This window comes from Muntiacus reevesi, unplaced genomic scaffold (genome assembly GCF_963930625.1).
Source record: "Muntiacus reevesi unplaced genomic scaffold, mMunRee1.1 SCAFFOLD_49, whole genome shotgun sequence".
Taxonomy (NCBI): domain Eukaryota; kingdom Metazoa; phylum Chordata; class Mammalia; order Artiodactyla; family Cervidae; genus Muntiacus; species Muntiacus reevesi.
This window is the reverse complement of record NW_027077883.1, coordinates 424,901-496,989: the sequence shown is the minus strand read 5'-3', so window position 1 is coordinate 496,989 and position 72,089 is coordinate 424,901. Positions and strand designations below refer to the sequence as shown.

Sequence of the window (72,089 nt, the reverse complement as noted above, 5' to 3'; positions counted from 1 at the left end):
AAATTCAGCTTGTTAGGTGGGCAAATATATACACTACTGTGGTAAACTCTAATTTGTGTCTTCATCACAAGGTAGCATTCTAGAACATGCATTTTAAATCATAATGATAACTCTCATTCAAGCTCCAGAACAGTTTTTTTTTTTACTTCAAAAGTTACAAAGCAGATACTGGAAGAGGATAAACAGCTTTCTGCTTCAGTCTGATTAGCCAGTCCTTCAGTTTCGAAATCCTACTGGTTTGGGCTTTAACAGAAGTGGTCCCGTGGTTAAGATAATTGGGGAAATTCTGACAAGGATGGCTCATTTGCTAGTTATTCAAGGGGGTGGTTAGGAGGAATTTCTGTTATGGATTACAGTAAGGTGAAAGAATCTGTGTATTTTGCTTATTCTCTGCCTACATGAGCAACAAGTGCTGAGTAGGGCTAGAGGATCGGCTTCCGGGGTCATTCACTCACTCATCTGGCTGGCAAGTTGGTAGTCATTGTAAGGACACTCAGGTAACCTTATGGAAAGGCCATCCTGGGACCCAAATGTTGACCTTTCCATAAGGTTACCTGAGTGGCCTGAGTGTCCTGATAACCCAGAGGCTGGCTCCACAGTAAGCAATCCAAGGGACCAGGGTAGAAGCCACAGTGTCTTACAGTGACGTAGCCTCAGAAGTCACACGCTTCTGCAATGTTTTATTGGTCACTCATGTGTGCTTAGTCATGTTCAATTCTTTGTGACCCTGTGAACAGTAGCCCAGCAGGCTCCTTTGCTCTTGGGATTCTCCAGGCAAGAATACTGGAGTGGGTTGCCATGTCCTCTTCCAGGGGATCTTCTGACCCAGGGACCGAATTCGAGTCTCCTGCGTCTCCTGCATTGGCAGGTGGATTCTTCACCGCTGAGCCACTGGGAAGCCACTGGTCACTCAGGTCAGCTCTGTTCAGCATAGGTGAACACTGTGCTAAAGCTTGCATATCAGAATTTAAAGATTTTTAAGGATAGTCTTTGAAAGTGGCTCTGGTGCCACTCCCCATTTAAATAAGCATTGGATCAGCGATCTTAGAGCTGGTGCTTTTGGTAATCTCAAGGTGAATTTATTCAAAAAAGTAATGCTTTTAGGGTGCTGCATACTTTTCTATTATGCATTGCTCAGGAAAATGCCTGTTTGATTGCCAACGTTTTCACAGTGATTTATTTTTTGTTGTATTTGATGCCTGATAAGAACAACATTCACGTAATCTGGGAATATCTAAAGAATTAGTATTCTGGCTTCCTCTTAGAAATTGTAGAATACATCCTCGAGCTTTAATGTGGTGCTGAGATCTTGCCTGCCTTATCTATTGATGTTACTGCTTTAATCTAGCCATTGGATCCAGGTGTCATTCAGAACCCTCACTGTATATAGGGCATTTTTATTCAGAAAATAATGAATTCTGACTATACTCTTCACAAAATAAGGTGGTGTGAGTGGTAAAGAACCCACCTGCCAGGGCAGGATATGTAAGATACGTGGGTTCAATCCCTGGGTTGGGAAGATCCCCTGGAGGAGGACATGGCAACCCACTCCAGCATTCTTGCCTGGAGAATCCAATGGACAGAGGAGCCTGGTGGGTTACTGTCCATAGGGTCGAAAGATTCAGACGCGACTGAAGTGACTTAACACATACATACTCAGGCTGCTGTAATAGTGTGGAAGAGCAAGGCTGCCCCTTACAGGGGCAAGAAAAAAAAATTGTCCCTGTATTCTTTGTGACAGAAATCTTCAGAGGAGTAGGTATTTGAAGATTTAAGTCTCATAGGGAGAGGGCCAGGAAATTTGTGAATCCGGTATCTGTTTATTTTAAATGTATCCAAGTGAAATATCAGATAGATAGTTGGATATTCACAGAAGAGGGTTAGGATTTAAATTCGAGATTTAACATCATTCAGTTCAGTTCAGTCATTCAGTCGTGTCCGACTCTTTGCGACCCCATGAACTGCAGCACGCCAGGCCTCCCTGTCCATCGCCAACTCCTGGAGTCCACCCAAACCCATGTCCATCGAGTCAGTGATGCCATCCAACCATCCCATCCTCTGTCTTCCCCTTCTCCCCCTGCCCCCAATCCCTCCCAGCATCAGGGTCTTTTCCAATGAGTCAACTCTTTGCATGAGGTGGCCAAAGTACTGGAGTTTCAGCTTCAGCATCAGTCCTGCCAATGAACAGCCAGGGCTGATCTCCTTTAGGATGACCTGGTTGGATCTCCTTGCAGTCCAAGGGGCTCTTCAGGAGTCTTCTCCAGCACCACAGTTCAAAAGCATCAATTTTTCGGCGCTCAGCTTGCTTTATAGTCCGACTCTCACATCCATACATGACCACTGGAAAAACCATAGCCTTGACTACGCGGACCTTTGTTGGCAAAATAATGTCTTCTTTTTAATAGGCTGTCTAGGTTGGCCATAACTTTCCTTCCAAGGGGCAAGCGTCTTTTAATTTCATGGCTGCAATCACCATCTGCAGTGATTTTGGAGCCCCCCAAAATAAAGTCAGCCACTGTTTCCACTGCTCCCCCATCTATTTGCCATGAAGTGATGGGACCAGATGCCATGATCTTAGTTTTCTGAATGTTGAGCTTTAAGCCAACTTTTTCACTTTCATCAAGAGGCTCTTTAGTTCTTCCTCACTTTCTGCCATAAGGGTGGTGTCATCTGCATGTCTGAGGTTATTGACGTTAAAGCCTTGGGAGTAGGTGAGAAAACAGGAGAGAAAGCAGTCCTGGTACAAGTCCTCAGGTACTCATGTTTTAGAAGACGCCTGAAGAGACAAAACAAACCAATAGAGGAAATCAGAGGGAGGAGGAAAGCCAGAAGAACAAGTAGAGGACAAGAGAAGACATCTACTTCAAGTAGAAGAGAGTGGTCTGCTTGGTCTAATGTTCCTGAAGAGGTTACTGTACTAAGATGAGGCAACGGAATTAGGCCGCTGGGTATTCATTAGTGACCTTGACAATTGAGTTTCAGGAGATTGTTTAGGATTAGGGTGGGTTAAAGAGTAAATTAAAGGTGAGAAAATAGAGATAGGAAATGAAGGCCACTAGATGAAGAAGTTTTGCTGTGAGTAGAACAAAGAAATGGTCATATCTAATTGGTGGGGTGGGGGAGGTGAAGGGGAGCTGAGGTCAGGAGAGGAATTTCCTGGCCCAGAGATCGAAACCAGGTCTCCTGCATTGCAGTCAGATTCTTTACCATCTGAGCTATCGGGAAGTCCTGAGGAATTTCTTAAGATGTGTAATAATAGAGCACATTTGTTCATGATAGTGGTTCAGTAGAAGAGGAGAAACTGACTATACGGGAGAGAGAGAGGTTAGTCAGTGGTTTTCTTGCAAAGACAGGAGTAGTTGGACTCCATGCCCACGTTAGGGTATTGATCTTTGATAGAAGCAGTGCTGCTTTTTCTATTTTAATAGAAGAGAAGCAGTGTAGAAGCACTACAATTCTACCGATCTTACGGGACTTGGCAAAGAAAGTTTTTTTAAAGATTTATGAAGTAAATATAAGTTTCAGTTTTAAAAATATTTATCTATATTGAAAGAAGGAATTAAATTTGTTAGTTTGCCTTGATTTCCCTTTCTCTCTTTCACTTTTATAGTGTTAAGTGTTCATGTTGAACTCTTACTGTGATTCATTCTCTCAATCCCTAAAATGAATCTGTGTATTAGATCTACTCTGAGTAGTGCAAGTGACCCAGAGGTTTCTGATTTGATTGACACAATCCAGTAATGCCAGGTAGATTTGGTTTTGTCATTTTACTTAAGAATAAATTTGGATTGTTTACCCTGTAATAGAAAACATTTATCTTCAGATACTCAGAAATGAAATAATTTTATAGGCTATACATTGCCTTACCTGCTAAAATTCAGCATAAAGCAGGAGGGAGGGACGACATTAAAAAAAGCAGGAAATGGTAGTATAGAATTAGGCAATGCTATCTTCAGTATGTCGGGTATTGAAAAGGTCATTGTTTTCTCATCCAAGGTAAGAACTTGAGGATACCGTGTAAGAATAAAAGTCTTGACCCAAGTATTTGGTTTGAGGTTCTAAGAAATAAACATCATTGTTACGCCATAAATTTATTCTTGCATATACAGTAGATTTTGTCTTTAATGTCAATTTAAAAATTGGACTTTTTCTTATCAAATCAAATGTATTTCCAGGGCTCTTTTGTGTGCTATAAACTGAAAAAATGATTGGCCAAGTGATCTAAGTATTTTAAATGTTAAGGTGATGGTAGTTTTAATTGTGTTTTGGGAAAAAGGCTATTTTTTAAAAACTCATTCTGTGTGCTCCTTTTTCTTGAATTCACAGTGATACCATAAACATTTGGTGCTGTTTTGGTAATTTAAGTCCCTGAACTCTTTAGTATTGACATCTCATCTTTATGGAGGAGGGTTTCTAAGTTTGTATTGTAAATTGTACCTTTGGGAGCAGTGTTATAGCTGTTTTAGGTTTTTAGTAAAGATCAAAGCTGAAAACATTAAACAAGACAACAAGACATGATTTTAAAAAGACACATGGGGAGACATAAAATTCTGCTTTAAGCATTTATTAAAAAAAATTAATCAGAATTTGATTTTTTTTTTCCCCAGACGAAAGATTGCTTAAAACATTGGATGACCAGAAAGTGGAATTTTATCAGATTAGAGCACATTAAGAATTTAGAAAAAACATTTCCTTTACTAACGAGGAGATAGTTGAATATTTGTTAATTTGGTAAAATGATTGTCAGAGGTGATTTTTTAGTTCTTTGTCTTATTAAAAACATAAATTAGTAAGTATGCTGTCAAAATTGTCAAAATAAGACTAATTAAAACAATTAAGTTTATTATAGAATGTAAAATTTTGTGTTTCTTTTTCCTGTTGTTATGTTTTTCAGTTGAAAAAGTCTTTGGTCATTAGGTTTAACTATAAATTAGTAGTATATGCATATAATGCTTGGTTATTTCTTCTCTAAAGTAAGAAATATCAACTGGTTCTATTAACTTTTGTAAATCTTGCCATAATCATGTATCCTTCCTTATTTGAAATGTCTGTATTTTTCATTGCCTATAAGAAGATGTCTAAAGTTTTTAGCCTACCAGACAAAATGTAAAACTGCCCTAAAATTCCTAAATATCTTTAAAGGCTACTTCTCTTGCTACTTTCTCTCTGAACTCATTCTTGATTGCCTAGCCAGAAATTATCAAATCTCTCATCCTTTGGTACAGATGTTACCTCGTATTAAAACTTTTCTTGTGCACATTTGTAAGTTGATATCTTACTCCTCTTTGTATCATCTACATTCATACATTCAGCAGTGTTATTGGATGTCTGCTGTGCCCCAAACACTGTTGTAGGTGTGAAGGCAACAGCAGTGCATGAGAATCCAGGTCCCTATCCTCATGAAATTTATGTTCTAGTTTGGGAATGATAATGAGGGAGACAAAATTAAATAAACAGATAGATGCCTAGAGCCTTTTAGATGTTAAATGTTTTGAGGAGAAAACAGTGTATATGATAGAAGGTTTAAGGACAGTACCAGTGTTGATTTGATGGCGACGGAAGATCTCTTTGAAGATGTGACATTTATGCCAAAGCTGAACGATAACAGTGGAGCAGTCATTTGAAGATTTGGGAGCAGAGTTCTCGAACTGAAAGACAGACAGTGCAAAGGCATTAGAGAGAGGAAAGAACGGGGGAGGTGGGGGAAGAGGGTGGGAATGGAAGCAGGAGGTAGGTTATACAGTCTTGTAAGCAAAGGTAAGGGATTTGAAATTTATTCTAATTTAATTTCGAAGCCTGAGAATTGTTGTTTAGTCGATAAGTTGTGTTTGACTTTGCAACCCCATAGACTGTAGCCCATCAGGCTCCTCTGTCTGTGGGATTTCCCAGGCAAGGCTACTGAAGTGGCTTGCCATTTCCTTCTCCAGGGCATCTTCCCCACACAGGGATCAAACCTGCATCTCCTACATTGGCAGGCGAGTTCTTGACTACTGAGCCACCAGGGAAGCCCCGCATTTACGGGTTCATGTGATTACATTGGGCCCACTCAGGGCCACCCTCCCCCTCCTTTATTGAGAGTGTACTATACAACCAGCACAGTACTAGGCACTGATGTGTATTGCTGAGCAAGCAAAGATTTTAATCCAAAAGCCACATAAAAACAAGACGGAAGTGACCTCCATTCTCAAGGAAAGTCCATGTCAAAATGTCCAGGACCATAGTGCTCTGGAATTGGCCTACTTGAATCGTAGGAGTTTGACTGTGGTTGTAAGAGTTATTCCTTACAAGTTACAAGGTAACTTTCTCAGGTCTCTCAGTTCAGCTCAGTTCAGTCACTCGGTCGTGTCTGACTCTGTGCGACCCCATGAACTGCAGCACACCAGGCCTTCCTGTCCATCCCCAAATCCCAGAGTCCATCCAAACCCATGTCCATCGAGTTGGTGATGCCATCCAACCATCTCATCCTCCATCGTCCCCTTCTCCTCCTGCCCTCAGTCTTTCCCAACATCAGGGTCTTTTCAAATGAGTCAGCTCTTCACATCAGGTGGCCAAAGTATTGGAGTTTCAGCTTCAGCATCAGTCCTTCCAATGAACACCCAGGACTGATCTCCTTTTGGATGGACTGGTTGGATCTCCTTGCAGTCCAAGGGACCCTCGAGTCTCCTCCAGTACCACAGTTCAAAAGCATCAATTCTTCGGTGCCCAGCTTGCTTTATAGTCCAACTCTCACATCCGTACATGACCACTGGAAAAACCATAGCCTTGACTAGACGGACCTTTGTTGACAAAGTAATGTCTCTGCTTTTTAATATGCTGTATAGGTTGGTCATAACTTTCCTCCCAAGGAGTGAGCGTCTTTCAATTTCATGGCTGCCATCACCATCTGCAGTGACTTTGGAGCCCAGAAAAATAAAGTCAGCCACTGTTTCCTCATCTGTTTGTCATGATGTGATGGGACCGGATGCCATGATCTTCGTTTTCTGAATGTTGAGCTTTAAGCCAGCTTTTTCACTCTCCTCTATTTCACTTTCATCAAGAGACTCTTTAGTTCTTCTTCACTTTCTGTCATAAGGGTGGTATCATCTGCATATCTGAGGTTATTGATATTTCTCCCGGCAGTCTTGATTCCAGCTTGTGCTTCCTCCAGCCCAGCATTTCTCATGATGTACTCTGCACATAAGTTAAATAAGCAGGGTGACAATGTACAGCTTTGACATACTCCTTTTCCTATTTGGAACCAGTCTGTTGTTCCATGTCCAGTTCATTTTTTGTTTGTTTGTTGTTTTTTGTTTTTTTCCATGTCCAGTTCTAACTGTTGCTTCCTGACCTGCATACAGGTTTCTCAACAGGCAGGTCAGGTGGTCTGGTATTCCCGTCTCTTTCAGAATTTTCCTGTTTGTTGTGATCCACACAGTCAAAGGCTTTGGCAAGTCAACAAAGCAGAAATAGATGTTTTTCTGGGACTCTCTTGCTTTTTCGGTGATCCAGCAGATGTTGGCAATTTGATCTCTGGTTCCTCTGCCTTTTCTAAAACCAGCTTGAACATCTGGAAGTTCACGGTTCACGTATTGCTGAAGCCTGGCTTGGAGAATTTTGAGCATTACTTTACTAGCGTGTGAGATGAGTGCAATTGTGTGGTCGTTTGAGCATTCTTTGGCATTGCCTTTCTTTGGGGTTGGAATGAAAACTGACCTTTTCCAGTCCTGTGGCCACTGCTGAGTTTTCCAAATTTGCTGGCATACTGAGTGCTGCACTTTGACAGCAAGCATCATCTCTTAGGATTTGGAACAGCTCAACTGGAATTCCATCACCTCCACTAGCTTTGTTCATAGTGAGACTTCCTCAGGCCCGTTTGACTTCGGACTCCAGGATGTCTGGCTCTAGGTGAGTGATCACACCATCGTGATTATGTGGGTTATGAAGATCTTTTTTCTCATGTCACTACATGGTTCTTTATTGCATCCATACTGGTCTTAACTAAAGCAGATATTTTCAATGCCAGCATTGGATAAATGTCAGCCAAACAGAGCCAAAACAAACTTTGCCATTGTTCTGAGCTTTAGGGCAAGGGTCACAGTGCTCTGGGGCTCATCTTCCCCATGTAAGCTCATTCTTTAGAGTGTGTTCCTTCTTTAGGGTTGCAGGCTACCATATGGCATGCAGAGAAAGTGCCAAACGAGTGACAGTGAATCTTGTCTCCTTTTTTTTAAAGTCTGCTAATTAATAACTTTAGTTACATCTGCCAAGTCCTTCTTACCATGTAATATAGCGTATTCACTACCGCAACACCAGGGCATACATGTTTGACGTCTTTAATATCATATAAGAGCAGTGAAGCAGAATTAACTCTGACAGAGTTAATTTTTGAGTCATTCCAGTTTTTAAATTTCTTTTACCTTTACTTATATGCCTACCTTCAAGGATTACCTTGATAGTGACGCCTGATAGATTAGCCATACTCCATAAGACAACCCGAAACTGTTTATCTTTAGTTTTAGTTATTTAACTAACTGAACATAAAAATGTGGAAATGCCTCTTGCATTTAAAGAGATTTTGTTCTAGATATCTTCCAGAGAAAGCTGTGGTTACTCATTGATAAAAAGTTGTGGGTCAAGAGAATTTATTGATACTGTCTAAGCTGTTTGAGATTTTTTGTTTTCACTTATTCTGATTATTTAAGAAATGGATTCACTCAATAAATGCTTATTGAGCAGCGCTAGGTGCTAGGATGATAATAACTGAACACGTAACTTCTTTTGGTAATTAATTAATTTATTTCAATTGGAAGCTAATTACTTTACAGTGTTGTAGTGTGTTTTGCAGCACATTGACATGAATCAGTCATGGGTGTGCATGTGTCCCCCATCCTGAACCCCCCTCCCACCTCCCTCCCCATCCCATCCCTCTGGGTCATCCCAGTGCACCAGCCCTGAGCACCGTGCCTCATGCATCAAGCCTGTCCGGGTGATCTGTTTCACATATGATAATATACATGTTTCAATGCTATTCTCTCAAATCATCCCACCCTCGCCTTCTCCCCCAGAGTCCAAAAGTCTGTTCTTCACACATGTGTCTCTTTGGCTGTCTCGCATATAGATAGGGTCATCGTTACCGTCTTTCTAAATTCCATGTATATGCGTTAGTACACTGTATTGGTGTTTTTCTATCTTCACTCTGTATAAATAGGCTCCAGTTTCATCCACCTCATTAGAACTGATTCAAATGCATTCTTTTTAATGGCTGAGTAACATTCCACTGTATATGTGTACCACAGCTTTCTTATCCGTTCGTCTGCCGATGGACATCTAGGTTGCTTCCATGTCCTGGCTATTGTAAACAGTGCTGCGATGAACATTGGAGTACATATGTCTCCTTCAATTCTGGTTTCCTTGGTGTGTATTCCTAGCAGTGGGATTGCTCGGTCGTATGGCAGTTCTATTTCCAGTTTTTTAAGGAATCTCCACACTGTTCTCCACGGTGGCTGTACTAGTTTGCATTCCCACCAACAGTGAAAAGACAGCCTTCAGAATGAGAGAAAATAATAGCAAACAAAGCAACTCGCAAAGAATTAATCTCAAAAACATACAAGCAACTCCTGCAGCTCAGTTCCAGAACAAGAAAAGACCCAATCAATAAATGGGCCAAAGAACTAAACAGACATTTCTCCAAAGAAGACATACAGATGGCTAACAGACACATGAAAAGATGCTCAACATCACTCATTATCAGAGAAATGCAAATCAAAACCACAATGAGGTACCATGTCACGCTAGTCAGAATGGGTGCTATCCAAGAGTCTGCAGGCAATAAGTGCTGGAGAGAGTGTGGAGGAAAGGGAACCCTCTTACACTGTTGGTGGGAATGCAAACTGAACACGTAACTTTTTAGGAATCATGAGACTCTGAAGGAGAAACAAGCTGCTCTGGGTGATAACACAGTCATCGTTTAGTAACTGTGAGTGGTTGGTTCTGAGACCTTGGAGGATATCAAAACCCAGAGATGCTCAAGTCCCTTTTATTAATATAAAACAGTATAGTATTTACATATAGTCTACATATATCCCTCCCATTATACTTTAAGTCGTCTCTAGGTTTGTTATAATAACCTTGTAAGTGCTATGTAAGTAGTTGCCAGGCTGCTTGGCAAATGCAAGTTTTGTCTTTTGGAACTTTCCCCAGATCTTTTCTGTATATTTTTGACCCGTGGCTGGTTGAATCCACAGTGGTTGAATGGAGAACCCAAGGATACAGAGCACCTACTGTACGTATATCTAGGTAGGTGGTCTAGCATGATCTGCTCATGAGGATTTGACCAACACTGGCTTGCCACTTCACTGTGGGTGGACCTGAATTAACCTTGAAATTTCTTCGAGCCTCAGTTTTCTATGTATGTGAATAGTAATCTTTAATTGGAGTTCCTGTGCCCTTTTGCAGTAGCACTAGCAATTTTGAATTAATTTGTATTAAGAAAGGCTCCCCCACAATTTATATATGTACCTGAATCTGCCTTTGGCTCCCTTACTTTTCTTCTCCTTCAAATGTGATGATTTCAAATTGTGTCCAAACTAGAGGTACTTAACTTTTGGAGGAAAAAATACAGAAATAATGTGTGTTAGTTGGTAGAAGTGTTATAAAATTTAGAAAAATCACGATTTTTATCATTTCTACACCCAGGGAAGACCCTTGACATTTTAGTGATCTTTCAGTCTTCTCTGTGCACATACATAGTTCATTTAAAAAAAGACAAGGCTAGTTGGCAAGATAGTATCATATTACAAATACAGTATGTATTTAACTTTAATTCATAATTATTATGATCACTGTCATTTAATAAATTTATATAATTATTAGATTATATAAATTATGCAACTATCATAATTTATATAATTTAACAAAATATTTATAATATATGTTATCTAGTTATAAATATTTGTGTATTAATAATTTGATAATTCTGCATTTTCACTTAATGCCACATGAATTACATAATACAATTGTATCTAATTATCTTCTATGACATAATTTAATTTTGTTAAGGTTGGAATGATGCATTTCTCAAATGTTTGGTAGAAGGTGTTTATAAAGCCATTTGAATCTGGTATTTTTGTGTGTGTTGGACAGAGGAAAGGGGAAACATTTAAACTCCTCTAGCTTTCAGTAGTTGTAGAACTATTAAGATTATCTATTTCTTTCTTGAGTCAATTCCCCCCACCTTTAAACTGTGTTCACTTTATATATTTGGGATCTTGTCTGTCTCTAATATTCAATCTTTTAAAGAAACTAACCTTTTGCTCTGATCTTCAAACTTTACAAAAACGTATACAATGAAAAGGAAGGCATCTTCTCAGCAGAGCTGAGACCTTTCCAGAGGCAGACAGTGTACTTTTTCTCAATGACATTTTTATCTTTTTACAACCCTTTTATTTTTTACTAAAACAGGATGAACAGTATGAGACGTAGTGATCTATACTCTCTTGTTTTCTCTCTTCTTTTTGTTTGTTTGTACATCAACCTCATTTTTAATGCCAGTGTAATATTCCACTTCATGGATGTATCCTGTTTAATTAAAAGTAGTTATGCTTTTTTCCCAGTAAAAACCTGTCCCATTTGTTTGATATAACCTAAGAACTTGATTTATTAACCCTATTGTAGTAATAGACATAATCATTTCAGAGGTCCAACAAGCCTTCCATGTGCCTTACCCTTTCACAAATAAGTTGAAATTAAAATGTTCGTTGCTCTATAATAGCCTCCTTGGAAGAGGGTATGTTCCATTTAAGTATTTTTAATTACAAACACAACTCTCTTCTGTAATTTAAATGCCATGTGATGTTGTTAGCACTTGAACCCCTGTTTCTTCTATAACTTACCCTAATGTGCAGTTTGAGAGATAGGTGCCGTCTTATGCTTCCTCATGGCTGCCCTGCTGCCCTTGCCACTTATTTATTTATTTATTTTTCATTTATTTTTATTAGTTGGAGGCTAATTACTTTACAGTATTGTAGTGGGTTTTGTCATACATTGACATGAATCAGCCATGGATACACATGTGTTCCCCATCTCGATCCCCCCTCCCACCTCCCTCTCCACCCGATCCCTCTGGGTCTTCCCAGTGCACCAGCCCCGAGCACTTGTCTCATGCATGCAACCTGGGCTGGTGATCTCTTTCACCATAGATAATATACATGTGTCGATGCTGTTCTCTCGAAACATCCCACCCTCGCCTTCTCCCACAGAGTCCAAAAGTCTGTTCTGTACATCTGTGTCTCTTTTTCTGTTTTGCGTATAGGGTTATCATTACCATCTTTCTAAATTCCATATATATGTGTTAGTATGCTGTAATGTTCTTTATCTCTCTGTCTTACTTCATTCTGTATAATGGGCTCCAATTTCATCCATCTCATTAGAACTGATTCAAATGAATTCTTTTTAATGGCTGAGTAATATTCCATGGTGTATATGGACCACAGCTTCCTTATCCGTTCGTCTGCTGATGGGCATCTAGGTTGCTTCCATGTCCTGGCTATTATAAACAGTGCTGCGATGAACATTGGGGTGCACGTGTCTCTTTCAGATCTGGTTTCCTCGGTGTGTATGCCCAGAAGTGGGATTGCTGGGTCATATGCTTGCCGCTTATTTCAAGTTCATCTTCTTACATGTCTTTGAGATGCTACCTTTACTATGACTAACTTTTCATATACTTCTGGAATTTAAAAAAATGTGTTCCCTTGGTTGATCTGCCAGTATCATAGCTTTTTAAAGTCTTTTTATTTTTAAATGACTTTGTACTTATAAAAGAGAAAAATAAGAGAGTTCCTATGTACCCTTCAGTTAGTTTCTCCTAATGTTAACATCTTATAAATCCATAGTATAATGATAAGAGCTAAGAAATTAGCTTACTGATACAGTACATTTGACTTCGTACTCTTTTACTTATAATGGCTTTGCAGCAATTATTTAATATGTCATAGGAATACTCTTGCTCTTCCCTTCATGTTTTCCCTTGTTTTTGCTTGTTTTTTCTTTCCAGTTGTCTAGCTGTAGCAAACAAAAAAAAAAAAATTTATATAGTATTTATTTGGGGACCATATAAAATTAACTCAGGGAGAAAGGACATCATTATTCTACTGAATCTTTAGTACAGAAGCAAGATATGTCTTTCCATTTGTTGAAATCTACCTTTGTGTCTCTCAGAAGTGTTCCATAGTTTTTCTCATACATGTTTTGAACTCTTTATTCAGTTTATGCCTGTTTTTTTTAAAGTTATAGATAAGATCTTTTCTTTCATTTTATCGTTTATCTGGTTTCTCTTTGTACATATAAAGGAAAGATTTCTTTATGTTTTGCACTTGACTAAACTACTAGATTATCTTGTTGTAGTAATATTTAGTTGGTTCTTTTGGATATTCTAGTTATTTAATTGTACCCCTACCAGTAGTATTCCTTTCTAATTTCATTCTCTGTGTTGACTGATAAAAATGAGTAACAGTGGTAAAAATGGGGATTTCCCTGACTCTAGTAATATAGTATATCTAGTATTTCCTCATCGGGTGGTGCTGGCTTATTGTGGGTCTGAAATATATTGTGTTTAAAAAGTGTGCTTTTATATCCAGTATTTTCAATAAGAATGGGCATTGAGTTTTTAAGGCGTCTTTTCATCACCTTCGGCATGATAATATTTTTCTTCTATGTAGCTCTATTAATGTGTTGGGTGATATCAGTTTTACAACAGTGACTTTTGTTGTAAATTTTAGATTTTCCATCTCGCGGTTAGTTTTTATCAAAATAGTTTGTATCAAAAGTACACTTTCTAGTAAATTATCTATTTCATTTGGTTTTCAAGTTTGCTTTCATAGACTTGAGCAAAGTAGTCTTCTATGATTCTTTTGGTTTCTTTTTGTATTGATATTTTCTTTTTTTTTTTCATTACCATCTGATAGTACTGACAAATACATCTTTTAAAATTCATTAAACCAAAAGAATAAAAGCAGTTTAACTAATTTTTTTAAAATCCCAAACTTCTTAATTTATAATAAAGAATCTTTCAGATTTAATTCTAATTGTGTATCCCTTACCTACCTAAAGTTTTCTGCCTCCTTGGGTTAATGTCTTAGGGTCCTTGTAGATTTGTTTCTAGTGACCATTTGGATAAAAGTCTAGGTAACAGTCCTTTATAAAACTCTCTTCTCCCCTACCCTGCTCTTAAGGGGTGAGAATCCTTTTAGTGCACACCCTGTCTCCCTGGTGACTCAGAAAGAATCCAATGCTGGAGACCTGAGTTCTGTCCCTGGATCAGGAACATCCGTTGAAAAAGAGATTGACTCCCTTCTCCAGTATGCGTGCCTAGAGAATTCCGTCGACAGAGGAGCCTGGCGTGCTCCAATCCATGGCGCTCAAAGAGTTGGACAGGACTGAGCAGCTAACCCTTTCGCTTACTGAGAAGCATGTTTTAAAAATTCAGAGATTTTTCCCATTTCATCAGATAAATTTTGAGGTTTTTTTTTTTTTTTAAATGATGCTGGGTGAGTTGCATTTATGATATATTTGGTATGAAATTCTTGTGATTGTTTAAAAGGCTTTCTAAAACAAATTTATGATTTTTTAAATTTTGCATTAAGCAATTTTGACTTAGGTATGGCAGCAACATATTAAAAGGACATAAGGCAAAGTATTACCTCGAAACATCTTATTTTTCTCATAAAATTATATGAGAACATCCTGTTTTCTAAAGCAGAAATGACTTAAATGTTTTGATTCTGGAGGGAGAGAGAAAAAAAATAATGGTATGTTTTAATTGTCCACCTAAAGGGTTGAATTCTTTTTTGTTCCAGTAAAAAGCACTTTTAGTAGTCTCTTGCTCATTTTGTCCATCTGGCTCTTTTTGTGATTGTATGTGGTTATAGCCTCTGTGTCTAAACATAATTCCAGTAATTTTCTCTTTCCCTGTATTATTACTTTTTCTCTTATTTATACTATTTTAGTGGAAAATTGCCTGTTAGGATTTTATTTGGAGTGAGGAATTTTAGGTCTTACGTTACTAAATGCTGTCAGATTCCCACCTTTGTCACATGATTTTTAATGTACTGTCTCTTTGTAGGTAGAGCTGCTTCTTAGTGGTATGGTATAAAATAGATAGGGCTTCCCAGGTGGCTCAGTAGTAGAGAAACCGCTTGCCAGCACAGGAGACTGGGGTTCAATCCCTGGGTCAGGAAGATGCCCTGGAGGAGGAAATGACAACCCACACCAGTATTTTTGCCTGGATCATCCCATGGACAGAGGAGCCTGATCGGCTGCAGTCCATGGAGTTGCAAAGAGTCAAACCCAACTGAGCATGCATGCACACAAAACAGATAAGTGATCCCACCTATGAATTTCTCCTTTGTTTCTCATGTACCTTCTCAGTCCTTTTTCAAAAGAGTGAATTACTTCTTCACCTCTTGTCGATTGGTCAGAGGACTAAGGCTTTTAACAGTAGATTAACTTTAGGTCTTACTAAGGAAGTTACATAGTAAGTGTATTTTCATGATATAACTTACACAAGACTTTTATTTTTAGACCATCCTTTTGTTTCTCAATTCTAACAATATCCCTGTAAATTATATTAGAAAAGGTAGTAAATGTCCATTTTACGAATGGTGAAATGAGTTAAAATTCAGGGGCAAAGGTGAAGGCACGACCAAGACTGAAACTGAGACCCGGATCCCCAAATACTAGTCTAGCGCTCACTCTTTTCAGTCATGAAGGTTTTTGAGGGTGATCCCCACCACCCAGGACTCTTGTTTCCTTCCAGATTTATTGTCCCTAGCTGTTGGAGAACACACGGAGACCTGTGTCACTTGATTTCCCTTGTTAGGGTATCCCTTCCAGTTGCTGAACTACAATATTGTCATGACTAGCCAGTGTTGTAATTTGTCTGTCTTATTTCGTATAGTGGATTTTTACTGCAGAAACATTTTTTTTATGTCCAGATCTATTAAGTATTGCTTGAGTACAGACTCTGTTATACTTTTTAACTCTTAAGAGATAGGTAGAATTTTATTCCATAGAAATTAAACTACAAAGAGGATCTGGGTTTTTGGAACTTCGGTAGTCTGAACATAATTTCTAACATTCTCTAATTCTTCAGGCCAAGGACCTCTTATTACCTGACTATCATCTGTATCTTTCTTTTCTCCCCTTTTCTTTCATGGTAATGTAATTAATAGCAAGGCTGTGCTTCGCTTCTCTTTGACAGTCTCTACTCCTAAAATCATCTGTTTTCTTCAAGTGTTTTTCAGCCTCAATGTGAGCACAGTGGGTCCTGTGATACGTATGCCATAACATGGCCTATTGTATTCATCCTTTTGGATAAATGTAATATAATTTATATTAGCAGTTTTTATCATCTTTCTTTCCAAAAGAGTTGAAGTCTCAATCCAATCCTCTCCCTTGTGTCTGTTTTGTTTAATGACCGCCTTTTTAATGAGGCCTTTTTGGAACTTCATATTTCCCCATGGATAATGTTTAAGACTAGCCTTTTATCAAATGAAAAGTGGTAGACTGCAATACCTAATCTCATTAATCTATTTGGGCTATAAAATTATGTGACTGTTGGGCAAAATCCAGAAATAAATTAATATGACCAATATATTTCTTATCAATAACTGCATTTCCCAAATCTTGTCTGTAAGACCATTTAAAATATCTCTGAAACCTCAAAAAAATTCTAACTTGATAGAAATCTTACCCACCTGTGAAAAGGCAGGTGTTTTTCAAACACTACTGACGTTCTCTTCTATGTTAACTCTTATTTGTCTTTCATTAAACCCCGGTATTTCGGCTTCTCAGAAAGGCCCTGCCACTCACACAGTGTTGTTTTGGTACTGAAACTGCTACATTAACACAGTTCTTGTTAAATGTCTCTGAGGTTTTATTTCTTTATCCCTTTCTTTGTAACAAGCAGCCACTCTATTTTTTCAGTAGTGAATTTCAAAATCCTTTTTAACCTTATAGGTCCAGGGGTAGCCAAGGATGGCTGCAGCTTCCTATGATCAGTTGTTAAAGCAAGTTGAGGCCCTGAAGATGGAGAACTCAAATCTTTGACAAGAGCTAGAAGATAATTTCAATCATCTTACAAAACTGGAAACTGAGGCATCTAATATGAAGGTATCAAGACTGTGACTTTAAATTGTAGTTTATCCATTTTTATTCCATGTTTCTTCCTGTAAACTTTGGGTTAGACACTTCACTTACTTAGAAGTGTATTTTTTAAGTTAAGCAGTAATCTGTAAACTCTTCCTTGCAAAAGTTAACATTGATATTTTCAGTCCAGATGTTTTTAACTCATCCAGCAAATCATATAAAGAAAATGATTATAAAACCACAGTGACTAAGTAGTTAGTCCTTAGTTATTTTTAAGCTTAAAAATGAGAGACCAACTTTACCATCACTATAGTGAGGCTGAGCATTCTATGTAATTCACAGAAACTAGCCTCACAGCTGCCAAATTTATCTTAAGGATTAAAACAAAGCATAGTCATCATCCCCAACCCCCTCAGATCTTGTCATCACTTAAGTGCTGCAGTGATAGATCGTCAAGAAATTTGGGGTGACCTAATGAGAAGAGTCCCGAAGTGAAGATTAGTACCTGATTCTATTTCTGGTTTTGCCATAAGCTGAGCTACAGACTGTCGGGTGCCCTTCTGGAATTAAATTGCTTTATTTGAAAAAGTAGTCATTGCACTAACAGAAGATGTCCACGACACTCAAGCCCTGAAATTGGTTTGCTGTATAGCATTGCAAAGCTGTGATAACCTCCATGAAAAGTTATAAAATATTCAGTGTTCACTGGGAAAATATGTTCTTATTTCAAAATAATTGCAGTCAAAACTTTAACTGTTTTAATTTCCAGTTAGGCAGATTTTCCTCTCACTGAATTTAATAGAACTGGAGGTCATCAACAAAACTGTTACCTCCTTCTCTTTTAAAAAAATCCTTCTTGCTACGTGTTTTTTCTGCACCTTGGCCATTTTACCATCTGGGTTTCTGACCCTCTTCTTCCTGTCTGCTTACTACTCTTATTCCTTATTCATTTATTATTCTCTTCTATTTCTTTTTTCATGCATTTTGAGGTCTCTCTTATTCTTCAAGCTTCTGTGTATTACTGAACTATTGAGCTGCTCCTCTTTTGCCTTTTTATTCACTATCAAAGCAGTTTAGCCTTTTACTCATTTGAACCTTTCTTTCTTTTTCTCTCTCTTTCTCTTCTATGCATAAATCTTTTCTACTGTGTTGCCTATTTCTGTGGCAGTAGCAATGACAGATCTCCAAGATACCGATCTCAGATCCTTCATAAAGAAATATTTTTTTCTATAGACTATAAGGAAGCATTTTTTTTTCTCACTGCAAACCATGAAAACAGCTGTGAATCAATTACCTACTAGGTTAAAAAAGCGTAGCTTGATATTTTAACACTGATCAGCATAATGTATCTAAAATTATTGTTCATGACACGTCGTTTTAAAAGTTTAAAGATACAAAATTTAAATTCCCCAGCAAGACTAATGGTTTATCTGCTTCAGAAGTATATTTTGTAGAGAATTCTTCCTAGCACACCTATCTGAATGTCTCTTGTGCAGAATTCTGAGTCCCTTTTTCAAGTTTTTTATTTTTATAAACTACTTGAGCAAATTGAAACTTCATTTTGGTGAAACATTTTAACATACCTTTAGATCTATCTCCATGGATGGAAATGCTGAAATGTGGAATGTCTCTCAGAGTAACACTATAAGGCAGATCCTTAAATTTCTGCAATGGAATACCAGGTTGGCCTCTTAGGAATGAGGTCATGAATATACATCATGAATATTAGTATTTAAGATATGTCTGAATTCAACCATGAATTGATTACTGCTCAGTGAGTGTTTTTACAGACATCCTTGCAAAGCCATCCACATATTTCTTCAGGATTTAGTGTATGGTATCATAGCAGTTATGCCCTTATACTGAAGTTATTTATGTATCTCCTTTCAAGAAGCTTTTTGAAAAAAAAGAAGCAGCAGCAGCTTTATAGTACTAACAGGAAACCATGCTCTGTTTATTTTGTCTTAAAATACTGATGTGTGAATGAAGACACTTGGAAACATTGGAACTTACTACATTGGATTAAAGTTAATCCGAAACAATGGTTATTTTTCAAAAAAATAACTTTTTAGACTTTGTAATACATCATATGATCTTGTATTATGTTTGCTGATCGTTCCTGTGTAATGTGTCCACCCTGTGGATGGCAAGGTGTGTCTCTTTCAACTACATTATTTCAGAATTTCTGAAATTTATACAGTAGTGCCATCTAGTGGCAAAAGAGAATACTGCTTTGTTATTGATTACATGTCATTGATAGTATAAAAATATTCTGTGTGTGTGTGACAGTCAGGGAAATATGTGTACAGCAGTTAAGGAAATGTGAGCATTGACTGTATTTGAGAATATTAAGAAAATGTTTATTTTGTAGTTCTAATGATGGCATTGTGGTTGTGTTTAGGAAGAATCCCTTTTTAAATATACATGTAGAATTTTTTTAGAGAAGAAACAGTATGATGACTGAGATTTGTTTTTCAAATAAATTTGGGTTGAGGGGGAATGGACGAAGTGGTTATAAGCATAGATGAAAGAAGCCCATGAGTTGATAATGTTTGAACTAACATGAGGATACATAGGAGTTCATTACATTATTCTCTACATTTATGGATATACTTGATGCTTCTGTGATTAAAATAAACTGCAGATTTTGTGGGATTTAGAATAAGAATGCAGCAATTATAGCTAAACTTAAGGGAAATTATATAGTATACTTCTTACTCCAGGGCAGGAAGTCAATGTGATTTACTTTAAAATGCTGAGCATCGCAGCATGATAAATATGGTGAAAAATTAAGTTAGTTGCACGGTCGTATCCGACTCTCTGTGACTCCATGGACTGCACCTGTCCCGCTCCTCTGTCCATGGAATTCTTCAGGCAGGAGGACTGGATTGGTTGCCATTTTCTTCTCCAAAATATGGTGAAGTATGAAGCATTTAAATTGAAAGATGGCATGGTGTAGAAAAATATATCTAGGTAAAATATTAACCAACCATTTATATCTCTTGTATTTTAGCAAAATGAAGTATTTATAAATTGTTTTAACTATAAAACCATGTATATGGAGAGTATCTTGTATTTTCAGAGTGTAAGAAAAAAATGAGAAGTAAAAATTCAAATTGGCACAGTTCATAATTTATTTTGAAGATTTAATTACCAAGTATACTTTTATCTAGTAATAAAAAATATCAGTAACTGTGACATAGTGAGGAAAACAGAAGTGGATCAAGTTGAAAACTCCCTTGAAATGACACAGTTACTCATTCATATTTTCTATTCACTTATATGACCACAGTATATTTGTCTGTAATAATTAATTCTCTCGTGTTTCTAAAATCTTAACTTTTTAAAAATAATGTTTGATTATATGATTAATTTTTTAAAACCAAACTTCCAGAATTTATAAATACAAATGAATATTCTCTCCTTTAAAATTACATATTTATTTTTAAAAACTGTCATTTCTCAAAACATTTTTTGAAATATTTTGTTTGGAATTGCTTTGTAGTTGTGCTGCATCTTTTAAAAACCTCTTTGAAATTAAGGACTTCTTTTTAGGCTGTATTCAGTATGCAACCCCAAGCAATTGATCAGCCCTACCGCAGCAATTAGAAAACACTGGATAAAAACAAAAACCATTCTTTTAAAGACATTGGAGAACTGTGAAATCATCAAGAACTATACTAACTAAAATTCCTAAGAGGAAAGAGTCCTTTCTAGATGAGCTGAGATCACCAGTAATTTTCTTCCCCAGGGGTATTTACTGATTCTGTAACACACCGATAATTAATCATTGGCACAGGCATTGAGACTCCACTGGAGGAAGGAAACCGTTGGGCAAAGACGTGGACATGTGCAAAGCATTGACATTTAGCAGGGCTCCAAGTGTATGACTAGTGTCTCACATTCTCTCCAAATGCATGGGGTGTTAGCTGAGTCTTGTTGGGGGGAAGATGCCCGGGAGGACTAGGAAGCAGATCATTAAGAGGCAGTGTCCTGCTAAAGCAGGTCTCAGCCTCAGTGTAAGAGAAGAGATACATTCAGAGAACTCAGCAAACCAAATCAGATGTGAAAGCGAAAGTCGTTCAGTCATGTCCAACCCTTGGCAACCCCATGGACTATCCAGTCCATGGAATTCTCCAGGCCAGAATACTGGAGTGGGTAACCTTTCCCTTCTCCAGGGGATCTTCCCAACCCAGGGATCGAACCCAGGTCTCCCACATTGCAGGCAGATTCTTCACCAACTGAGCTATTAGGGAATCTCATATGAATTTCACTTAAACTGCATCTGCAACCCATTTTCAGTTATTGGTTGAAGGAAATCAGACCCCAGTGGTGGAAAGGGCAAACTCTGTAAGGGAAACTCTAATCTCAAGTCTTTCCTGCTCTTGTATGTATAATGACTGGCATACGGTTAAAAGTTACAAGAAATACAAAGAAATAGGAAAATGACTGATAACCAACAGAACAAATAGTTAATAGAAGCAAATCCCAAGATGATCCACATGTTGTAAGCAAGTAACAGTCAAGGATTTTAACATAATTATTTTAAATGTTTTGATAAAAATGATGGATTAAGTGGATAAAGAGTCAGAAAATCTCAACAGAGAATTGGAACCTATAATTAAGAAGACTCAAACTTAAACCTTGCTGGTAGGAGTATAAAATGGCACAAACACTTTGAAAAACCACTCAGCAGTTTCTTTTAATCACTGTGACTCAGGGTTTAAACCTCCAGATATATATTCAAGAGAAGTGAGTACGTGTGTCCACCTGGAGATAAGTGCAAGAACGTACATAGTAGCATTCTTCACAATAGCCTCCAAACTGGCAACAACCCAAATGCCCATCAAAAGGATAAGGGATGTATCAGTGGAGATCTATTCATACAGTGGACAACTACACAGTATTAAATAACTGATACATACAACAGCATGGATGAGTGTCATAGAGATTTTGATGAGCAAAAACCACGAGACACAAAAGGCTGTATACTGTATAATTTCATTTATATGCAATTCACAAGGAGGCCAACTAACTGATAACAAAAATCAGAGTAATGATTACTTCTGGAGAATGAATACTGATTGATAAGGGGCAAAAGGGAACCTTCTGTGATACTGGAAATGTTTTGTGTCTTCCCTGGGTGGCAATTACATGGATACTTGGATTATATAAGAAATTTAAGATTGGCGTGCTTTTCACATGTATGTTCTGTCTCAGTAAAACAGAAAAGAAATGAGCTTAATTTTTATTATGGAATAGACACAAACTGTTCACAAGAAAATAGTAATGTAGTCATGCTGGGTGGTGTCATCTTGAGACAAAGTAACTGGATCTATAAATGAACTGCGTATTTTTGAGATTCATAACTCAGAATTTACAAGAATAATTTAAGAGAACACATTGGAATAAGTAGCTTTTCCAAGATAGATGCTTTGAAATTTTAATTTTCTAAACTTTATAAATTTCCATAATTTTATTTACTTTATGGTTATTGCTTTTATCAATAGACTTCTAGCCATATGCACAGAAACTTAAAACTTGCAAGTTATGTATATTCACTATCTTTAAAATTTAGGAAATACAGACAGACAGAGATCAAGCTCACCCATTTAAAAACATTTTTTTAATGTTGGTAACCTTTGATAATGTGTATATTTTTCTCTCTGCATTTTATGCAAGCATGCATTCAATGGGATCATATTTTGCAGCATGCTTTTTAATTTAATATAGCTATCATTTCATGTCATTAAGTATTTTATAGTATTTTCACAGATGTATAATATGCCGTTGTTCGGCTAATGCCATAAATTTATTTAATCCTTTATTGTTGTACATCACCTTTTCATTTCTGTTGTTGGTGTTATTTTAATTTTTCCTTCTTTTTAATATGTTTTTTAATTGTTGCTTTTGAATTCTTAAATGCTTGTACTTTTTCTGAAAACAGTATTTGTTTTGATAATATCTGTTGTTTTAAAATGAGGAAACCAAAAACAAAAATTGCTTGTAATCCCAACTTCTATAGAATACTCACTGTTAACACCTTGATGATAGGCTGTAGAGAAGGATCATCTATAAAGGAAGACCTGATCAGAGCTGTGCTTTAAAAGTCTTATTAATCTGTTAGTTCTATGCAAGGTAGGACCATTTAGGAGATTATTTTAGTAGTTTTGGTGGGGTCAATAGTCAGGATAATGACATAAAAATAGAGAAGAGATGGCTAATAAGAAATATTAAGCCTAGAATGCATACCACTGATAGTTCTTGAGAAAGGTAGCTGTTGAATTGTGAGCCTGAGAATTGTAAGAAATAGGATAAGATTAAAAGATCTTTGAATTACAAGCTGCAGTGGATGGAAGGAGACCCAGGATCCTGAAAACTGCAGGTAGTTTTCAGTGGTAATTCTCAAACTTTGTGGAAGAGAATTGTGTCCTGATGTTTATAGTAATCTACATTCATTCAAGAAAGACATCCCTGTGCAAATTTATTTCCTATCCCACAGTTGTGATACACTGACACAATTTCTGACTATAAATAACAGTCACCTCCACGTTCCCACATCTACTTATCTAAGCCTTTTAACTTCCAACATGGTCTTTATTTGAAGGTCAGATCATTAAGGTCACAGGCTATTTCTTATTGTTAACATAGGAATTCTTTTCTTAATGCTTCTAATGTCACTATCAAGGTAAACCACTGACATAGTCTTTACTATATTTACTCTTTTTGACAGATTTTCTTTTCAATCTATTTATGGATCCTTTTTCACATAGAGGAACACTGCCCATAGCTATAGGATTGTAACTGTTCAAATACATTGTTTTGCATTTGGAATCCTACTTGGCCAGCAAAGATTTTGCTGTGAACTAGAGTGGGATGCCTCAGAATATGTAAAATGTAAAAATATGTATAAATTATTGTTAAGGAATATACAGAAAAACTAGTAGAAAGTGAAAGTTTTTGACCTCCTCTGACAAAAATTTGTTGAGAGAAGGCTTTAGATGGGAAAGGAAGCAATGGACCAAAAGTCAGGAGACAGCATACAGTCACTTAACTGCTGAGTATAAATCAATGTAGTAGAATGTATATAAATTTAGTATATAACTGCTTGGTATTTATTGGGGTGTTAAATGTGTTAATTTGCTGTCTTTCATGGCCGTGTTGGTACAAGCTTAGTTTTTCTGTCTTCAGCAAATCTTTTGAGTCTCAGTTGGTCTGTCTGAAAAATGAGAGTAATCCACCTTGTTATGTTATTTCAGAAGTTACAAATATCTTAACTATTCCGTGTATACTGTATGGAGACTATTTGTAATCACCATCACCACAAAGTATCACTGTTGTTGTTGGGCTGTAATTTATTATTTATAATTAGTAATAGGTAATATATGTAAAGTACTTTGCATTTTATATGTTTTCAGATAGATCTGAAATAACTTTTTTCCCCCAGCAGACCTAAATGCCAAGAAAGTTAAAATCATATCTTCAAAAAGTCATTTAGAATTTCGTCATATTGAGATACTGTGTTCTTTTTTACAGGAAGTACTTAAACAACTACAAGGAAGTATTGAAGATGAAGCTATGGCTTCTTCTGGACAGATTGATTTATTAGAGCGTCTTAAAGGTAAATTTTTAAAAAGTGTTTTAAAGTAATTTTTTTAAGCTCCAGTTGTCAGCTTTAGGTGTGTGTGTCCAAATACAGCTTCTCTTGATTAGAATGTTGGTGGTGGATTTTCTTAGCCTCATGCATTAGGATGTAATTTTTAAAGTACAAATACGTAAAAAGTCTATTTGCTTGTCATTTTTTCAGTTATAACATTTAACTGCCTTTAAATAAACTATTTTAGATACCTTTCTTGACAATTTTCAGCTCTTTCTAAAACGCATTGCTCTTTTGCCAGTCATTAAGTAGGCCTTTATTAAGCTTTATGCTATAGACTGGACCCATTGCTTCATTTGAAGGAGTCAGTGCCCTTCTTTGTTCCATTCAGAATAGAAGTGCTTTATCTTTGCACTTATATACACACAACACTGATTTTAAGCCATTTTAAATAGAATTTTAAAAGAATGTCTTTCTTGTTTTATCACTTAAAAATTCAAATGTCAAATCAGTAAGTTTTAATTGTAATTGAAGATGGGCAGAGAAATTACTTTTGGATCCCCAAATATATTATTACTTAGTAGGAATCTAAGAAAGCACATTCTGTCTAATTTTTCTTTAACATACTTTTTCCCCACCAGACTGACTCAAGCTATCTTGGAGGGAAAGTTTAGCTATTCTGTTCATAAATAATTGTTCATTCACTCATATACATTTGTGGCTTTCTCTGATAGAAATCTATAGTTGCAGGCCTCTAAACCAAAAGGTGAACACTTTTTATTTTTTAATGACCCAATATTTGTGTATATTGCAAGATGGTCACCACCACAAATGTACCCTTTTATAAGTGCTTTGACCTGGTGTTTTTTTTTTTTTTTTTTTTTTCAGGACGTTTCTGTTTTAGAACCAGTAGTCAGTGAATTTTTCTGGTCATCAGCATTTGAGATAAGGATTTCTTCTGTCCCTGTATAGATCTGCTGCTCAATAACTGCAATAATTTAGTACTCCTGCATACTTTATGTGATATATATATAATGTATTTCAATTATAAAATGGTTTAAAATTTGAGGGCTAAATGTGAACCTAAGGTTTCATTATTAAAAGATAATATAATACATTAGCAATATTTTAGATCACTTAAAGCAGTTGTTTTATTAAAAACTTGTCTGTATTTTATTTAGAACTTAACTTAGATAGCAGTAATTTCCCTGGAGTGAAACTACGGTCCAAAAATGTCCCTCCATTCTTACGGAAGCCGAGAAGGATCTGTATCTAGTCGCTCAGGAGAGTGCAGTCCCGTTCCTATGGGTTCATTTCCATGAAGAGGGTTTGTAAATGGAAGCAGAGAAAATACCGGTTATTTGGAAGAACTTGAAAAAGAGAGGTAACATTTCTTCATTAAGTAGTAAACTTTTATGCTCCAATTTTTGCTAGATTTTGTCGTTTTGTGGCAATACAGAATAGGAGTTATGAAGCGTGTGTTGGAGGATCACAAGCAGCACTTAGAGAGCATTTTCCATTCATTGTCTCAGAGTGATGAATTACTGGGCGTCCTTACCTTACACCTGAAAACGTGAAGGAGGCAGCTTCTTGGGACTCCAGTGCTCAGATGCTCTGTACAGTGAATAATGTACGAATAGTATGCATAATCACAGTGGCTAAAATATGTAATGCGTTTTGATTGACTTTTTGGTTATCTTTTCAAATGAATTAAATGACTACCAGATTCAGTATAAGGTGACTGGTTTCCATTATTAAAGACCTATTTCAAGGAGTCACAAATGAAGCAATTTATCAGTTTTGGTTTCTTAAAAAAATGTTGCCTGATAGAGAATCAGTTCTCCTTTCTAAGAGCTAGTGTGTTAATTCTTTTCTTCTTGAAGTTAAAATCATCACACTACAAGTATCAGAATATATAGTTACCAAGCACTTGGTCAAGTATTTTTGTACGTCCTATGAGATTATAAATTCCTTTTGCATGATTAATACCATATTATATTGATATTCCTAAAAGTTCTATTAGACTTTCAAGAAATACTCAAATGTATAAATGTTAATTTGCATAAATGTCCAAATGTATAAATTCTCTGGGATCTTGGTCAAGTCTTTAAATTTTTGTGTCATTTCCTTCTGTAAAATAGGAATATGGTTCTACCTTGTGGAGTTATGAACAATGGATATTAACATATGGAAAATACCCAGCATATCTCATTGAGAGGCAAAAGACCTTTTACTACTTTCTCTCTGGTTTTAGATGTGTACATCTCTAAAAATAACAATAATCATGGGCCAGAAATAGTGTTAAGCTTTCTTTAATCTCTTGAGTTTCAGTGAATCTCTGTTTCATATCTTGAACCAGGACTCTTTCTGAGAGTCTAGGAAACAGTGTCCTGAAAAACCAGAAGCTAATTGGAGTGTACATTCTTCCATCGCTTTGTCCCCTTTGAACTCTGTCAAGAGGCATGTGAGCATGCCAGTTTTCCTAAGAACTTACTTTGCTTTATGTGATAAAGGCCTAATTTTATTCACAAAGAGTGTGTGTGTATGTAGTTGTCAATACCCTGTGTCCTCCTGGCTCCCACCGTTGTTTGAAGGTAGATTTAGCCCTTGTTTATGGGACAAAATCTGTGTTTTGCTCTTGTACTTGAATGATAGTTTGGCTAGGTCTAGGCTCAAACTCATTTTCCTTCTTTATAATCAGTGTCACTGATGAGAAATTGCATATCAGTCTTAATTCACGTTCCTTTGCAGGAAGTCATTTTTCTGAAGTTTTTAGAGTACCTTGATATGTGTTTTCTTGATTCATCATACTGGATACTACTCACTGTGCCCTTTTGATCTGGAAATTTATTTTCTTCAACTTTTGAAAATTCTGTTATTTCTTTGATGATTTTACCCCCTCTGTTTTTCTGTTCTTTCTTTCTAGACATCCCTTAAGTCAGAGAACTATCTCTGTATCTTTTTTTCCTTGTTCTCTGTATTACCTATAGATACAGTAAGTTTAAGTGACGTAAGTGTTAGAAAACACTCAAGCCAGAACTCAAGCCCAGATGCATACCCTTTTTTTTTTCTTAATTTATTTTTGTTTTTGACTGTGTTGGGTATTCCTTGCTGCACAGGTGCTTTCTCTAGTTGCAGAGAATGGGGTCTTGTTCTGCCACACGGGCTCTAGGGAGCACAGGCTTCAGTGGTTGTGATGCGTGGGCTTAGTTACCCTCTGGGCATGTGGGATCTTCCAGGACCAGGGGTCAGACCTGAGTCCCTGCACTGGCAGGAGGATTCTTAACCGCTCTGCAGCCAGGGAAGCTCCATGACCTTTTTGAACCTCAGTTTTCCAGTTAAAAGATGTTGTGAGGATGAAATTAGATATTTTTTAAAAACTCCTTAGTACTCTTGTCTGATACACCCAAATAGTTATTGTCACATTAGCCAGTAATACTTTTTAACAAATATTTAAATGCCTGATACATGTGCCATGTTCTTCTAGATGATCCTGAGTTAGCTAGAGGACTAAGAAGACTTGAAATTTATGTCAGATCAGTTTATTTATCTTCCTTGGTTCTTGTCTCATTGCAGCAAAAATTTGGAGCAATGGACCAAAAGGTATAGAACATCAGGCAAGTTACAGCTCAGTTCAGCTCAAGCGGACAGACCTTTTATTAGTAAGATACTCCCAAAGGAGCCCTCCTCATCTTCCCTGTGGATCCCTCTTGGTCCTCTTTTATGTGTCCAGTCTCCTCCTTTTGGACATGCCTGGTGCAGAGTAGGGCTTGTACCCGCCACCAATCAATGAGAGGAATGCAAATGGTCAAACATTCAAGGCCGATTGACAGTTTCAAGTTATATAACAGCAGGCTGTGTTGTTTATGCCTTCCCATGTGTCTTCGCCTAATGCCATCTTATAATTAGATGTAGAATATTCATGAGCCCTTAATGGTCCCCTAACTGCCTAAAGTTACTTGGAGAAGTCCCTATGGTGGTTTTCTGTCCACTGTGTGCCCAGGGCCCATGTGTTGAAAAGTCTCTGTGGTTATTTTGTAGCATCTGTGAGCTCTCATGGGTGTGTCTGGGATGGAGGTCAGAGATCAGTTTGCATCCCTTTCAGCCAGGCCTCCCCTTGTTTATGTCTAACTTCCTAGCTAACATTTACATTTTAAAGAAGACTGTTGACAGTCACTAAATATGCCTTCAATATGCTAAACAACAAAGACCCACCAGCTTCTGAGTCTGTGCCTTGTTTCAGTTTTGAGCCTTAAATACAGTGATTTGAGTTATAAGATCAGTTCCTATCAGTTAGCCACTTGTTACCATGTTGGCTCTTGACTTTGGCTTCCCAAGAGTATTTTGCCAGAGTTCAGTCTTAAAACTTGATAGCAACAACTTGGCCCTATTCTCCTTAACGTTTTTCTCACTCCAGTACCATCACTAAAATTAGCTTATTCATTTGAGCACTTTTAGCACCAGATCTTGATTAAATAGGCCAATTTATTGAAGATTAATCAGAAGAAATAGCATCTCCCTCTGTCCCTTGTTCCCTTGCCTTGGTCCTGGTGGGTCCTGCAGGTGCTCACCAGGGATCATTAAAAAAATAGGATCAGATCTCATGTTTTTGCTAGTGGTAATACCCAGCCTGTGGAAGGGGTTCAGGATTTCTGCACTGCTTTCTCCTGCTCCTGTTGTCAAAAATGGAAGGGAGAGGGCAGCTTCTCATTGGTCAGCACCTCTGCCCCAGGTTGGCACATCGTAACCAGGAGCTGGCTTCTTCCCATGAATTCCCCCACTACTGAGGTTGCCGCAGCAAAAAGTGAAGGCTTATTCTTATTTTTTAAGTTGCTTCTCAGTAAAGAATGGAAAGTTTAGCAAGAGTAGAACCTTCCACATACATGCATACTTATTCATCAAGAAAATACAATCAAATAGAATTTTAAAGTATTAATAACAGAGTCAGAGTGGGGAATGACTCGGTAAGAGTGAAGCCCAGAAGCTGTAATAAAAAATATCCTCATATTCAAGTGATTCACTGAGAAAATGTATTTATAACTGACAGAGTACTATCATTCTTAATACAGAAGAGGTCCTATAAATAAGAAAAAGTCACAGAAAAGGAAATAAAAATGGGTTTTAAACTTGGAAAAAATGCTTACACTTACCTATACTAAAAGAAATCAAATTAAAACCATAGTGAAAAAAAAAAAAACAACAAACAAACCCATAGTGATAGGGAATTCCCTTTTGGTCCAGTGGTTAGGACTCCGCACTTCTAATGCCATGAGCTGGGGTTCCATCCATGGTCTGGAAACTAAGATCCCACAAGCTGTGCAGTGTGGCTGAAAACAAGGAAGTCCATAATGATATACCATTTTTTAAACCCTAGAAATGTAAAAGAATCTAAAAGGTTTGATGAAGCATTTATATTGTCAAAGGTGGCAGAAGCATAAATTGGTACAATATCTAGTAAGGACAGTAAGTTAAAAGTTTACATATCCTAGGAATTTGTCATCTACACATGCTTGCATATTTGTACAATGAAGTTATATATAAGTATATTCAATGAAGCACTGTTTATAATAGCAAAAGATTAGAAAGACCCTAAATGCCCTCTAACATAGAACCAGTTATTATTTATTCTTTTATGGATTCATAAATATCTTTGCAGCTAGCAAAAAACCACATAGGACCTTTTTATATTCTGGTACAAGAATGATCTCCAAGATAGACTTTTAAGTGGTAAAAAGTTATAAGACAGCACAGATAATAATATGCTATTATTTATGTTTTAAAATGTACATGTACATATGTACACATATATTCTTTCATTTTTATAGAATGTCTCTGGAAATAAATATAAGAGAATAATAGTGGTCGCTTAGGGAAGGAGTCACAAAAAAGGACATAGATCATATATACTTCTTGTACCTACTGATTTTTTCCTCTTAACCCTTTATTTTGCATTTATGTTTATATTGATCAGATACGGAGTATTGATATAGAATATTGATATAGGTTGTTATTGAGGACATCATCGATTGGGTTGTCAGAAATTATGTAACAAGTTCATCTCCAGATTCCAAGCCTAAGAAAATGTCTCTCTCCCTCAGAACAACCTCCTGTTACCACACAGTGATAATATATTTCTTATTTTGACTAATAAGAAGCTGAAAGCTACGTGCAATAGTTCCCTATACTCTAAATTTATTTTTTGCATAATTACTGCTTTTCTTTGCTCCTTTATTATACTTTTTATTCTTATATTTGAGTTTTATTAAATCTATACTTTTAACTGTATACCAACATCAAATTCGTAGACTCTACATGTGAAGAAAGCATTTGGTTGAAATGTAAATATTCTAGTAAGAATGGTTGCCATCTTATTTAGCTGAAAAAGTTTAAAACTTTTAATATTCAAATTTTAATGACTGTAATCTAAGTCCCACCTTCAGAAATCTAAAATTAGTAAAATTCTCACTTATTTATTATATTACTTTAAATAGAAAACATTACAGTTATAGCTTATGAGAGTTGCTGTTATGTGCTCCATATTAGCATTGTGTAAACTTAACTTTTTTTTGAAAAACAGATCATTGCTTCTTGCTGACCTTGACAAAGAAGAAAAGGAAAAAGACTGGTATTATGCTCAACTTCAGAATCTCACTAAAAGAACAGATAGCCTTCCTTTAACTGAAAATGTAAGTAACTTGACAAAATAACTTATTTTTATATCTGAAAGTGTATATAAGTTTATAACTATATAGTTATTTGTAAACTGTAATATGTTTTATCCAACTTCAACATAAATATATAGTCAATGAATTTTGTATGTAGAGATGATAAAACTAAAAGATTCAGGATTCAACTAGGTGTTTTATTATTTGACGTGTTGAATTACCAAAGATACTCTGTAGAAATGTTTATTACCATCTGTCTGTTTTTTGAACTATATTACAGGACTCGTGCCAGATGGTTTTTGCAGTGAAAGTATCTTTGAGATAACCTGAGTCCTATTCTAGTTATTGTAAATGACAGTAGCTGTTGGCACAGATGTTAGAGCTTTTTGCAAGCACTAAAAGTTGTTTGTTTTGCTAATATAACTATGTAAAAAATAACTTAATTCTGTCAGCCTCTCCCTCCCCACCCAAGCTCTCCAAGTCAACTGTTCTATTCATGGGGTGACACGTATAAGAACATTTCTGAAATACATTAATAATTTTAAATAAGACTTTATTTTAACTGTTACCCATAAATTTTAAAACAATTTTTTAGAAATAGGCCAGTTAAAATTAATCTTCCACTCTTAGCTTAGATTTTTCATTTTCTAATAGTTTTGAGAGGACATTATAAAAGAAAAAGTAACAATGAAGGAAAAACCTTTTCCAGAACACGCAGTTAATCACATTCCTGCGTGGGTGGGCATTGTCTGGCGGGAGCTAGAACTAGAAACTTCAGTGGTCAGCCTCCTGAGCACAAACTTATCCAGGTTGTGAGAGGGAAAGAATCTCCCTTCCTGACAATGTCGTTAACATCATTTTGGGAGCTAAGGAGACACCACAAGTGAAAGAACAGTTCATAGAGAGTGTGGACGTATGAGGATTAGGAACTCAGTAGGGTTTGGAGGGATCATTGCTCTTAATATTAAAGCACTGTTTTGCTTAACATTCACTTTGGTAATTAAAATGTACAGTATTTAGAGTCTAGCTGTCTGCATGCAGTTGTGTATGAAACAGTTCAAGAGCAATTGGTTAATACCTGAAACAAAGATCAGTTGTCAGCTCATTGCCATATTAATTTACCATATAGTCAGTCACATTTATTTAAGAGGATATGTAAGACATTATAGACCATTAAGCAACATTAGCAAATGTAAATTGCTTATATTTCATAAATATTTTTAAATTCACAAAATTTTTATTTTATATTGGGAAGGCAGGTTAAGAATGCTTTCATATAGAAATACTTATCAGGTTACCAGGCATTGCTTAAAACATCAAATATAAACCACGTTATTGTAATATAATGTGTCATCTTCAACCTTTTGCGCAAGGGATTTTTGGAAGTGGAGGACAAATAAGTGTAGTTATAACATGACTCACAGCATGGAGACTATTTCAACTGTGTTGCAACACATAATGTGGATATGCCTATAGGAACGCATCCTGCATATGTCGTCTGTATATTGCAAGGGGAAAGGGTGAAAGCTTCTCTAACTTAACCTGACAACACATTTTGGGATTCTTAGGCCTACAGAATGCTATTCTGAGTCAGACACATACACATGCAGCTTTTGTCTGTGTGTGTGTGTGTGTGTGTGTGTGTGTGTGTGTGTGTGTGTGTGTGTGTGTAGGATCTTAGTTTCTGATCAGGGATCAGACCTTCACCCTTGACAGTGAGTGTGTGGAGTCCTAACCCCTGGACCTCCAGGGAATTGCCCACATGCAGCTTTTTATTGGACTTACAGAGCATGAAGAATCTACAGCACTTCCTTATTCCCTTCGTGGTCTGTTATAACTGTCACTCATTATTTTGTCCAGCTGTTCTTTTAGCCTTGGAGCATGTCTTTGTAAGTTTCTTTGCCTTCTCCTTTTTTCATTTTTTATACCTAGCAGTTACCACAACATCTGGAATTGTAGTTAAGAGGGCTAATAAAGTTTTGAATGCACTAACACCCACTCCATGAAGAAGTACTTTTTTTGGTTTGTTTCAACTTTGGTTCATATTTATATTTTTACCAAAAAGTTTGTGTTATCTTGCAATTTATTTTTATATAAAAGCTTTTCTTTATTCTGTCTTCTTTATTTTACATGTGGGAAAGTTCTCTCTATTTAGTCTCCATGTACATAAGAATCCTGAAGTGAGGTATAAACTTAAGGATGATGGACCTGATCCTTGATTTTTCTATTTTGTCCACATTAATATTCTAATTTTTAACAGTTCAAAGTAGTGCTTCTTCAGGGCAGAAGAATTGTAAGGTAACTGAAAATAGGCTTACCTTAACTGGATAAATATATATATTTTAAAGAGCTAGTACAATTTAATTAAAACTATTTGTGACTGTGGGGCAGTAAAAGTGTTTCAACTCTTCACTTCACATCAGAAAGCCAGGCTGAGCCTGGCAGTGATCATCAAGTTTTAGGACTTCTTAGAGTAAAAAATAACTTTCTTATGATAACTTATGTATTTGTTTATTCATTTTCTTTATGGATACTTATATGCTTTTTTATTTTTACTGATAAACACAAGATATTAACATTTCCATTTTGCTTGTGGTTTTAGTTTTCCTTACAAACAGATATGACCAGAAGGCAGTTGGAATACGAGGCAAGGCAAATCAGAGTTGCAATGGAAGAACAACTAGGTAGTTGCCAGGATATGGAAAAACGAGCACAGGTAACATATTTATTATTAAACTATGAAACAGTAGTAGCTAGATTTCTATGAAGAATCTAATGAATTACAGCTCTGTTAACTTTGGTTAAGTTTTATTCTTAAAGATTTTTTAAAGTCTATCTTTACTTTGGCACTAGTTCAAAATAAGAATAGTTTACTATGGCTGCTGGGAAGCATAACCAGTATTCACATAATTCTGCCTTCATATTTCAATTCTCGGATACTGTTCTGCTATGCCTTGGAATTATAAGAGGGAAGAAGAATTCAATTCTGGTCATCTTATTAGTTGCTAGCTAACTTCAGTTATCCTTTGAGATTTTTACTTCTGTGTTTGTGTAATGAAAAAAGGAAAGTCTCATTCGAGGAGAGAAACATATAAAAAGAACCTTGGGAAGAGAAACAAATTGAATGGAGAACATTTTCATGTTTCTACCCTCAACTATGTAAAGAAAGAATATTGGCATAAGAAAGGATTTCTTAAGACATTAGACTAATTATAAAGACTGGTAAAATTCTACTATTTTAAACTTAAGAATTTATCTTATATTAGGTACCTTAAAGAAAATGAAAAGGGGAAAAAGCATGTTTGGGAATTCCCTGTCTGTCCATTTGTTTGGACTCAGTGCTGTTACTGCCAGGCCCTGAGTTCAGTCTGTGGTCAGAGAACTAAGATCCCGCAAGCCAAAATGGCACGGCCAAAAGAAGAAAATAAAAAGGTGAAAAGATAAGTTACATATTGGGAGAAGGTATTTATCACCATATAAGTGGTATGGAATCAAGAATATATAATGAATTTCCAAAGATACTTTAAATTATATGATACAATTAATACAGATTTAGTATTTGTAACAGTTGGTGTTTTCATGAAATTATTTTAAAATACCAGGCAGATTTTGTTTGTTGATAGAAAAACTATGAGAAATTTTACTCTGGTTTATATGAATTTACGTTTTTAGAATGTGAATTTATGGAATACTGTATACATGTTTTTCTATATCTGTTAATGTGTTTGCTTTTAGAGGTTCTTAAGAAATGAGATGTTGATATGAAAATGTCTGTATTAATGTATAAATATAAATAAGTATATTCCAGACAGCTTACTCTAGAACAGGTTAACTTGAGTTCTTTCTTGGCCATTTTGTCCAGATATGTGCAGATGTATTCATTTTAATTTTGTTCTGGAATATAGTGTTCTTTTGCTAGTTAATATTCTAAGGAATTTTTAGTCCATATTTTATAAATACAGCAAACATTCATTTATTCTGGAAATATATTAAGCTTAGGGCTAAAGAGATATTGTACACAAAGCAAAAATGGAAGTATTTGCAGTACATATGAGGAGTTACTATCCCTAATATACAGGGAGCACCTACAAATCAATTGAAAACAAGACAACCAAAGAGGAAAATAATCAGAAGGTATGAGTAGTCCCATCACAAAAGTACAAGTGGTTAATAAATCATTGTTAAAATATACTTAAACGTCACTAGTTATCAGGGAAAAGTAACATACAATAATGTTGTTTTTTGTTTGTGGTGGTGGTTTCTTGTTTGGTTGGTTAATTTTCTGCCTATCAGGCTGGCAAAAGCTTTAAAGTTTAGTGTCATGTAATACTGGTGAGATTTTGAGAGATTGTAATATGAAGCATCGTTGTCTGCCTGTTGTAATAAACTGGTACAGTCCTGAAGGACTCTGTAGCACTACCTGTCAAAGTTAAAATGTTTGTACCCTCTGACATAGTAATTCTGTAAGACTCTCAGAATATGTCCTCCAGGAATGTCGAGTTAAAGCAGCAAGAATATAAGTATGGATTTTATGCTATTCATCACAACACTGTAAGACAGAGAGAGAGAGACGATTGCAGTGTCCACCATTTGGGTAGTTATTAAATTATTACATTAGTAGTAGGCAACTCTTACAAACACTAATAATTAGGTAATGGGAATAATTAAAATAATTGTCCATAGTAATTCTCTCCCTCATAACTCTGCTTGAGTGACTCAGCACGTAAGACTAGAATGGTCAGCTAACGAACATGAAAGTGAATTCCAAGAAGGCCTGAGGCCATGAGAAAAAAAATGTGTTACCTCCTTTGCAAGGAAAAGATGGATAAAAATTCCAAGTAAAATAAAAATAGAGTGAAAGTTTTTTTTAAAAACAATCATGTACCAGAAACAGAAGCCAACATTATATTAGATTGAGAAAATAGAGAAATAATTAGATTATTACCTTTGCAGTCATTAACATGGTTTGCCGCTTGCTCTCATCACTATTACTTAACTTTGTTTGGAGGTTCCACTAATTCAGGTAGAAAGAAAACAAATTGTTTAACTACTGCACTATTTTCCAACTAGAAGGGAAGAGAGCAAATAATTGTCATTTGTAAACTACATTGTTGTCTACCTAGAAAAACCATGGTGAAGAGCCAAAAAGTTTTTCAGCTAATGAGAGAACTCAGTAGGGTGGCTGGAGTTAAGATACATTAGGGTTTCTCTATTAGCAATGACTACCATTTGGAAATGGAAATTGGGTAGAATGATCTCTTCATAATGACAGGAAATTTTAAAATACCAAACACAGACCACATGAAGAAAAATATAAAATTGCTAAAGGACACACTATGGGGCCCTAGAAGTAGAAAAGCCTGTGTGGCTCTCTGCATTGTATTTGTGTTATCTGGTTGCAGCGATGCCAGGGATATCACAGAAGAGGGGCCAACTAAGATTGTAAGGTCCTGCAGGGTATGGAGGAGTGAAGTGAGTAGTCAGACCACTCTTGCTGTCTGTACATCCTGTGAATGCCTGCTTCCCCTGCACCCTGCATACAAGCCTGACCTTCCCACACACTTGCCCCTGGCCCCAGCTATTGTCTGTGCTGATCACTGGGGCAGTGAAGGGCATTCCCCCTCTGTGCCTTTCCCTGGCAACTGATGAGCCAGCCTGACATCACTGTGTAACTGGCACTCTCCCCTTCCACCCAAGAGGGAAGCCTGCTGCGTGTCCTGCCTGCCATCCGTCACACATGGTAGGGTATCACTCCAGGACTTTGTTTCAGGTGTGTAAGATCCCCCTTCCATTAAACCACTGATGTCTCTGTTGCTAAAAATAAATAAGATCCCTGGGTGAGAAGATTTTAATATCCTAATAATGTCTTTCTTTAAAAAGTTGATATAGAAATATAATATGATTCTAGTCATAATCTTAATTTTTTTAGAGCCCGGAAAAATGATTTTTAAGTTTGTAAAGTAAGAATTTCCAAAAGTATTTAAGAAAATTATAGTGAGTGAGGATTTACCTTACCATTTGGTAAAATTTGCTGTAAAGGTGTTGCAGTAATCACAGTATGATATTAATAGCACAGGAATAGACATAGGCAAATAGAACAGAATAGAGACTAGAAAAAGATGTAAGAAAATCTGGAATCTTTTAATGATAGAAGTTGCAAGTTTGGGGGGAGGGGGAATGGTAAATAACTCAGTGAGAACATAGATGATAACTGGGAACCTTTCTGGTGGTGGTTGTTTTTTAGTCACTAAGTCGTGTCCGATTCTTTCGTGACCCTGTGAACTGTAGGCCGTCAGCCTTCTCTGTCCATGGGATTTCTCAGGCAAGAATACTGGAATGGGTCGCCATTTCCTTCTCCAGGGGATCTTCCTGACCCAGGGATTGAACCCACATCTCCTTCATTGGCAGGCAGATTCTTTACCACTGAGCCACCAAGGAAGCCCTATCTAGTAGTAGAGAAATTAAATTAGATCCCTACCTCACATCTTGTACATGAAGAGTTACAGGTGAGTTAAATATCTAAATGTAAAAAATAAAATTAATAGAAGAAAATATAGGACAAGAGAGATCTTAATTAAGAATGGAAACTCAAAAGCAATAGGAGGGGACAGGATTTATTTTGTAAAATTTTAAAGCATTCATCCTGCAGGAAAAAAAAATACGGGAAACTATTTGTGACACATCAAGGGGGAAAGGTTTAATATCCCTGTACTGTAAGAATTCTACAAACTAAGAAGAAAAAGACAACTTTTTATATGGGCAGAGGATGTAATCATTCAGTTTATTGAAAAGAAAATGCAGATGACCAATAAAACACATACAAATGACTGTGGAACAGTTTTGGGGAAATTGAAACAAAATCCACTCTTGCCCATGCCTATTTGAATTAGTCTCTGCCTGTCTCCATTAACAGTTTGGTTATTTATTTATTTGTTTCTTTATTTGTTCAACACAAATTTGGGCTCATAGTATGGTGCTCCCTACTCTCCTCTATGCGTGTAAGAAAAGGTTGGATAAATGTACATCAGCTTATTCATAAGAGCTTTTTCTGGGAGTTGGGGATTGGTAGAACGAAAGTTACTTATCCTTCTGTGCTGCCGTAATGTTTTATAAATACATGGATGACATAGTTCTGTGTAGCTTTACCTGTTTTCTGCTTGACATATATTTAGGTGATTTATAATTTCTCACTGTTGAAACAACTCTGATAAACATACTTATCCATATCCTATAAACGTGCACAAAAGTTTTTCTAGGTCAAGAGTCTTTTTCTTAGAGGGCTGTATGGTAAGTAGCTTAGACTTTGTCAGCCATGTGGTCTGTTGCAACTACTCAACTCTGCCTTTGTAGCAAGAAAGCAACCATAGACAACAGTATATGAGCAAATGAGCATGACTGTGTTTCAGTAAAACATGATTCATAAACAGATGACTGGCAAGCCTTAACTTGCTGACCTCTGCTCTGGTACACATACCTGAAAGCATAATTGCTGGTCCTAAGGTAGGAGTGTTCTGAATAGTGTTGGCCAGATTGCCCTCAAAATGATTTTATCAGTTTGCGTTTCTCCCAGGAGTATATGAGAATTCTGTTTCCTTTGACTCTTGTTTTCTTTTTTTCCTTCAGAAATTGTGAGTCAAACTTTATAATTAACAATCAATGAGCATATGAAACATTATCTTGTCATTTAGTTTATACTTTCATGAGTACTACTGAAGTTGAATATCTTTTCATATATGTATTAGACTTTTAAGATTTTCTTTTTGCTGTTTTTTTCATATTGTTAGATGTCTTATTCATTTATATTTGAGAGATATTTTAATATACTCTTAATACCCATCTGTTATACATGATGTATTTCATAACTGTTCCCTGCCAAATCTGTTACCTACTTTTGCTTAATGATAACAAAAAATTATTTTTTATTGTAATGCTAAATTAGTTATATTGTCGTATTTGTGCTTTCTTCAACCTATTTTTACATCTTTTCCTATCTTTAAATATACCCTATTTTTTTCTAGTAAGTCTAATGTTTTATTTTTCAATTAGATCGTTAATTCATCTCAGATTTGCTATTATATATGTTTTAGAGGTCAGTAAGTCAGTTCAGTTGCTCAGTGATGTCCGACTCTTTGCGACCCCATGAACCGCAGCACGCCAGGCCTCCCTGTCCATCACCAACTCCCGGAGTCCACCCAAACCCATGTCCATTGAGTCGGTGATGCCATCCAGCCATCTCATCCTCTGTCATCCCCTTCTCCTCCCGCCCTCAATCTTTCCCAGCATCAGGGTCATTTCAAATGACTCATTTCTTCACATCAGGTGGCCAAAGTATTGGAGTTTCAGCTTCACTATCAGTCCTTCCAATGAATACACAGGACTGCTCTCCTTTAGGATGGACTGGTTGGATCTCCTTGCAGTCCAAGGGACTCTCAAGAGTCTTCTCCAGGGAGGTGGGAGAGGGGATCGGGATGGGGAATAAAAAAAAAAAAAAAAAAGAGTCTTCTCTTTTGAACACCACAGTTCAAAAGCATCAATTCTTCGGCACTCAACTTTCTTTATAATCCAACAATCCATACATGACCATTGGAAAAACCATAGCCTTGACTAGACGGATGTTTGTTGGCAAAGTAATGTCTCTGCTTTTTAATATGCTGTCTAGGTTGGTCATAACTTTCCTTCTAAGGAGTAAGTGTCTTTTAATTTCATGGCTGCAATCACCATCTGCAGTGATTTTGGAGCCCCAAAAAATAAACTCAGCCATTGTTTCCCCAACTATTTTCCATGAAGTGATGGGACCAGTTGCCATGATCTTAAGTTTTCTGAATGTTAAGCTTTAAGCCAACTTTTTCACTGCCCTCTTTCACTTTCATCAAGAGGCTCTTTAGTTCTTCACTTTCTGCCATAAGGGTGCTGTCATCTGCATATCTGAGGTTATTGATATTTCTCCTGGCAGTCTTGATTCCAGCTTGTGCTTCATCCAGCCCAGCGTTTCTCATGATGTACTCTGCACATTAGTTAATTTTAGCATATGTGCTGCCAAAGCGAGCACTGCACTTTAGTTAAATAAGTAGGGTGACAATATACAGCCTTGACGTACTCCTTTTCCTATTTGGAACCAGTCTGTTGTTCCATGTTCAGTTCTAACTGTTGTTTCCTGACCTGTATACAGGTTTCTCAAGAGGCAGGTCAGGTGGTCTGGTATTCCCATCTCTTTCAGAATTTTCCTCAGTTTGTGGTGATCTACACAGTCAGAGGCTTTGGCATAGTCAATAAAGCAGAAATAGATGTTTTTCTGGAACTCTCTTGCTTTCTCGATGTTCCAGCAGATGTTGGCGATTTGATCTCTGGTTCCTCTGCCTTTTCTAAAACCAGCTTGAACATCTGGAAGTTCACAGTTTATGTATTGTTGAAGCCTGGCTTGGAGAATTTTGAGCATTACTTTACCAACGTTTGAGATGAGTGCAATTGTGAGGTAGTTTGAGCATTCTTTGGCATTGCCTTTCTTTGGGATTGGAATGAAAACTGACCTTTTCCAGTCCGATGGCCACTGCTGAGTTTTCCAGATTTGCTGACATATTGAGTGCAGCACTTTCATAGCATCATCTTTTAGTTTTAGAGGTAGGAATCTAATTTTATGTATATATATATATATATAAACACTCATGCATATGATTTTTAAATGTGTGTATATAGTATATGTTATATGCAGTATAATTTCTATTCAATAATTATATAATTAGTGATATATACAGACATACAGATACACACAGATAGATATATATTTATGTTGTTAACAGAATTTTCCATTAACATTTATTGGATGCATCTCTGTTTCCCCATGGATTAGTAATGCTGTTTTTGGCATTTGAGAAGTTGTATTTGCTGAATATTTGTGAACTCTGTTCCATTAGTCTGTTTTAGCTTCTCTGGATACCACACTTGTTTTATTTGCTATAATTTTATTAATCTTAAGTCTTGTAGTATGAGTCCTACTTATTTACGTCTGTAAAAATGTGTTTATATTCTGTTTCATTACTCTTTTATTTGAAATTTAGTATCAGCTTATTTTCTTCAAGGAAAAACCTTATTGACTTTTGATTAGTTATACATTGAATTTATAAATTAATTTCAGGAGAATTTATATCTTTACAGTATGAAGATTGGATCTTGGTTGAAAGATTGGTCTCTGGATTCTAATTCCGTGTCACTTATCAGCACAGTGATCTTGTTTAAACTCTGCCTCAGTTTTCTCATTGGTAAAATGTAGAAAATGATTCCCTGTAAAAAATGTAAGGATTAAATGAGTTAATATGCATAAAACCCTTGGAGTTTAGCAAATTCCAAGTAAATATTAGGTACTGTTACTCGTTTTGTATCTCATTCATTTGGGTCTTATTTTATGCCCTTCAGAAAAGCTTTATAACATTCTTCATAAAACCCTTGTTGTTCAATTGTTAAGTCATGTCCAACTCTTTACAGCCTCATGGTCTACAGCATACCAGACTTCCCTGTCCTCCACTTTCTCCCACAGTTTGCTCAAATTCATGTCCAGTGAGTCTGTGATGCTATCCAAACATCTCATTCTCTGTAGTCCATATTCTTCATGATCCTCTTACACATCTTTTTTTTTTCATTTATTCCTAGATATCTTAGTTTTTGTTGCTATTGTGAATGGAATTTTCTCTAGTTTACATTACTAAATTTGATGTATCCAGGAGTCTTCCTGAACTCTTTTGTTAGATTGTCTCAGTAGTTTAAGATTTTCTTGGATTTTTTCATTTAGATGTTAAATTGTCTCCAAGTAATGACAGTTTTGTCTTTTCCAGTCCTTTTTTCCCTCTTTGTATTATATAAGAAATGTAATACATCTTTGAATAAAGCAATGATAATTGGTCTTCTTCATCTCACCTTGGCTTTAAAGAGAATTCTGAAATTTCACGATTAAGTATGCTGTTTACTTAAGGTTTTTGATACCATTTATCACGTTAAGGAATTTACCTTCTATTCCTAATTTCTTGAGAGCTGTCCTGAATTCATACTGAACTATTCAGTTCACTTCTGTTCAGTGGCTCAGTTATGTCGGACTCTGCAACCCCATGGACTGCAGCACACCAGGCCTCCCTGTCCATCACCAGCTCCCGGAGTTTACTCAAGCTCATGTCCATTAAGTCAGTGTTGCCATCCAACCATCTCATCCTCTGCCGTCCCCTTCTCCTCCCGCCTTCAGTCTTTCCAGCATCAGGGTCTTTAAATGAGTCAGTTCTTCGCATCAGGTGGCCAAAGTCCTGGAGTTGAATCTTCAGCGTCAGTCCTTCCAATGAATATTCAGGACTGATTTCCTTTAGGATGGACTGGTTGGATCTCCTTGCAGTCCAAGGGACTCTCAAGAGTCTTCTCCAACACCACAGTTCAAAAGCATCTATGCTTCGGCACTCAGCTTTCTTTAAGTCCTACTCTCATATCCATGCATGACTACTGGAAAAGCCATAGCTTTGACTAGACGGGCCTTTGTTGGAAAAGTGATGTTTCTGCTTTTTAATGTGCTGTCTAGGTGGGTCATAAATTTTCTTCCAAGGAGCAAGCGTCTTTCCTTTCACGGCTGCAGTCACCATCTGCAGTGATTTTGGAGTCCCAAAAAATAAAGTCTGTCACTGTTTCCATTGTTTCCCCCATCTATTTGCCATGAAGTGATGGGACCAGATGCCATGATCTTAATTTTGATGTTGAGTTTAGAGCCAACTGTCTCGCTCTCCTCTTTCACTTTTATTAACAGGCTTTTTAGTTCTTCTTCACTTTGTGCCATAAGGGTGGTGTCATCTGCATATCTGAGGTTATTGATATTTCTCCCAGCAGTCTTGATTCCAGCTTGTGCTTCATCCAGCCCAGCATTTCTCATGATGTACACTGCACATTAGTTAAATAAGCAGGGTGACAATATACAGCCTTGACGTACTCCTTTTCCTATTTGGAACCAGTCTGTTTTTCCATGTCCAGTTCTAACTGTTGCTTCCTGACCTGTATACAGATTTCTCAAGAGGCAGATCAGGTGGTCTGGTATTCCCGTCTCTTTCAGAATTTTCCACAGTTTGTTGTGATCCACACAGTCAAAGGCTTTGGCATAGTCAATAAAGCAGAAATAAATGTTTTTTCTGGAACTCTCTTGCTTTTTTGATGAGTCAGCAGGCGTTGGCAATTTGATCTCTGGTTCCTCTGCCTTTTCTAAATCCAGTTTGAACATCTGGAAGTTCATGGTTCACATACTGTTGAAGTCTGGTTTGGAGAATTTTGAGCATTACCTTGCTAGCATGTGAGATGAGTGCAATTGTGTGGTAGTTTGAGCATTCTTCAGCATTGCCTTTCTTTGGGATTGGAATGAAAACTGACCCTTTCCAGTCCTGCAGTCATTGCTGAGTTTTCCAAATTTGCTACCATATTGAGTGCAACACTTGCATAGCATCGTCTTTGAGGATTTGAAATAGCTTAACTGGAATTCCATCACCTCCACTAGCTTTGTTCGTAATGATGCTTCCTAGGGCCCACTTGACTTCGCATTCCAGGATGTCTGCTCTAGGTGAGTGATCATATCATTTTGATCATCTGGTTTGTGAAGATCTTTTTGTACAGTTCTTCTGTGTATTCTTGCCACCTCTTCTTAATACATTCTGCCTCTGTTGGTCCATACCATTTCTGTCCTTTATTGTGCCCATCTTTGCATGAAATATTCCCTTGGTATCTCTAATTTTCTTGACGAAATCTCATCTTTCCCTTTCTGTTGTTTTCCTCTATTTCTTTGCATTGGTCACTAAGGAAGGCTTTCTTATCTCTCCTTGCTATTCATTGGAACTCTGCATTCAAATGAGTGTATCTTTCCTTTTCTCCTTTGCCTTTCACCTCTCTTCACAGCTATTTGTAAGGCCTTCTCAGACAACCATTTTGCCTTTTTGCATTTCTTTTTCTTGGGGATGGTCTTGCTCCCTGTCTCCTGTATAATGTCACGAACCTCCGTCCATAGTTCCTCAGGCAGTCTTGTCTATCAGATCTAATCTCTTGAATCTATTTCTCACTTCCACTGCATCGTCATAAGGGATTTGATTTAGGTCATATCTGATTGGTCTGGTAGTTTTTCCCTACTTTCTTCAGTTTAAGTCTGAATTTGGCAATAAGGAGTTCATGATCTAAGCCACAGTCAGCTTCCGGTCTTGTTTTTGCTGACTCTATAGAGCTTCTCCATCTTTGGATGCAAAGAATATAATTAGTCTGATTTCAGTGTGGACCGTCTGGTGAAAACCATGTGTAGAGTCTTCTCTTGTGTTACTGGAAGAGGGTGTTTGCTATGACCAGTGTGTTCTCTTGGCAAAACTCTATTAGCCTTTGCCCTGCTTCATTCTGTACTCCAAGGCCAAGTTTGCCTGTTACTCCAGGTGTTTCTTGACTTCCTACTTTGCATTCTAGTCCCATGTAATGAAAAGGACATCTTTTTTTGGGTGTTAGTTCTAGAAGGTCTTGTAGGTCTTCACAGAACCGTTCAACTTCAGCTTCCTCAGCATTACCGGTCGGGGCACAAGCTTGGATTACCATGATACTGAATGGTTTGCCTTGGAAATGAACAGAGATCATTCTGTCATTTTTGAGACTGCACCCAAGCATTTCGAGTGCTTTTGTTGACTTATGACATTTCTTCTAAGGGATTCTTTCCCACAGTAGTAATAATGGTCATCTGAATTAAATTCACCCATTCCAATCCATTTTAGTTTGCTGATTCCTAAAATATTGACGTTCACTCTTGCCATCTCCTGTTTGACCACTTCCAGTTTGCCTTGATTCATGGACCTAGCATTCCTATGCAGTATTGCTCTATCAGCATTGGACTTTGCTTCCGTCACCATCACATCCACAACTGAATGTTGTTTTTGCTTGGCTCCATCTCGTCAGTCTTTGTGGAGTTATTTCTAGGAGCATAGTGGGCACCTACCAACCCAGGGAGTGCATCTTTCAGTGCCCTGTCTTTTTGCATTTTCATGTTGTTGTTGGGGTTCTCAAGGCAAGAATAGTGAAGTGGTTTGCCTTTCCCTTCTCCAATGGGCCATGTTTTGTCAGAACTCTCCACCATGACCCATCCATCTTGGTTGACCCTACAAGGCATGCTCATAGTTAGACTGAGTTAGACAAGGCTGTGGTCCATGTGATCAGTTTGGTTAGTTTTCTGTGATTGTGGTTTTGAGTCTGTTTGCCCTCTGATGGATCAGGATAAGAGGCTTATGAAGCTTCCTGATGGGAGAGACTGACTGAGGGGGAAACTGGTTCTTGTTCTGTTTGGCCATGCTCTGTGAACCTTTAATCCAATCCTCTGTTGAAGGGCAGGGCTATGTTCCCTCCCTGTTATTTATCTGAGGCCAAAGTATGGTGGAGGTAGTGAAGATAATGGCGACCTCGCTCAAAAGGTCACATGCCTGCACTGCTACATCCAGTGCCCCTGACCCTGCAGCAGGCCACCGCCGACCCCTGCCTCTGCCAGAGACTCCTGGACACTCATGGGCAAGTCTGGGTCAGTCTCTTGTGGGGTCACTGCTCCTTTCTCCTGGGTCCTAGTGCACACGAGGTTCTATTTGTGCCCTCCCAGAGTCTGTTTCCCCAGTCCTGTGTGAGTTCTGGCAGCTCTATGTTGGGTTAATGGTGACCTCCTCTGAGACAGCTTATGCCATACTCAGGTCTACTGTACTCAGAGCCCCTGCCTCTGCAGCAGTCCACTGCTGACCCACATGTTCACAGGAGACACCCAAACACAGTTCTGTCTCCGTCTCTGTGGAGTCTCTGGGTCCTGGTGCACATAAAGTTTGTTTGAGCCCTCTGAGTGTCTCTGGCGAGTATGGGGTTTGATTCTACATGGTATTTCAATATATATATCAAACTATATTACTAAATAATTTTTATATCAGTTTTTCAAAAGTCATACCATGTCTATATGCCTGAACAATTAAGCATGTTGCATTTTATTTAATTTCATAAATATTCAAGATTGTCATACAGAGAATGGAAAGAAGTGCTACTGACTTCTTCCATTTTATGTTGAGTAACGAAAGCACAAATGTTATTGTGGAAGCAGTCATCAAGGTGCAGACTTGATTACAGGGTCTAGTGACCTAATAGCAATACAGAAATACAGTTCTGTGAAGAGGAATGTTAGGTATATTTTCCTGTTTTCACCCTCTAAATATTAAAAATTTTGACTTGGGACTTTATTGGTGACGGGGAGCTGGTTATATAGAGAGAGGAAAACAATGAAATATTATGAAACTAATAAGTGTAGATAGTTTTGTTGTTTCTGTAATGCCAGGATGTATTTGGTGTCTGATGTAGAAGTAATCACTCATCTCTGCAGAATCTTTAGAGAGCTACTAAAAGTATTTCTTCTTCAGCATGTTTTCATGGTGAAAATTGGACATGGTAAAATGTCTTAAATAGAAAATATTATTTACCTTCAGTTCAGTTCAGTCGCTCAGTCATGTCCAACTCTTTGTGACCCCATGAATCACAGATCACCAGGCCTTCCTGTCCATCACCAGCTCCCGGAGTTTACCCACATTCATGTCCAGCGAGTCGGTGATGCCATCCAGCCATCTCATCCTCTGTCATCCCCTTCTCCTCCTGCCCCCAATTCCTCCCAACATCAGGGTCTTTTCCAGTGAGTCAACTCTTCGCATGAGGTGGCAAAAGTATTGGAGTTTCAGCTTCAGCATCAGTCCTTCAATGAATATTCAGGACTGATCTCCTTTAGGATGGACTGGTTGGATCTCCTTGCAGTCCAAGGGACTCTCGAGTCTGCTCCAGTACCACAGTTCAAAAGCATCAATTCTTCGGTGCTCAGCTTTCTTCACAGTTCAACTCTCACATCCATACACGACCACTGGAAAAACCATAAGCTTGACTAGACGGACCTTTGTTGACAAAGTAATGTCTCTGCTTTTTAATATGCTATCTAGGTTGGTCATAACTTTCCTTCCAAGGAGTGAGCGTCTTTTAATTTCATGGCTGCAGTCACCATCTGCAGTGATTTTGGAGCCCAGGAAAATAAAGTCAGCCACTGTTTTCACTGTTTCCCCATCTATTTGCCATGAAGTAATGGGACCAGATGCCATGATCTTAGTTTTCTGAATGTTGAGCTTTAAGCCAACTTTTTCACTCTCCTCTTCCACTTTCATCAAGAGGCTCTTTAGTTCTTCACTTTCTGCCGTAAGGGTGGTGTCATCTCCGTGTCTGAGGTTATTGATATTTCTCCCAGCAGTCTGGATTCCCGCTTGTGATTCTTCAAGCCCAGCATTTCTCATGATGTACTCTTCATATAAGTTAAATAAGCACAGTGACAATATACAGCCTTGATGTACTCCTTTTCCTATTTGGAGCCAGTCTGTTGTTCCATGTTCAGTTCTAACTGTTGTTTCCTGACCTACATATAGGTTTCTCAAGAGGTGGGTCAGGTGGCCTGGTGTGACCATCTGTTTCAGAATTTTCCACAGTTTTTTGTGATCCACACGGTCAGAGGCTTTGGCATAGTCAATAAAGCAGAAATAGATGTTTTTCTGGAACTCTCTTGCTTTCTCGATGTTCCAGCAGATGTTGGCAGGTTGATCTCTGGTTCCTCTGCCTTTTCTAAAACCAGCTGGAACATCTGGAAGTTCACAGTTTATGTATTACTGAAGCCTGGCTTGGAGAATTTTGAGCATTACTTTACTAGCGTGAGAGAGGAGTGTGATTATTTACCTTAAGTTCACTATTTTCAGAATTGTGATAGAGAATTAGCATAGTTGTAGTGATACAACTGAGGGACTGAGAGAGGAAGGTTTCTTTTTTGGTGAGCACATCTGTTTTGAACTTTTCCAAAAAACAGCAACAATAATGATTCCTACTATGGCAATAAAATCATAAGGACATTGTATTTAAACAAAACTATGTATGATTCAAGGGTAAGTTTTGTATGTAAGCTTTTTAGCTGTATATACTTAAAGCTATTCGTTATAATACTTTAATTATCTATTGAAGTATACATGCTCAAAAATCTTTCATTGATGGGTGCATAATCATAAAAAGTTTGCAAATCACTCCGTCTATTTTCTGACACTTTTTCCTCATTGAAACAATTACTCTTACAATACAGTTTCTTATACCAATGTTACAGTGTCAACTATGGAATTCTGGCAGTTGATGATAAAATATTGGCAGTACTTATTTTTAAAACATTTCCCACATTTTTCACTTCCACATTGTTTGATCTGTAGTTACTGCTTTGTGTTCACTTGAAGATCTCAGTATATGGGGGAAGCAATAACTCCTACCATCATTGTGATCTTTAGTGTTTGGAGTAATGTTTAGCTGAAGTATTTGGGAAAGCTAACTCTGAAAGGTACTGCTGACCTGTAATAGGAATAACTTTAGGGAAGATTGTTCTTATTGTTTACGTACTGGTGCTTCTTAAAAAAAGCAGATGCTCTTTCTCTTTACAGGATGCCATACTTTACATAAACTCATTATACTGTACTGACATCTGAATTAATATAAAAGTTTAAATTCAGATGTAATTTTCTTTTTGAAAGTTTTTGAGAACAGCTTTTATATACCAGTTTCACACTGTTATGTATCATGTGTTGTTCAGTTGCTCAGTCATGTCCAGGTCTTTGCTACTCTGTGAACTGCAGCATTGCCAGGCTTTCCTGTCCTTCACTGTCTCCCTGAGTTTGCTCAAACTCATATCCATTGAAATCCATGATACCATCTAACCATCTTATCCTCTGTTGTCCCCTTCTCCTTCTGCCTTCAATGTTTCTCAGCATCAAGATCTTTTCCAGTGAGTTGGCTCTTCGCATCAGGTGGCCACAGTATTGGAGCTTCAGTTTCAGCATTAGTCCTTCCAGTGAATATTCAGGACTTTAGGATGGGCTGGTTGGATCTCCTTGCGGTCCACTGGACTCTCAAGAGTCTTCTCCAACACCACAGTTCAGAAGCATCAGTTCTTCAGCCCTCACCTTTCTTTATGGTCCAAGTAGATACATAACTTGCATTTGTACAGTTTTCCTAAATTTAGGGATCTGTTTTATAAAGTTAGATATGTTAAAAAGTTGAACTGATGCACTGATGTCCTCAGTATATGAATATGTATATGTATATGTATCTAATTCTCACATAAGAATGACTTGGCATAGAAAAAAGAATGATTTGATATAATCCTACTTTTAAATGGTAACCATAGAATGGTTAATGTTAAATTAATATTAAAAACTAATGTTTTTTTTTTTAATAAAAATAGATCTAACTTGGTTACTTATTTTATTTTAGCGAAGAATAACCAGAATTCAACAAATAGAAAAGGACATACTTCGTATACGACAGCTTTTACAGTCCCAAGCAACCGAAGGTTAGTGAATTGTCTCTTTTGTTTGTAGTTATAATGATAGGTGGTTGTTCTAAGAAAAGAAAATATGTATAATTAGCATGGCATCATTGAAATAGATGCTCTAGAGAATTGAGACACTTGATAAGCTTTTTCATTAAATTAAGTATAGATTTCAAAAATCTATACTAGTATGATTTCTTCATAACTTTTATGCAATTAAAGCTTATAGAGCCATAAATAGATACCTTACTTCAGTTATCTGTTTACATATAATTTGGCTACTAACAGTTTGTAAATAAGCTATCTCCTTGTGTAATCCATAGTAAAAGTTGATCATATACATTTATCTGTGCTTACTTTACAAACTTCATTAAAATGACAGTAAAAGGGTAAAATGAAAAAGCACAAATACCAGGGAAGGTGACAATAAAATTTGGAGAACTGCAAAGCAGATAAACAAATAATTCTTCTAGATTATGGTAGAGAGCTGACCCCAGAGTGAGCAGTAGGAGGTCACAAAGCAACTCATTTTACACTGTGGAGTCCTGAAAGTTTCCAGAGTTGGTTACACTAGGTACTTCTGGAAATGAGGATTAAAAAGGGGGTTAAAACCATATTTGTCAGCTCTTCAGCTGAAATTTGGTTTTGATCACTACACAGAAGGATGGGGTATAAAAAACCATCCCTTCAGCTATCTGTTTATAGCCACTGAATTTGGGCACTTGTCACTTTGTTTATGGGTAAATAAAAAGAAAACCTACATGGAACTTAAATGAACTATTGCTGAATAAGGAAAAATAGCATGTGGGAGGCTCAGAGAAAATAAAGTATTTCTTCTTAAGTCAACTACAGGATGACCTGTCTCTCTGCAATAAGAGCAAAAAGTGTTGAATAAAAGTCCTCATTGAACAATACAGAATTGTTGCTAGGAAAAATTGGCTCAGTATTTGGGGATATACCAATGCAAAGTTTCTAATATGCAGCCAGATTGAGACTCACATTCCAGATCATACAGGAAAAAAGAAGAGAATGCAAAGAATGAAATATCAACCTAGTGCTTTTTTCTAACTATAATTACTAAAAACATGATGAAGTGCTTGTTGATATTTTAAAATGTTTATGAGATACAAAATAGTATGTACACTTTGATCCCATTTTTTAATATGCACAAACAGTCTTTCAGAAATAATATGAAAAGGCAGGTAACCACTGCTAATACCTCCTTGTTTTCTTAGTTTGGCCAGTTTTGTAATGTTTTTATAGTAGCTGCACAGCTTTTAGAGTGAGAGAAAACTTTTGTATGCGAAACAAATCTGACGTGTCCTTTCATCACCAGCATGCTTCCCAAGTAGCTCGATGGTAAAGAATCCGCCTGCCAGCCCAGGAGACGCAGGTTCTATCACTGGGTCGGGAAGATTCCCTGGAGAACGAAATGGCAACCCACCCCAGTAGTCTTCCCTAGTAAATCCAGTAGAAAGAGACACCTGGTGGACTACCGTCCATGGGGTTGCAAAAGAGTCGGACATGACTTGGCAAGTAAACCACAGCAACAGCACTTACTGCCAGCCCTGAGAATCTGACCGGATAATGAACAGTTCTGTTTGGAGGCAGAAACTTAGTGCAAGCCCATTTACACACAGAGAAGACAACTAATTCTAATGTCAAAAAGTATAATTTTGAAAACAGTGTCTTTTAAGACTCTGGTCATGCATGCCTTGCTTTTTAAATCTCTTAGAAGCTTTGGCTTCAGTACATTTGAATTTGAAATATGTAGAAACACGTACTTGCTAAGTAGTCAAGTTCAGTGTAATAGTCATATTGCTAAAAGTAGTTTAATCTGGATGTTTTAAGTCAGTATGAACCAAATATTTGTAATATACAGACTGTGTCCTTTTTGCAATATTAACTCTTCAGTACTGTTTTTTTCTTTCCAAAATAAAACAAAACTATCTCTTTACTCCTTTTTCAATGTCATTGGCATTGCTGTATGTGGCATTCTGGTTATTATGGCCCCTTTGGGTTTCCAGGGTAGTTTATCTGTGGTGTTTTGTTTTTTTTTCCCCTTGATCAAAATTACTATACTCTATTTTTAAAACTGTTTTTAGAGAGGCAACTTTTGTTTTTTATTGAGCAGCACTGCATTTATATTTTCTTTTTATATATATTTTTTCTGCTTTGAGTGTTTGCTGTTGTTTTTCTAGCTTCTTTAGTTATAGTTAGCTTTTATTCACCATCTTTCTTGTATTATGATTTTTACTGTTTGGCTGCATCAACAGGGTTGTTTTTTTTTAAATTTCTAAATCAATATTTACACTTATTTTTTCTACTTGATTGACTCTTTCATGTGTGTTAAATAGCCTTCTTTGCTGTTAGTATTGCTGCACGGGGCTTCTTTTGGTCATCATTTGCCTGGTATAATATACTCACTGTCAGTACATTTCCAAACGTTACCAACATTCTGGCCTCTAGAAATTCCTAAGAAAAATTGTCATTTGTTAATAATAGTTCTCATTATCAGTACAATTATAAGTTTATTGCAGGTTGGGGGCTTGTTTGTGTTTTTTTATCTGTTCAAGATTTCATTTATATCATTGGATTTGGGACCAACTGTCTACCACCATAACCTAGTCTATTCTTGTTTCTTTTTGTTATAAAAATGGCCATATTTTTCATAGCCTTAAGTCGTTACATTTATTCAGTGAATATAAACTAAAAGAAGGTATCATGTCTTATTTAAGAAAGAAAGGTTTTTAATTTTACTGTTTGCTGTTTCTTTATTACTATCAGAAGGAGAAGCTAGAAAATGGAGAAAACGGGATCAGATACTCATAAATTAGTTCACATACAGTACTGAGAAGAAAAGATGTCTGCCAAATAATTTCTCCACCATGAAGCATCTTATAACACTATCTTTGCCCTACCTGCTAACAATTCTGGTTTAAGATCTAGATGCAGGATATAACTCAGATGATATAACTATTGCACTTGATTCAAATCTCAGAAGTTCCAAGAGGGTACATGAGGCAACCAGTCCTACCACTTTCTTTTGTATTCTATAGGTTATTTACTGACAAATGTATACCATTTGGGGGGGAGGGGCCCCAAAAGATGGGAGCTATAAGGAAAATTGTGGCATGATTTAATAGTCTCTAGAAAATAGCCAATGAGAAATAGTTTTTAAAATCCCATGCAGAGTACTCTTATAACTCATTAATAAAGAGACAACCCAACTTACAAATGGGCTAAAGATTTGAATACACATTTCACCAGAAAAATTCATAGGAATGGCTAATAAGCACATGAAAATAGGCTCGACATCATTGGATGTTAAGGAAGTCAAGTTAAAACCACAATGCTATATCACTCTATACTCACTAGGATGGCTGTAATCATGAGGAAAACAATAAGCATTGGCACGGATGTGGATAAATAGAAGCTGTCATATGTTGCTGATGGGAATGTAAAATGGTTCAGCCACTTGGAAAAGTTTGGCAGTTATCTAAAGTATTAAAGGTATAGTTACCATATGACCCAGCAATTCCACTTCTAGCTATCTAAGAGAAATGAGCACATATGTCCACACAGAGACTTTAATTTGAATATTCATGGAAGTATTATTCACAGTAGCCCAAAAGTAGAAAAATGCAAAAGTGTATCAACTGGTAAATCAATAAATAAAATGTATACCGTTACAATGTAATACTACTCGGCAATTAAAAGGAACAAATTGTTGACACACACTATAACTGAGGTGAACCTCAAAAACATTATACTGAGTAAAAGTAGCTAGACATGTAAGTCCGTATATTCCATTTACAATAAACGTACAGAAAAGACGAGTTTACAGAGCAGAGTCATAGTTACTTGGAGCTGTGAGTGGGAATGGGGATTACCTATAAATGAGCATGAAGGATCTTTTTAGAATGATGAAAATGGTCTAAAACTGAAATATAGTGATTCTTGGTAAGTTTATTCAATGTCATTGAGTTGTACACTTAAAGTGGGTGAATTGTCTTAAAGGCATTTTAAATCCAACGTAACCAAAGCACAACTAATGATGGTCTCCTCCTAAGTCCTCCTTGTGACCCCCACATCCTCCAAATCCTCCTTCTCCTTTAGTATTATCTGTCTCCATGAATGGTACCACCATTATTCAGCTGTGTGAGCTAAGAAACAGAAGAGTAGTTTGTGACCCCAGATCTCTTCTTCCACTCACTGTATCCAGTCTGTCGTGCAGTCCTTCAGGTTGACCTCTGTCTCCAAGCATCAGTGCTTCCCTGGGTGTAAAGGACTGTCATCTCCCACTTACTTTAATATTTAGTCTGCAAGTTGATCTCTTGTGTTTCCCATCTTCTTAGACCATTCAAAATTTGAGTTTAAACGATCAGAATACATGCACCTTTTTCCTTTAGAGTATTGGTTATGTGGGGGCATGAGTGCCATCTGAGAATCACACTAAAATTCAACAAAATCATTAAGTTCCTTTTTTTAACCATCTCTCTGTTCTACTCTTCACACTGTAATTCTTTGATATCCTAGAGCAAACCACGTTTCTCCCATCACAGCTCCTTTGCATATGGTCTCTATTTCCCTAAATTTTTGCATGTGGTCTCTGTTTCCTTCATCCTCTGCCATATCCCGTTTCCTAGAACTCCTGTTTATATTTTAGATCTCAGTCCAAACAATACTTCCTAAGAGAGCACTTCCCCTGACTCCCACAATGTCTGATGTCCCTCTGTTATATATCCTTATAAGCAACTTGTGCTCTTTTTTCAGAGTGCTTGTCGAAGTGTTTAACTTTACTGTTGTTTCTTTCATTATTTGATAGCATCCCTGACTAGACTAAATCTGGAAGAGTGCGTTGAACGATGCCTGGGTTTGTCAGTACTGTGTTCTCCAGCCCTATTGCAAGTAACTGACATAGCACATACTCAATAATTACTTTTATATTGACATCTTCAGTGATGTCAGTGTCAAATCTTTGTAGATTTAGTGCTCGTTGATTCATTTTTTCTCTTCACTGACTTTGTATTCTCTGCTTTAGATGATTTTGTTGAATTTTGTGGTATCACTTTCCCAAGGTACTGTTTTTTTCTTGTTTCTGAATTATTGGGACTACTTCTCTTTTGCCTATGTATAACTTACACTTGTTTATTGATGGAAATAGTATATGTAAATTATTTTAAAGTCACATTTTAAATGGTCTAGGAAAGCTTTATGTTTAAATAAATTCCAGTGGAAGCCATTTTGTAACATAGTTTTCCATTATTATGTCACAATTTTTAATGTGTAATTTTTAATTTTGCCTATAATGTTCCTAGAGGAGGCACACTGGTAATTGTTTCTATAAAAGATACTTGATTATTTTCTTTCTTTGATTCTGTGGTGATAGTTTTCAAAGTGACTGCTTTGTACTAGATATAATCTGTCTTGAAATTACTGCTTTTACTGGATATAATCTTGCCCTTTCACTTTACCTAACAGATGGTGGTTACATTAGAAAAGGTTTTGGTTTTATTCATATTAGAATCTAAGAGCTTATCTGTTGGTTTCATATTACTTTTATTAGCAGATGTATATAAAAATATATGTGTGTGTAAGTATAAATATACTTACATAGAAGGTATTTATAAGCTATAGTAACTGCTATATTTGCAGCTCTATTAAATACCAGAACCATGTGACCTTGCGGAAAAGACAGTTATTTGCTCTAGTTGGGTTATGTCCCCGATAGTGATGTGAGCACAGCTGGTGGAGGATGGTGTTTCTGTGGGTCTCAGAAAACCCTTTGCCTTGTGCAGCCCTAGTGTTCGAGGGACACACTTCACTTTGCTGTGACCGAGACAGGCAGCTGACAGCCCGCTGGAGGCTATGGAGTGCAGCTCCGTGCTTTTGTGAACCTGTGTCATTGAGGCCTTCAGAGCTTTAGAGCAAGAAAGAAGGAAAGCTGTGGGCTGAGAAAGCATGCACCGTTTTTGTATGTATTGATGTTAACTCCATATTAACAGAGGTCATCTCAGAGCAAGCATGAAGCTGGCTCACATGAAGCCGAACGGCAGAATGAAGGTCAAGGAGTGGCAGAAATCAACATGGCAACTGTGGGTAGCGGTCAGGTAAATAGATTATTTTATTAATTTCTTTTCTAGTTAACTATTTAAATATTTTAAAAGAAATACTGAGTGAGATGATTCTCACATGACCTGTTTCCTTCCTAAATGGATATCTCCAGAAGAATTCAGTACTAAAATGCTATGTCATTTTTCTTTATTATATTTAACTATGAAGCTTTCAAATTTCCAAGTATATTTTATAGCTCTAAAGTATGTGTCTCTGTTTTAGCCTAAAATGATTAATGTGAGTGGAGTTTCTTTGAAAAATAAATACTAAGCTGCATTTTGGTCATATGTGATTTGACCTAGTTATTACTGCTTGCATTGAATAGATTTGCTCTTTCTCTGTGGCATTCTAAGATATTTTTGTGTTTTTTAAAAAAATCATAAAGAGTTAATATTTTCATCTTCAGTTGTATTCCAGGATTATAGAAACCTAGCATTTAAATAAACAATTCTAATGCCCATTAAAATAAAAGTAAATAAATACCCTAGTCATATTTACTATTATCATCTTTAGCAAAATTATGGAAGACAATTTTTTAAAATGTAGAACATTATCTTGTTGTGCTGCCATCAGTTTTCTATTAGAGTTTGATTGGAATGTATCCTAATGAGTATTTTTCTTTGGAGTGTTCTGTATTCTCCACATTTTTTCAAGCAATATTTTATGTTTTAAATGAATGATTTTTTAAAATACAGTTTCAACTAAGTTGATTTTAAGGAAATTTTCTTACTGTTGATATAAAATATTCCTTTAGTGCCTATAGATTACTTTTAATGATACTATTTATTTGTTCTATTAGTTCATTAAAATTTAAAGCTTAAAATGTCTCATACTTAATTTAAATATTTAAATTTACCACATTTAAACAAAAATATACTTCATTTTAATATTACTGGTCCACATTGTACTGGATAATACTCTACAGATGGTAAATTAGGGCAAAAAAAAATTATATTCCAATAGTACATTTGGGTTCTTTGTCTACTACTTAGGGAGTTCTCTGGGATTATCATGTGTTCCTACACATATGTAGAAAGAAGTTCTGTCTTCTTGACAAAAATCTTTTTTTTTTTGCTTTAGGATTAAGACCCACTATTAATACTTTGGGGTCATATTTCAATTATTATATCCTTTAAAGCCTCACCTAGCCAATAAGCTCAATATTTATTTTTTTAATTGAATTCTTATCTCATTTCTTATATCAGAATTTAACTCTGAATATATTAGATTTAATGTCAAAGATGAAAACTTTAAAAAACAGTTTACTTATTTACCTATGTTGTGTCTTAGTTGTGGCATGTGAGATCTTCTTCCCTGCGGCATGCGGGATCTTCTGTTACGCCGTGCAGGCCCAGAAGTCGTGGCCCTCGGACTTAGTTGCCTTGCAGTATGTGGGATCTTAGTTCCCAGACCAGGGGTCAAACTCGCATCCCCTGCATTAGAAGGCAGATTCTTAATCACTGAATCACCAGGGAAGTCCCCCAAATGAAAACTGTTAGAAATATTAAAAGTTAAGGAAATGAGCATAGAGTTTTTATAATCATGAAGTGAGTAGGAAACCATAAAAGAACCATAGGCTTCATTTAAAAATGTAAGACTTTAGTGTGCGATAAAATCATAACAAACTTACAAGACAAAAACCAAAATCACATTAATGACGCTACAGCTACTTCCAGATCTTAATGTAGATAAGAGGTGTGTCTGTGAGACTGTGATCCAGTTATGCCAAAATCCCTTTACCTGTCAGACTCTTGGGGTTTGTTCATTTCTTTTGTTATTTGCTCCAGAGACAAAACAGTTGACACTAACAAAACTGAAAATAATCTCTTTGACTTTCTCAGAATCACAGTAATATGATCCATCAAGCTCCTGCCCTAGTGCCCTTGGGGAAGGAAGTTCATTGTACCTCACCTGGTTTCCTGCCCACAGCCACTCTGCCAGAATGATCTTTCACGAGTAAATCACCCTCTTGGTAAAATCCTTTGTTGGCATCCATTGATTCTCAGAAAAAGACAAGCCTTACTACGACCTGTATAACCTGGCTCCTGCCTAAACTTGCCAGCTGTCTGTCACCCTTTGCTCTCAGCACGCCTGCCACGCTGGCCCTTCAGGACTTCCCCTTGACGGCTTCCTCTGCTGCAGCCTGCACACCATCTGCCCATTCCCTCTTGTGCCTTCTCATCCCACTTCACTCAGTTAACAGCAGTCTGTGTGTGTCTGAACTTTAGCGTGATTTCTCTCAAGAGGCTTGAACTGTTCACATCCCATTACAGGCTGTCCTCGCTTGTTCTTCTCACCTTGAAGACCACATTTGCAGTTTTATATTTATTTATGTGGTTATTTCTGTTCTCCCTACTAAATTGTAAGCTCCAGAAAGACAAAGATTCTTTCCAGTTTTATTCATTTTTATATCCCCACAGTCCCTGATAAATAAATAGTAGATAATAGCAATGAATATATGTAGGTTGGAAGGGATAACTAACATCCCTTCTAGAAAGAGGGATTTTTGATCTGTGATTAATCTCCCTTGAATGTTAAATGAAAAGAGAAAGCTAGAAATAAATTATATGGGCTAGATCCCTACTTGCTTAGTATATAACTTTATGTGTAATTCATTTATGAATCGATCTCAGCTTTTCCATTTAATGTTTAGAACCAGATCTCTAGTGAGACAACCAGTAAGTAGTGATGAAGTTCAAACAAGACTGGGAAAGAGATGAAATGGTAGGAGAACCTTTTCCACTGCCAATAATATGTTTTTAAGCCTGTTATTATGGAAAATTTCAAATATATACAGAGGCAAACAGAGTAATAGAGTAATCTGCAGGTACCCTATATACTTTGTCCTCTGATTTTATTTTTGGAAAAGATCCCAGACATCATCATTTTTTGCTTAAATATTAAATACTTCACTGTGTATTTACAGAATATAACATTTTTTTAATTGAAATGTAGTTGATTCCTAACATTGTTAGTTTCAGGTATACAGCAAAGTGATTCAGTTATATTGTATTTTTCCAATTCTTTTCCATTTTAGGTTATTACAAGATATTGAATAAAATTCGCTAGGGCTTCCCAGGTGGTGCTAGTGGTAAAGAACTTGCCTGCCAGTGCAGGAGACAAAAGAGCTGCGGGTTTGATCCCTGGGTTGGGTAGATCTCGAGGGCATGGCAACCCACTTCAGTGTTGTTGCCTAGAGAATCCCACGGACAGAGGAGCCTGGCGGGCTATGGTCCATAGGGTCACAAAGAGTTGGATGTGACTGAAGCGACTTAGCATGCACACATGCACATACTATAAAGTAAATCCTTGTTTATTTTATATATATCAAAGTGTATGTATCTGTTAATCCCATACTCCTAATTTATCCCTCCTCCCATTTCCCCTTTAATAACTATAAGTTTGTTTTCTGTGTCTAAGAATACTTTCTTTTAAATTGAAAATACAGTTGATTTACATTATTGTGTTAGTTTTAGCTCTACAGCAAAGTGATTCAGTAACATATACATATTTTTTGGATTATTTATATCTGTTGATCCCATACCTTTAATTTGTCCTTCTCTGTCATCTGTGGTAACCGTAAGTTTGTTTTCTGTGTCTGTGAGTCTATTTCTGTTTTGTGTGTAGATATATTTGTATTATTTTTTAGACTGTACATATAAGTGATCTCATATAATGTCTGTCTTTGTCTGACTCCCTCACTTAGTATGGCATTCTCTAGCTCCATCCATGGTGCTGCAAGTGGCAGTATTTCATTCTTTTTTGTGACTTCTTAAACCATTGTATCTTCTTAAAACCATCATCTGTTGATGGGTACTTGGGTTCTTTCCAGGTCTTGGTTAATATAAATAGTGTTGCTGTGAACATTTGGGTGCATTTATCTTTTCAGATTAGAGTTTTCATCTTTTTTGGATTTATGCCCAGGAGTGAGATTGCTGGATCATGTGGTAACTCTATTTTTAGTTTTTTAAGAAACCTCCATACCGGTTTTCATTGTGGCTGTACCAATTTATATTCCCACTAACAGTGTAGAAGGATTTCCTTTTCTCCACATGCTCTCCAGACTTTTTGCTTTGATGGTGGCCATTTTTAATTTGAATTTCTCAGTAATCAGTGATGTTGAGCATCTTTTCATGATTTGTTGGCTATCTGTATGCCTTTTGAAGGAATGTCTGTTTAGGTCTTCTGTCCATCCTTTGATTTTTGTTGCTTTTATTTTTTATTTTTATTTTTTTGATACTGAGTTGTATGAGCTGTTTGTACATTTTGGATATTGACTGTCAATCAAATATTTTCTCCCAGTCTGTAGGCTGTGTTTCTGTTTTGTTGATAGTTTTCTTTACTGGAAAAAAATCTTTTAAGTTTGACTAGGTCCCGTTTATTTATTTTTGCTTTTATTTGTTTTCCCTTGGGAGACTGATCTAAGAAAATATTGCTATAATTTGAGACTATGAGACTATTTTGCCTATGTTTTCTTCCAGAAGTTTTATGGTATCATGTCTTATACTTATGTCTTTAAAACAATTTGAGGGATTTGGGGGGCTTGTTTGTTTATGGTGTGAGGGTGTGTGCTGACTTCACTGATTTACATGTAGCTGTCCAGCTTTCCTAGTGTCACTGGCTGAAAAGACCGTCTCTTCTCCGTTGTGTGTTCTTATCTCCTTTGTCAAGGATTAACTGACTGTAGGTATGTGGGTTTACTTCTGGGTTCTCTATCCTGTTCTTTTGGTCTGTGTGTCTATCTGTCATGTTTCTGTACAAATGCCATGCTGTTTTGATTACTGTAGCTTGGTAGTATTGTCCGAAGTCCCAAAGCACTCTGCAGATTTAATGCAATTCCTGTCAAGATGCCTATGACATTTTTCACAGAACTAGAACAAATAATACTAAAATTTCTATGGAACTACAAAAGGCCCAGAATTGCTAAAGCAGTCCTGCAGCCAGAGGACACCTAGAATACATAACTATTATGCCATTATTACACTCCCAAAGAAACTAACAGTAGTTCCTCGGTAGCATCAGATTTCAAATTTGCAGTTGCTTCGTAAATGTCATAATTTTTAAATTTATTTGACACAAGGGCCAGATAAAGTTCATGCACAGAGATTGGTTAGTGTGTCTTTGAAATTTCTTTTAATCTATAGATTTCTTCTTTGTCTCTTAGATTTTTGCTGTATATTTATTGAATAACCAAAGTTATTTGTCTTCTCAAGTTTTCCATAGTCTGAATTTTGCTAGGAACATCTGCATGGTGAAGTTTGACCTATCTCTCTGTCTTCTGTATTCCCTGTAAATTGGTATTGGGTCTAGCAATGTGATCAGATTTGGTCTCAGGCCCTCATTCTATGCCTGAGACTTTCATAGGTAGCATAGTGGTCTTCCACCAGAAAGCACATAACATCTTTTTGTGATATTCACAGCATTTATACTTAATGTCTACCTTTATTAATTCACTAAGGGTTGTAGAATTAGCTGTAGTACTTTAATAAAGAGAAACTTCTCATCTACTGTTGGGCCACTTCCGTGTACCATCTGTATGAAAAAAGGCAAGGTGAGGAGGGTGCTTGCTTCTTTTGCTTCTTCTCCCTCTTACACAGTTTCACAGAGAGTTGGAGACTGTTGCTACCTTTATGGTGAACTTCTTAGAGTCACTTTGTTTTGTTTTGTTTTCTCAGAAAAATACTGTTTTTTGAGTCCCTTCCTAAAGTGAGCAAGTAGATAATAGAAGAGGGATTTGTACCCAGCAAGTGTAGTTGAAATTGACTGTGTCCCAGCTGTACTGATTGAACTGCCAGGCATAGTCCTTCTTGGGCCCCTCGGCACACATTTGAGTGCCTCTGATGGCAGTGGATATTGAAAGGTGGATAAAGGAGGACCAGAAGATAGAGAAGTGCTTGATTCTAATGTGTGTTGAAAAGGAGATGCAGGTCAGAAGCAACAGTTAGAACCAGACATGAAACAACAGACTGGTTAAAAATCTAGAAAGGAGTACATCAAGGCTGTATATTGTCACCCTGCTTATTTAACTTATATGCAGAGTACATCATGAGAAATGCCAGGCTAGGAGACTCACAAGCTGGAATCAGGATTGTTGGAAGGAATATCAGCAACCTCAGATATGCAGATGATACCACTCTAATGGCTGAAAGTGAAGAGGAACTAAAGAACCGCTTGATGAAGGTGAAAGAGGAGAGTGAAAAGGCTGGCTTAATATTCAACATTCAAAGAATGAAGATCATGGCATCCTGTCTTATCATTTCATGGCAAGTCGATGGGAAAAGTGGGAACAGTGGCAGATGTTATTTTCTTGGGTTCCAAAATCACTGCGAATGGTGACTGCAGCCATGAAATTAAAAGACACTTGCTCCTTGGGTGAAAAGCTATGACCAACCTAGACAGCATATTAAAAAGCAGAGGCGTCACTTTGCTGACAAAGGTTCATATAGTCAAAGCTATGGTTTTTCTAGTAGTCATATACGGATGAGAGATTTGGACTGTAAAGAAGGCTGAGCAGTGAAGAATTGATGCTTTTGAACTGTGGTGTTGGAGAGGACTCTTGAGAGTCCCATGGACTACAGGGAGATCAAACCAGTCAATAGTAAATGAAATCAACCCTGAATATTCATTGGAAGAACTGATCCGGAAGCTCCAATACTTTGGCCACCTGATGCAAAGAGGCAAGTCATTGAAAAAGACCCTGATGCTGGGAAAGATTGAGCACAAGAGGAGAAGGGGGCAAAGGAGGATGAGATTGTTGGATGGCATCACCAACTCAAAGGACATGAGTTTGAGTAAACTCCAGGAGATAGTGAAGCTTGGCATGCTGCAGTCCATGGGGTCACAGAGAGTCAGACTTGGCTTAGCGACCGAACAATGATAACCATTTCTTACAGGTTACTGCTTCTCTGGTCCCTCTGAAGGATGTTGGTGCAGACTTAATCATAATAAAAAGGCCCAGGAAAGATTCTCAAGACTCAAGTTCTGGCTTATAGGTAGTATGGGTATGGGAATGTTCTCTTGGAATCTCCTTATAATAAATCCATCTAGGTTTCTAGCTAGAGAGTTTGGGAGAGCAGAGTGGAGAGTGTCCCAAAATCAAGAATCTATATAGAAAGATACTAAGTCTGAAGCTTAAAGGTGATTGATGTCTACACTGAAATGAATGTCAGAACATGTTTCATCGTAGACATGGGTTTTTCCTTGCTTTGTAATGTAACCTCTTGTTTCTCTTCTGTTTCAAACAATATGTTAGTTATCTATTGCTGCCTGACAAATTTAGCAGCTTAAATCAGCAACCATTTATTGTCTTTGTAGGTCAGGAATCCTGGTGCAGCTTAGCTGAGTGCCTCTGGTTCAGGGTCTCTCATAGGCTGCAGTCGCCATGTTGGCTGGGGCCACAGTCATTTCAAGATTTGATGAGGGGAGGATCTGCTTCTAAACTCACCATATGACTGTTAGCAGGCCTGAGATGTCCAGGCTGTCGGCCAGTGGTATCATTTCTTGCCACCAAGGCCTCTGCAAAGAGCAGTTCATAGTGTAGTATCTGGCAATCCCTCAGAGAAGAACAAGAGAGGGTGTCCAGGATGGAAGCCACAGTTTTTGTAAACTTATCTTGAAAGTGACTTCTCATCATATCTATAGCAGTCTGTTCGCTAAAAGCCTTACACAAAATCTGGCCTACACTTAACCACAGGAGTAGTTCACAAGGTGGTGAATTCTAGAAGACAAGGCTCCTTACGGGTTGTGTTACATCCTCACCACCAGAAACAAAGTATTTAGATATCCTTAAAGACAGTATGCTTGCTTCAGCATAAGGAGTCATTCATTTCCTCCTGTAGATCAAAAGCAGCCCTTTGCCAAAATTTCCTTAAAAGTCTCCCACCTGCTCTCTTTATCTTGAGTCTTGGTCCCTCAACTCCATCCTCCTTATTGCAATCAGAAGAAGCTCTTAATCTCCAAGTGAGTCAGTTTCTCTGTCTCTCTCTCTCTGTCTCTCTCTCTCTGTCTCTCTCTCTCTCTCTCTCTCTCTCTCTCTCTCTCTCTCTCTCTCTCTCACAGGCACACACACACGTACACATTCTTTGTGACCTGTGCTTAGGGCCTCTGCCTCATCTGGGCTGCTGTGTGGCTGACCCTCCTCTTTTTTAAGGAGACACCTCTCTGTCGTTCACAGTCAGACAGCCCTTTACTCTACAATCCTGAGCTGAGTGCCCGCCACTCCTGTCTGCACACCTGCGCTCGTCACGGCACTGTGTGTTTACATGTTGAGCAACCTGTCCAGGCTCCATATGCAGCGAGGGTGGGGGTGTCTTACTCACTTACATTCCTACAGACTAGCATTGCACCAAGAAAGGACAGAAATGGTATGGACATAACAAGCAGAAGATGCTAAGAAGAGGTGGCAAGAATACACAGAAGAAGTGCACAAAAAAGACCTTCATGACCCAGATGACCACGATGGTGTGGTCACTCACCTAGAGCCAGACATCCTGGAGTGTGAAGTCTAGTGGGCCTTGGGAAGCATTTCATCACTCAATGGGGCTTTCTTCCAGCCAGTGTATATTTAGCTGAATATGGTTTCATGCCTTTTGATTTGGGAAAGAATATTACTCTTAGAATGTCTTCAGTGTTTGGTTTCTTCTACATTGTACTTTGTCTTTTACAACAGTTTTTTTTTTTCCTCCTTCAGTCTTTCTCTAAATTCTACTCAAGTTTATAGATAAAAATACTCATTTTGAGCAGTTATAAATGTTCACACTTTAATGGTATATTTAGCTATTTACCCTAAAGACAGTTCATTTGGAGTATCTTAGCATGAAGCTAGCTATATTTATCTATAATCTAAATTATACTGTCTATAATTTGCTTAATTTCTAGGGGTCAAGTACACGAATAGATCATGAAACAGCCAGTGTTTTGAGCTCTAGTAGCACACATTAAGCTCCTTGAAGGCTGACCAGTCATCTGGGAACCAAGGTAACGGATTATAGAGTCTTGTCGCTAGAACTCTGAGTGCTCTACTAAAACATTCTTCATGCTTCTTTTAATTTTGGCTTAAGTATTCTTTTGTTTCCATCATCGCAGTCTCTTAAAGAAATGACAGCCAGGTCTCTGCAAGCATCCTGAGGTGCAGCCCACAGCTGGCTCGCCCCCCTGAGCTCTCCCCTCCCCGTGACTTTCTGCCTGGCTGCCCTGGCTGCAGTGGTGCAGCCCTCCACTTCCCACCCTGCTGCACAGTGACCCTCAGGGTCCTCGCCAGCCTGCAGAGCTCTTCTTGGGCTTTCCTTCTTTACAGAGCGTTTTCTGACCCAGGGCCCTCGCGCCTGCCCATGCAGTCTGTGTCTGCCTCCTTTGAAGCACTACATTTGGAGCACGGGGACTATTTTTTAAACGGTATATTTTCCATTACATCTAAATACTTCCTTGTTTTCATAGCATATTCTACATACTCTTTCTTTACTTTAGTAATATAATGGCTCTGAGGAAAAGCATTACATAACTAATGTCGATATAAGAAATGAATTTTAGAGTAGCAGTGATATTATTAATATAAAACTTAATCCTTTTAGTAACTCACAATAGTTACTACTTGGGATCACTAATATGCCAGTAACTGCTAAGACTTGTATGTAAACTATCTCTGATCTTTTCCAAAACCCTTTGAATGTGTTATTCTTGCCCCTCTTTTAAGTGAGAATACTAAAGCCAAAAAGATGGTAATTAAATTAGAATTCCACCCCAGTCTGTCCAACACGAGTAGTTTTTACTGTAAAGAAAACCTTTAATATATAAGAGTACTATTGCTTGAAAACTGGCAGCTTGAATACCATTTCCTTTTGGAGTGATTTTTGCATGATAATATTAAGACCTTACTACATTTTTGAATGCCAGCTACTGTCCTGTATACATGTGTGACTTTAGTTAATCTTCACAAAGAAAACCCTATTAGGTAAATTACTCTGTTTGGCAGCTGAGACAGCTGGACCTCAGAGAACTCTGGTAACCTGCTTGTGTCACACAGCTCACTTGCAAATAGTAGGACATTACCAGAAGAGTCTCAAGGTGGCTAAAGTTGCCCCTGGTTTGGAACCACTAATTTATAGATATGATGCATTTCTATAATAGCCTCAACTTTCACACAGTAGCTCTTGCTTTTAAAAAATGCGGTTGATCACAGGACAGGATGACTGGGTGCTATTTCCTGTTTCTGATCTGCTTCTGAGTAAATTCTTGGAATTTACAGGAAGGGAGTAATGATGCTTACCAGCTGCTTAAAAAAAATTAAATAAGAATATTGACTTTGTATCTCTATATGATCAGGGATCATCCCTATATGATCCCTTTATGAGAAAATACTTTTACATGTATAAGGGAGATATCATAATTTTAACAATATTATAATCTGGTGACGGTTAGCAATTGCTTAGAACCAGTACTTAGTAAATAGTAATTGCTAAAAAACATTTTACTGATTATGGTTGTAGATTTTAAAAAGTAAAATTTTTAATTGTGTAAAGAATTTTAGATAAACCACATTTCTTGCTCTGTATGTGTTGGTAGGTGTGTGTGTGTGTGGTGGGTGGGGGAGATGTGAGAAAGAGAAAAATCAGTTGATTGTCTTTCATTATGATAACAGATTTTCACCCACTGATCCAGATAATAGCAGTTTAGGTATGCAAGAACCTACTGTCTCCTTATGACTATATACTACCACTACTAATATTTACTCATAAAGAAGATGGTGATAATGATTATAGCAATATGGATTTTGAAATAACGCTCATTACTTCATCCTGGAAAGAGATTTTTGTTTTTGTTTCTGTTTTTGTTTGAGTTACAGCTAATATCCCATTCATCACTTCATTGGTGTTGGCTTTTGGCTATTAAAGTCATAATTTTGTTTCTAAACTCATTTGGCCCACAGGTGGAAATGGTGTATTCATTGTTGTCAATGCTTGGTACTCATGATAAGGATGATATGTCGTGAACTTTGCTAGCTATGTCTAGCTCCCAAGACAGCTGTATATCCATGCGACAGTCTGGATGTCTTCCTCTCCTCATCCAGCTTTTACACGGCAATGACAAAGACTCTGTGTTGTTGAGCAATTCCTGGGGCGGTAAAGAGGCTCTGGCCAGGGCCAGTGCAGCACTCCACAACATCATTCACTCACAGCCTGATGACAAGAGAGGCAGGCGTGAAATCCGAGTCCTTCATCTTTTGGAACAGATACGAGCTTACTGTGAAACCTGTTGGGAGTGGCAAGAAGCCCATGAACAAGGCATGGACCAGGACAAAAATCCAAGTATGTTCCATATGGTGCATGTGACAAAGCAAATGTAAAAGTTTTTGAAATGAAAAGTTTTTTAATTAGGACGGTGTCTTTATGAATCAGAGTGGGAAATTCATATTAGCCACCTGCACCGCTCACATAGTTTAAAGCTTAATTTCTCTATTTCCCTAGGAAAAAAAGTTAGCAAAGGGAAATGTTGTGTGCACTACAGTACAACCAGAAAATAACAGAAAATCAAAGTAGACTTAAACAGTCATAGCATAGTTGATCTAGAAAGAACTTGAGCGATTATGTTCTCCTTCTCTTGAGATTAAGCTCAGGAAAGTGACTTTACGTAAGTTCCTTCAGCTGTGAGTGACCAAGCCATTCTCTTATATTTGCATATCGCTTTACTCAGTGGATGCAGAGCTGTGTTATATCTGTTATTTGATCCTTAGAACAGCCTTGTGAAGTAGGAAGAGAAGATATTATCATCTTCATTTTACAGATGAAGAGACTGAGGTTCAGAGAGGCCAAAAGACTTGCCTGTGGCTTCACAGGTAGTGGGTGGGGGATCCAGGGCCAGAGGCCAGACCCCCTGACCCTCAGCCCAGTGTCCTTCCCACTTCACTGCCTGTCTTCAGGCCTTGGGGCCCCAGCTGCTGGGGTGATCAGCCACCCAGCTCTTTTCTCAGGGAGAAACCCTCTCCCCCAGGAGCAGGGATCATGGGAGTTGGGACCCTTGAGGAGATAAGTTACTTCATTCCTATGGGAAGAACCAAAAGCAGTAAGTATATAAGGTAAGACCTCCTTTCACCTGGTAAGAACCCACACATAGACATACACACAGCAAAGGACTATCGAGTCAGTATCTTGATTGGGGGAGCAGGAGAAAGACTGATGATGAGAACTTGATCTATAAAGATTTAGTAGATTTCTCTTAGGGTTAGGTATAAAGGTGAATTTATTTAAAATTAAAAAATTTTCAACAGTAAGAATATAGCAGAAATGTCCTTTCTGTTTGTCCTAGGGCTAGGGAGAATTAATAAGTTGCTTTACTGGGAGAACATTATCTTTCTGGATTGTTTTCTTTGGCTGTCCACAATTATGTAATGACTTGTATTGTGTGCTCTTAATACCTGTTCTCAGACAAGTTAAATAGAATAAATACTATTACTTCTGAAAAATAGACTTGGTTTTTCAATTTTTATTTCAAGTAACAGTTTTGAAACTTTATGTATAGCACTAAATGTGTAAGTACATTTTCTTAGACACTTTTCCTTTAAATTTTTATTTACTATCTGGTGTCTATATAATAAACTTTCTCTACTAGAGTTGCACTAGGTTTCTCTATACATTTCTATACAGCCATGTGCCTTTCAGCTTTGAAAATATAAATTATAAATAAATAGTTTTATACCAAAATGTTTTTATTATTTCAAATAACCAGTATAATTTTTAAGTTATTAGTTGAATTATAGCATAAACCTACATGGGAGTTAGTCCAGCAGACTTGGTGAAAGGCTGGTGAGGGGTAAACATTTTTACAGAACCAAGGAAAGCCCTTTACCTGTATTTTCCTTTCCATGTGTATAGTAGTTATTCATCTCTTCAGCAAATACTTGTTGATTCACTAAGCTACCATGCATGAGAAGTATATCTGCAAACTCAGTATTTTTTAGGTATAATAAACATCACTACTTTGAGAAAACAAAGCATTATGGTTTATGTCAACTTTATTTTTCAGTGCCAGCTCCTGTTGAACATCAGATCTGTCCTGCTGTGTGTGTTCTAATGAAACTTTCATTTGATGAAGAGCATAGACATGCAATGAATGAACTCGGTAAGATAAAAATGTTTCTTAATGCCATAGAAGAATCCTGAAGATTTTTTGTCATTGTTGAATTAGGATATAAGGTCACTAACTTCTATTACCATCTGTTTCTTCCTTGTAGCAAGTGACTGGTTTCAAGAGAAGACAATGTCCTAAGTGACAGAAACTGCTACCCTTTTATAGCCTAACTTGGGTTTTTAAAATCTTAGCCAGAGATGGGCGAAAATAAATAAATAAATGGGCCACTCCTGCCAATATTGTCAAGGTAGACTCTGGGTGACAGTTGGTGGGAGGGTAATTTGAATCGTTTTGAGATGTGATGATGTGGAGCTTTGTAATTATTTTTGAACTCAGTCACCTCTGATGGACACAGGAATGAATTATTATTAAGATTCTCATTTATCTTCATGGTCATCCGTACTTTACTGGATTTTCATGATAAGCAGTGTGTTTGGTATCTCTGAAACTCGTCAATAATGGAAAAAGCATTATTCTCTAATTTATGTTAGAAAGCATTCCATTAATTTTGGAAGGATTACTCTCAGTATGTATTCTCACATACTCTGAACCTTACAGAACCTGCCTCTGTGGCCCCCATTTTTCATGTGATGGTTTCTCTTTGGTTTCTAGGTTCATTTTGCACATGTGGTATTTGTAAGTTGCATCATGCTGAGCCATCTCATGTGAACCTGGATAGCTGTAGTCATGCCACAAGCAAGAAGCACGCACTGAGTCTCCATCTTGGTGTAGCTGTGCCCTTGCTTTCTGTGCTGTTTATGTTACCTTTCATTCCAGGCCCCGCTTTGCATCTCTGCCACCCTTACCATTTTCATTCATCATTTATCTTAAAAGTGACAAAGTTGTGAGTTTCTTAAGACGCAGAGAACCTGAACAGCTGAGAATGAGTGCTGTCCCCTTGAGACCGTCATTTTGTGAGGCTGTGTGTATTTGGTCTCCGCCGGCCCCCAGCTGCACGTTTCTCCCCACAGGCCCTAGCCCACTTGATTCTCTTCCCTTACTCCCCAGGTTCCTGTGAAATTGAGTATGCACTTGTGAGTTCTCCCCTCCTCAATACAATCCAGCATTGGTGAAATTTCAAGTTTGGGTGGTTTTTTTGGTTTTTTTTAACACTCATAATAATGAGAAAAATAATGAACAAACAGGAAAACTAATCCAGTTTTAAGCTCCCACAAATGTTTTCTCTAAATGTCCCTGTGTTCCAATGAACTGTAGACTAGGACTGACCCACATTAATCATCTGAATTTCCAAGTGAAATCTAGACTCAGTATTTGTTCCTCTTCCTTCTTCAGGTAGGAAGGCTACCCGGGGCATTTCATCCCAGGAGCTATGGCAGGGGCTTTCAGGTGAGGAGCAGGATGGGGCCTACGGGGGTGTTACTGTGGGGATGTAGCCACAGGGGATTACCTTCTCACTCCTAGCCTCTGACTTTGCGTTGGAGCCAAAGAAGAAACTAGGTGTGTAGACTGTGGATAGATGCAGTCAGGTAGCACAAGGGATCTGACAGTGAGGGATAGGAGGAAAGAAGTCCCAAGTAGATGAAGAAAAATTCCTAAGCCCAGTCAGCTAGGACTGTCTTTTGTAGATGCAAGAAAATTCTACAACCATTAGGGTCATTTAAGTTTGCAACTATTAGTGTTGCAAGTTTTAGACTATAATACCAGGAATGTACACATTTATTAATTTCCAACTCTGTCCTAGAAACTGTGCTAGGCACTAGATAACAAAATGAAATCCAGTAAGTGGCCCAGGTGATTCTTATGGGACTAAAAATGCCAAAGCTTCTTTCTTTCTGGCCTCTTAAAAAATACAAAGTCTTTTACACTAAATTTCATTCTGCTCAACAAAATAAATTATATGCTCTTATTCAAGTTATTTGCTTATATCCTTACCCGATTAATAGAGTCTCTGGTGCTAAATATTCAGTTTTTGTTTTACTAGATACAGAAACCTCCACCATAAACTCCTAGTTCTATTAAAACAGACACTGGCCCTGCCTATATTTCTAGATACTTTAAACAATTTTTACAATCTTTTTCTATTAAACATATTATAAGTGTTCCTTATAATCCACAGACACGAGACATAGTCGAACGAGCACCTCACACACTAAAGTTACAAATAAAAAGAACTTAAAGAAAGGGGAATACACAGGAACACTGCTGTCTTCCTTATCCAGAGCAGACTTTACTAGATTCCAACATAAGATATTTTCTCAACCCATCACTATTGTTAATACAGCTTTATTCATTTTAAAGTTTTTAAACCTGCCACAGGGAAATATTTTAACCAGGGCAGAAAGGCATTTCGAGGAACTGAAGGACACGTCTCTTCCCCTGCCCATTTGGTACCAAGACGGGTTAATGAAACAATGGAAATCTGGGAAACTAATCTTACAGGGAAAAGGATATGCTTGTATTTCCCCAGGTGGATCCAACAAACTTTTTCCTCGGAAAATTCGACCCAAGGGGGCCCCCGACATTCAAAATGGAAACAACAAAAGCCCTAAGAGGAAGACGTTCCAATACAGGCCATGGCTGCGCTAAAGATCTCCAGAAAGCACCACCCTCAGTGACATCTGTAAGGCATAGTTCCGGCCAGGCAGAAAAGGAGAGCCGACCTCAACAGAAGTAGGTTGCCTTTGTTCAGGCAAGGAGGGGCGACAGTCGGCCTAACGACAAGGCTGAGCACCGAGAGGGATCAGGGAGGCTTCATACTTATAGGGAGGTTTGTGGAAGCAATAAGGGAAACGTCAATCAGGCGGGATATTTTAAGTATTCTTTTGTTGAAATGACACTCTATAGTTGGGCAGAGGGTGATAAGTCTTCTGGGCGGGTGTAGGGGGTGGTAGGTTTCCGGACAGGGGGTGATAAGTCCCAGATAGATGCAACTGGCCTGGAGCATCAGGATGGAACTAAAATTATGCTTTGTTTTCTCCAAAGTTAGATGATTCAGCAAGGGGCCTTTGAGACTGTTGCTCTCTTTTCTAGGCCCAAAAGACTCCTTCATTCCAGACCCTGAAATCATAAAAAAAAAAAGGGTGGGGGGGGGGGAGAAGGGCGCCTTATCTCTCTGGCTACT

The 72,089-nt window shown here is 37.3% G+C and overlaps 1 long non-coding RNA gene across 1 annotated transcript; it reads left to right on the top strand.

The window, feature by feature from the left end:
- The first annotated feature begins 31,304 nt into the window (after positions 1-31,304).
- LOC136155208 (uncharacterized) lies at positions 31,305-66,905 on the top strand. Its single transcript, XR_010660722.1, has 7 exons — positions 31,305-31,404; positions 33,986-34,099; positions 49,711-49,789; positions 55,570-55,881; positions 57,727-57,857; positions 64,763-64,861; positions 66,810-66,905. It is a non-coding gene; the product is annotated as an uncharacterized lncRNA (long non-coding RNA).
- Positions 66,906-72,089: the final 5,184 nt, after the last annotated feature.